A 60,948-nucleotide genomic window follows, 5' to 3' on the forward strand; every position below is an offset into this window, starting at 1 on the left:
GCAGTTTCTCCCTTTTCATCTTAGGTTCTAAATCTGCACCATCTGGGACTTAGTTACAAATACACATTTTTCAGACCCCACCCTAAACCGGCTAAATCAGAATCGCTGAGTGGGGAGCCCACCCCATTATATAATAAGGCTTCCAGGAGGTTTTCGTGCAAACTCAGTCAAATCTGAGTCTCAGGTGGTCCCCAAAGACAGCTCAGTGATCATTTCCCATTTCGAGAGGAGACCAACGCTTAAGGAGGTTTTATCTTAGTAGGGTCACAGTTAACTATCCCTCAGGCCTGCTCCTGCTGGGCACCGGGCCTTGCAACACCTACTTCAAATCTCTTCCCAGTCTTCATCTATCACCTATTATGCTCACCAAACTGGCAGTGTTCTAGGTGCTGGAGAAGGTGCAGGCATCCTCTAAAGTACATCCCCCCTCCCTCTCCTTGGTCGTGGGAAAAGACAGGCTGGAAATACCCCACCAAGTAAGAAACCTGTATGACGGTGAGCAGTGCTCTTCAGCCAGCAAAAGGAATGTGAATTTGAGGATGGGATGCTATTTTATACCAGAGTGGGTAGAGAAGGGAACACTGAGGTGTGACATTTGCACAGAGCAGTAAGCAAACCTAAGTCACACACTCACACGCAAACACACACACACACACACACATCTGGGGAAAGACCAGCCCCTGCAGAGGGACAGAGCAGCGTTCCCCACCTGCCCTTTGACATAATGATATTAACCTTCTGATCTAGGGTGGGGATGGGCTTCCACAGACCTCGCGGTAGGGTCCCCAAACCTAGCGAACCGCCAGACGTCCTTGTAGGTGTGTAATGATGACTGTTGGATAACTACGTCCCTCAGATATGTAGGGTTTTAATAGAAAGCTGACGTGATGAGTGCATGAGGGAGGAATGAGAGACTTGGCATTGGCAGATCCAAGAACGTGGCAGTGCCCTTGGATCTGGACCTGTTTGGATGGAGGAAAAGGAAAGATGCAGAAAAGTCTTGAAAACCGACAGACCTCAAAGAGCTGGGTGCCAGGATGAAGGCTGTGGGATTTGTTCTGTGAGTAACGGGGAGCCAGAGAAAGTGTCTGAGCAGTGACGAGTGCCTTTCATCAGACGGTGTGTTTCAGTGCTTAGAGTGTCTCCAGCCTCACCCACAGATTTCTTCACTAAAGCACTAGGAGTGAGACTTGTCTGCTGAGAGTGTTAGCTCAGGACATTGGGATATCCCAGCTAAAGGCTCCTACCCAAATGTGAAGTCCTCACAGTAGCCAACAGGGACAAGAGACAGAAAGAAGCTGAGTCAGGAATACCCCACACAACCCCATCATTTCTTCTGGCTTGGTTTGTTTTCAGTATGGCTGTCTCTTGCAACCCAAGCCTAAACAAATGCCTATTTTCTTTTTAAAAGGAAGGGTTCATGCTGTGCATGCTATTCTGAATCTTCTTCTCCTGTTCCCCCACCCCCACACTTGCCCAGTGGCTTGGGCATCTTTCCATGTGGGCAAATACAGCTCCATTGCTTCCATGCAGCACAGTTAATCAGATCGTTCAGGCATGTTTTCACGCTGCAATTAGCTTGTTTCAACGTCTTTGCTATTGTCAAAAGTCCTGCATTGATGGGGAAAATTAAAAACACGCCCATTACAGAAGTATGAATAGGGGTTACCGGGGGGCCACAATAGTAGGCATCCATGGCTACCTTGGTTGGGCCTGAAGGAGAGGGAAGTGACTGGCGTTCTTCTGCAAGAAAGGAAACCAGGAAGAGCTACCAGGTAAGAGTAGCACATAGCCAGGAGGGAGAGGTACATAGCCAACACTGTCCTCAACCCAGCAACCCTGCAGGGAGCAATTTCCAGAGGAAAACATGCCTCTGGCATCTAACCCCTGACCCACACCTGCCCTCATTGGCCAAACCTGCTGTGAACTGAAGTGATGTTGTCCCCACTGTCAGTCTCACCGTAGAGCAAGGTGGGAGAGACTTAGGTGCAAAGAAAGACTTGCTGCTCCAAGTGCAACTTGGAACCGTGTCATTGGTCCCTGGGAGACTGGTAGAAATAAAGCATCTTGGGCCTGTGACTCCGGTGCCTGCCATTTCTGAAGCCTGGATCCCACACATCAGTCCCCATAACACCTCATGTGCCCGTGTCCCCAGAGTCTTGCTATTTTGGGGTCCTCTTGTGATGTTTGTTCTTCTTTGGTCATCTGATGCCAAGATGATTTTTTTTTTCTGGGAGGAATGCTGTGTAGGCTTAAGGGAGCAAGGAGGAGGGAATGGGAAGAGAAGAGATCCTGATATAGGCCCTGGAAGGCAGGGTGGGAAGAGCTGCAGCTCACGGTGCTATTCCGGGGAAGGCTTGGCCAGCTCCAGTGGTAGTTCCTGAGCAGAGGTGGCTGGCTGCGGCATCCTGAACAAGACAGACAGGCTTCGGTACCCCCACATGGTTCATCGCCAACTGGGAGAAGTCAGGGGTAGTGGAGCCTCAGGAAACACCTACAAAAGTAGGAAACAGCAGCTGGAGGCTCTCCGCCCAGCTGTGCTCCCCAGACGGGTTCTTTTGAAGGGTGCTGAATCCTCATCACCAAAATAATCCCTGAAGAACCAGCACTGATTGCCGGCCTTCCATGTGCTACTCTGGCGTGTTATGTGACAGGAATGTGTGAGAAGGACCCAACCTCTGGCTCCCAGAAAAAATCCACATAGCTGCCAAACTCAGTGTTCAGTGAGTTTTCATTGTCATTTCAAAGGAAGGCATTGTCTTGGATCACTGACAACTTGTGGAAGAGTGTGGTCGAGCAGAGGGATTGGATGCAATCTGGGCAGCTGTAGGAAAAGGAATGGAAGTAATTGGAAAGAGGGAGACAAGAAGACCAGAAGAAGCTGGTGCAAGGGATTAGAAAAGGATAAGGGGGGCTGAAAATAAAGTAGAATCTAGAGGGTATTTATCTACTTTTATGGGCTGAACTCTTTTTCCTAACAAGATAATGATACGTGTCATAACAAGTTCCAGTGGGGGCTCTTGGAGATCAAGAACCCCACAATCTCAGACACTGCATGTCAAAATAGGGAATCAATTCATGGAAGAAATTAGTGGAATGAAAATGAAACAACTGCAGAATCTCACTCGTCAGAAAAAGACAGAGTAAGGTTTATGGTTTGTTGAATATTCCTTTAGAGTTTTTCCTTTGCATATATTAAATTAACATATCTTACCAAAATAGCATCATGTTCTCTGCACAGGTGTACAACTTGCCTTTCTTCACTTAATGCATCGCAGGCACATTTGTCTGTTAAGCACCAAAAAACGAGTGCTGTTCTGGAAAAGGACACTGTGGTATATTCATGTCGGGCTGTGTAATACTTTATTTTAAAATAGCCTATTAATGAACATCTGGGTCATTTCCAGCCTTTCACTTTTATATTCAGCAATATAATAAGCTTCCTGTACGCTTATCTCTCCAGCACTTGGTAATTTATTGGATAAATTCCTAGATGTGAATTTGCAGAATAAAAAGGCTCTGATTATGAACACTTCTAATAATGTTGCCTACGTGCTCTCCAAAAGGTTACACCAGCTTACATTCTTACCAACAGTGTGCGAGTGCCTTTTCTTTACATCGTTGCCAACCCTGGATTAATAATATTTATCATCTTTGCCAATATGATAGTGAAAATATACTTCTAAGTAAGTTTATTTTGCATGCCTTACAAATAGAGAAGCTGAGCCTATCTAGGGTGGGCGGGGTGCACACACCACTGTGTTCAGGGTTAACTCCTGGCTTAAGGGAGCAAGGAGGAGGGAATGGGATCACGCTCATGGGTTACTCCTGGTGGAACTCAGGGAGCCATAGGCAGTGTTGGGGATTAAATCCAGGTCAGTGCCGCCTAGATGTGATCCCGAGGGCTGCACGTGTGTGCGGCCTCTCCGCAGCTGCATGAGCGTGACTCCAGACGCCAGCTAAATTTTTCGGCATGGGCAGCTCCTTGCAGAATGTCTCCAGACTGAGAACTAAGCCGTGGCCCCATGCCCGTCCAGGAGGGGAAAGGTATTTCTCCTCTTCCTTGCCGGGGGTGAAGGGCGTGGTGACCGCCATATTAGGACGACCACAGATGGGGTTTACAAGCTTGCAATGATCTAATATCTGGAAGAAATCTCCCTGGACTTAGTTGCTAAAGTACAGAAATCCAAAACCTCACGGCTGCGCAACCTCATAATTTCTTCACAGCAGGTCTGACTCTAGTGGGGTACTCCTAACAATAATAGTGAGGTTTGTGTTGAAATATTGAATGTAACCAAAGTAAATAGAAAGTAAAGTGAAATTTATCAGTTACAAGGTGGGAGGGGCACGGGGGGGGCGGGATGGGAGGTGTACTGTGGTTTTTTTGTTTGTTTGTTTTGTTTGTTTTGGTGGGGGATATGGGCACTGGTGAAGGGATGGTTGTTTCAGCATTGTATAACTGAGACAAGCCTGAAAGCATTGTAATTTTCCACATGGTGATTCAATAAAATAAAATTCTTAAAAAAATAATAAAATTAAATTAAATTAAATTAAAAAAAAATCCAGGTCAGCTTTGTGCAAGTTGTATCCTAACAGCTGTACTATCTCTCTGGCCTTGAGTTGAGTCTATTTTGATACACTTAGAGACTATTTTACTTCCTTTAAGGGACGCAACCTATTCAAACCATTTGGTTATTTTAATTTCTGTTTGTTGTTTTTATTTCTTTTTTTAAAACTTTTTTATTCAGAATGTTAATTTTATTTTATTATTATTTCCCCCCTTTTTATTGATTCACCGTGAGATACAATTACAAAGCTTTCACGTTTGAGCTTTGGTCATAGAATCATCAAACATCCATCCCTTCACCAGTGCACATTTTCCACCACCAAAATCCTCAGTATTCCCCCCACCACCTTATTCCAACCCTTCCCCTGCATGTGTGGCAGACAATTTCCCCCATACTCTCTCTCTACATTGGTTCACTGTATTGCTGTGTCACTGTCATCCCATTGTTCATCGATTTACTCGAGCGGGCACCAGGAACATCTCCATTTGTCCCAGCCCTGAGATTTTAGCAGCCTCTCCTTACTCATCTTTCTCAACGATTAGAGGCTTCTTTCAGGATCAGGGGAATGAAACCTGTCACTGTTACTGTTCTTGGCATATCAAATATGCCATTGGGAGCTTATATTGATTACATTGTAAGCATACATTTGATATTTGACACCAGTCCCACCACCACTCAAACCTGCCAAAAGGCAATGCTAGACGATTTGTTTTGTATTGCTTATTATGGATAGAATATAATGCCCAAGGAAATTCTGTGTCATTCTCTTCCGGGAGCTTTAGTTTATAGTCCCTGGGTCTTACCTGTTGAAGGGATTACATGGCTCCAGGGGCAGTTTGTGGGTGTGACTGCCAAGCTACTGGAAAACTGGGGACCTGGAGGGAGGAGGCCCAGTCCTGATCCAAGCGGGCTTGGAGATCTCAGTCACGGGTTCCCACTTAGCTCTGCGCCACCGGCACTAACTGCATCTTTTGATCTTTTTCGAGATTTATGGGTCTCTGAAATAAGGTCAATAAATGAGTTTATATAGCTGAGCCAGAGGTGGTTTGTGGGTGTGTCTCCCACATACCTAACTGTTGGCCATTTGCTTTCTTGATAAACTTGGCCCCAAGTTGTTGGGGTCTGGCCAAAGGCACAGCAGCAATTGGGGGTATCTGGAAGTCTGAAGACACCATCAGGCTGCTGATGCACTCGCCCCACAGGTACAGGTTGACTGGCTGGCAGCACCATACCCCCTTGTTGTTTTCATTTTTGCATTGATTCATAAACTAGATAAATGTCATCTGCAAATACATCTTTTTAATCTCCTTTATGTCCTTTATTTATTTTTTAAAATTTATTTATTTTATTGAATCGCCATGTGGAAAGTTACAGAGCTTTCAGGCTTATGTTTCAGTTATACAATGCTTGAACACCCGTCCCTTCACCAGTGCACATATTCCACCACCTAAAACCCTAGTATACCTCCCACCCCCCGCCCCCCAACCTCCACCTGCGTGGCTGATAAATCTCACTTCACTTTCTCTTTACCTTGATTACATTCCATATTTCAACACAAAACTCACTATTGTTGGAGTTTCCCCCCAAAAAATAGCCCTGCTGACAAGGAAGCATTTGATAATTAGTTTTCCATTGCTGAGAATGAAGAGATATGAAAGAGGTATGACCTTGCAACAGTGGGACGTGTGGGCGATCTCGGGATGGGGACCGCTGAGATATGACCTGGGTGGCCACATGTTTGTACGGCTGCTCTGATGCTGATCGACCACGATTCAGAAGGCCAGCAGCAGCTGCTTTGCAGAAATGTCTCTAGACTGTGAACTTCTCCTTTATGTCCTTTATGTCTTTTGAGTTTGTATTATTTGTATGTTTACTGATTTGTAGATCTTTGTAGTCAAATTTATAAATCTTCTCCATAATGGTTTGGTTTGCTTTTCTATTTAATACTTTCATCACTTTTTCAAAAAGTATTTTGACATCTTTGAGATAATTTGAGATTTATTTTGGTGTTAGATGTGAGGTTGGAATTTAACTTAATGTTTCCCAAATGGTTTTACTTGTCTCAATCAATGATTCAATTGACCACCTTCTACTGACAGAGGTTTGAGTTACCATATCCACCATATTTCATGTTAAGTCTAAGTGGAATGCAGTGACCTCTTTGAATGGAGCTAATGCAACAACTAGAAAGCACTGTCAGGGAAATTTGTTGGTCAAATAACTTAGGCGATGAGATAAGTTGGTGTAGTCATCAAATGACTAAGCCCCCAAGCTAACAGCAAATCCAAGGCAAAAACAAGGCACTCAATTCCTGAAGAGGTCTAAACAGAATTAAAGTTCCAGCTGGATTTCCCCTCGATGGATGCTCATTAGTCATCACTAATATCATGTAAATACCTTACTCTGGGCATGGACCATCTTTTTAGAGCTTTATCTCTCTTCACAAGTTGCTTTCTTCCTAATCCCCAATGCTGCTGGCCTAAGGACCATGCTTCCAATAGTCACTGTCACTGTCATCCTGTTGCTCATCGATTTGCTCGAGCAGGCACCAATAATGTCTCCATTGTGAGACTTGTTGTTACTGTTTTTGGCATATCAAATACACCACGGGTTGCTTGCCAGGCTCTGCCATGTGGGCGGGATACTCTCGGTAGCTTGCCAGGCTCTCTGGGAGGGGCAGAGGAATCAAACCCGGGTTTTCCACGTGTAAGGCAAATGCCCTACCTGATGGGCTATTGCTCCAGCCACGCTTCCAAGAGTGAGATGTTGAAACCTTTCATTTGCCTTTGGGGGCAACACTTGCTCCCCTTTGTGCCCAGAGATGTTGTCTGCGTAGCTCTCTTTACTCAATCCTCCCCCAAACACTTCAATACTATCAGTTCCTTTAGCACAGGGAAGCAGATCGAGTCCAGAGAGCAAGTGACTTGCCTGAGGCCACATTGCTTGGGAAGTCTGGATGGGCTGAAATTTGGGCTCAAACAACTGGGCTTTGGGGTTCTGCCCTTCAGCCCATTTAAACTCAGCTGTCTTTTGAGCTCCCACTTGCAGCCTACCTACCTGTGGTGGGAAATCCTGAACTAGGCTCTCAAAAGATCTGAACTCACAGGGCCCCTCTGCCATTTGTAGTTTGTGTGACTTGATTTTATTTGTGTTTTTTTTTTTGGGGGGGGTGTTCACTCCTGACTCTGCTCTCAGGAATTACTCCTGGTGGTGCACCAGGGGGACCATATGAGATGCCAGGGAAAGAGAAAGTGTTTGCCCACATGCAAGGCAAACATCCTATCTGTGAGAGATGGAGAAGCAAAGGCAGTGCCATGACAGGCTCATAAAGAAGCTAGAAGAAGCTAGGCCTAGGTTTCAGTTCCAGAATTCCTGGAATTGAACACAGATACCTGGAATTGAGTCATGATTTTCCTAAAATGAGATGAGGTCAACTGAGGGTTGACCAATCAGATGCAGGTAGGGAAGCCCCCACTATACAACCCTATGTAACTCTTAAAGTAACCCTTATGGTTATCCAAATTATAACCAATCAGCTAAGTACAAATAGTGGAAAACTCCTCAGACCTAGGCCAAAAGGTTGGTCCGCAGAAATTCCCTGTTATAAGGTGGGGTGGGGGGCTGGGGAGGTGGGGGGTGTGGGGGAGGTATGCTGTAATTCTTGGTGGTGGAATATGTGCACTGGTGAAGGGATGGGTGTTCAAGCATTGTATAACTGAGACTTAAACCTGAAAGCTTTGTAACTTTCCACATGGTGATTCAATTAAAAAAAAAAAATCCCTGTTATATAATGTTATGCTATGTTATGCTATAAAAGCCCCTCACTTTTGAGACTCTGGGCTTCTCATTTCAAGAAGGCTGCCCCTGTATTGGTGAGCCAGATGAAGGCCCTAGCTCGAGCTAACCAACAAAGACCCCTTGCTTATTGCATCGCAACTTGTATTTGTGTGATTCCTCTGGGGAGTTCTCGGCCCAGTTTAATACCTACTGTGCTATCTCTCTGGCCCCAGTGTGTGTGACTTTAGCTTAAGTTCTTATACCACCTCCATGCCTGTGTTTCCTCATCTGTCTACCAGGCAACGTTGTCATGAGGATGAAATAGGCAGGTAGGTGAGCAATAAAACTGTGTGGGTTCTGATATATCTAATTGCCGTGCAATATATGACATCTTCGATCCATTTTGTTGGGCCTTCTCATGTCCTCTTATGCCCTGGCTCCTTGCCTTTCCTCTCAGGGGAGCCTCTGCTGGGACATATTCCAGTTTGGCAAACTCATCCAGGACATCATAAGCTGTGCACCTTGTCTCCTTCCTAATCTGACCGCAGATCTTAACTGTGTTGTGTGTTTGGAGGGCAGCCAGAAGACACAGCCCCAGGCCTTTCCCTTTATACCTGTCTTCTGGCACCTGCAGCGGGCTGAGCTGTTCATGGAATCCCTTCCACAATTTTGATTAGTCATCAGTAGTAAACTGAACTAGGTGGGAGCTGCTTTGCACAGACCCGGATCCCCTCCTGGATTCGAGGGAAGCTGTGCATGGATGGCCCCTGCGCCCCAGAGAGGCTGAAATAAGCACTGGCCAGATGATCACAGAGTGAGTTAAAGGGAGCATGTGTCTGATACCCTCTCCTGGTTCTGTGGCCCGACTTCCTTCTGTGTCATGAGAGAACTGAGCCAGTTTTGAACTGCTTAGCTTTTTTGCATATAGCTTCTTTGAGAATTGAGACTTTTTTCCCCCCTTTTTTGGGACATAACCAGAAATGCTCAGGGGTTACTCCTGGCTCTGCATTCAGGAATTAGTCCTGGCATGCTCGGGGGACCATATGTAGTCCCAGGGATCGAACCTGAGTTGACTGTGTGCAAGACAAAGGCCCTACCTGCTATCCTATCACTCCAGCCCCAAGAATTGAGACAATTTAATGAAAAACAAACAAACAGAACTGGGAAAAAAAAAGGGAAACTAACTCCACTCTTCCAAACCCCTCTTTCAGCTTAGCTTCCTACATAGCTTAAAAAGAAAAGAATACAGCGCCCATATTCTGTCCTTCGATTAGAGATTCACAACTGTTCATTTCTCAAAACTGATCTTCAGCAGAGGGAATTCCAGACTAACCTAAAATATGATATCAGATTTTAAATACCATTAACTTTCAGGAACCTGCACAAACATTTTTCTCACTGAAAGCTTTCTAAATCTCTAACCTAGATAAGGTTCTGCTATTACCAGCTCTATAGCATCCTGCAATTCTTCAAAACAACTTCTCACAACTTGGGTACTCTCTCTTTCTTTCTCTCTCCCTCTCTCCTTCTCTTTCTCTCCTTGTTTTGTTTATTTGTTTGTTTGTTTGCTGTTGTTTTGTGGTTTGGGAGCCACACCTGGTTGATGCTCATGGCTAATGGCTCAAGGATTTATTTTAGTGGTGCTCCAGGGACCATTTGTGGTTCTGGGGATTGAACCCAGGGTCAGCTATGTGCAAGGCAAGCGCCTTAACCCTTCTACTACCTCTCTGGCCCCAAGATCTCTTTATAATATCTGTCCTGTTATGCTTATAGCAGCATGGTGCCAAACATGAATGTCCAGTCCAGAGTTTCTCCTTGACCAAACTCCAGCCAGGCACCTCTGGCCCTTTTCTCAGCTGGGCCTCAAACTTGGCATTTTGCACCAGTAACTTTATCTAGTCACCTCCATCCTCACGTTAAAGCTTTAAACAAGTATTAATAGCTCAGGGCTGCATTGCTAAGATGGCCCTGCCACTTCAGGGCCAGCTGAAAGAGCTCAAGGTTATCCAAAGAATAGACTCCTGACTGCCCTTCACATCCCTTCCACTCGAAAAGACAATTACAGACCTTCTGTGGCATGTCCAAGTATTGCCTACAAACCAGGTGTGTCATTCTAAAATAACTGAAAGAGGCTGGAGCAATAGCACAGTGGGTAGGGCGTTTGCCTTGCACACGGTCGACCTGGGTTCAATTCCCAGCATCCCATATGGTCCCCTAAGCACAGCCAGGAGTAATTCCTGAGTGCAGAGCCAGGAGTAACCCTGTGCATCGCCAGGTATGACCCAAAAAACAAATAAAATAAAATAACTGAAATGACATTTTCTAAAATGTCATCGTCAGAGGAATAGAAATTCCTGTCTCTAGTATCTGGGAGGACGCAATACTCATTTTCAAGATTTCCAGTCACAGACACAGCTGGCCTGACCAGCTTGGTGCCAGCCAATCCTCTTCACCACTTCGTGTAGTTCTTACCCTGCACTCTCACCCAGGCCCTCCTTAGAGCAGTCACCTCTGTACAAATCAAAGTTGAATTTGCTCCCATTTGGACCTACTGTAATCCTATATTACTGATCAAAATCTTACCTTACCACTTCAACCGTGTCGAGTTGATCTCATTACACTTGCTCATGCTATAGTGTGCACCCCCAGCCCCTAGCCAGGTGGCTACCACGGAGTAGAGGCTCAGTCAAAGTTTCCTGAATGAGAAAATATTGATTAGAATCATTTATTTGGGCCTTGGACGATGACTCATGTGGTTGAACATATGTCTAGCTTGTGCAAGGCCCTGAGTTTCATCCCTGGCTCCATATCTCGCCCCCCCCAACCCACCTTCCCCCTCCAACAAGTGCTGAGTATCGCTAGGGGTGGTCATGCTGCAGCAAATCTGATTACCTTTGGGCTTGGTGGAGAGCAAGTAAGGGTGTCACACTGACCACCAAGTATCTTCGGTATTACAGCTCTTTATTTATAGCACACATAGGTACATCTTTTTTTTTTTTTTTTTGGCTTTTTGGGTCACACCTGGCGATGCACAGATGTTACACCTGGCTCATGCACTCAGGAATTACTCCTGGCGATGCTCAGGGGACCATCTGGATGCTGGGAATCGAACTGGGTTGGCCGCATGCAAGGCAAACGCCCTACCCACTCTACTATCGTTCCAGCCCCCCACACAGGTACATCTTTGCAGATGGATTCTCTGATGGAATCAGCAGTAGCAGGAGTGGGTCCAGCAGTAGATCCCCAACTATAGCAATCCCTTCAAATGCTGATAGCAACCCCAAACACTAACTTTACACAGTGAGATGAGCTTGTTCACATCCCTTCTTCTGGGCTGTTTCCTCTAGCTGATTAGTTATGTTCTATGCAAATGAGGGTCTGTGAGACCAATCAGTTGGATTGTGAATTCCTTATATAAACAAAGATTTGTGGGATAAATCAGGATAAATATATAAATGAAAAACCAATGAACGGTTTTGATTCATTTGTTTCCTTCCTCCTCATTTCCTGCCTGACAGTCCGTCCCCCTAGAAATTAGCAGAAATGAAATAAGATAAATAATTTGTTCCACTTCTCTATTGCTAACTAATAAGTCATCCCAAAGTTTCATGGTATAAAAATAACCATCATCTTTTTAGGGTAAGGAATTAAGAAAATATTTGGGGTCACAGCTAAGATTATTTGAACATCTGGGGTGACAGAATGGTGAGGGTAAAGACACTTTCCAGACAGCTTTCCACTTAACCTTCAGATTCCTAGACTGATGGGGTAGGTAGAAAGAAAGGTAGTTGGGCTCAGCTGTTGATTGGAGTCTGTGTTTGGCCTCTATCACAGAGGTACCATGATTTCAAGCCTGCAAGAACACTGATCCTATGAACAAATACCAATATGGTTTTTTCTTTTTAATAAGCAGCCTGTGAAGCCACAGAGCTCCACTTTTATTACATTCTATGTGTTGAAATAATGGAACCTTGCCTGATTCAAGGTAAGAAAGTATGTCAGACTTTCCAGGCTTTGTTTTAAAAGCATCCCGCAATCAGAAGCATAGGTGGGGATTCCCTTACAATGAATTCTTTGTGTCAATGAGGACTAGATTTGGGTGCATAGGGCAGAAACTCCACAGAAACAGTGATTTAAAGGGCTGGAGAGATAGCTCAGCACACAGCCTTGCAAGTTTGATCCCTGACACTCCACAGGAACCCATAAACACCATCAGGAGTGATTCCTGAGTGCAGTCACAAGTAACCCTTGTGTATCACAAGTGTGTCCCAAAACCAAACTAAACCAATTCAAAACAAACAAACAAACAAACATTAAAAAAACCCAGTGATTTAATTGAGAGATCAGTTTATGCCTCTCTTAAATGACAAAGCCTGGGAAGAGGTCATGTGGAAGGTTCAGCGCCCATACTTTTTTTTTTTTTTTGTAAGATCCATGCTTTTTTTTTTTATTTTTTTTTATTTTTTTTAAATTTATTTATATTTAATTAGAGAATCACCGTGAGGGTACAGTTACAGATTTATACACTTTTGTGCTTATACTTCCCTCATACAAAGTTCGGGAACCCATCCCTTCACCAGTGCCCATTCTCCACCTCCCGTAAACCCAGCGTCCCTCCCACCCTCCCCAATCCCATCTCCCCCCCACCCCACCCTGCCACTGTGGCAGGGCATTCCCTTCTGTTCTCTCTCTCTAATTAGCTGTTGTGATTTGCAATAAAGGTGTTGAGTGGCCGCTGTGCTCAGTCTCTAGCCCTCATCAGCGCCCATACTTAAGGGGATCTGGGCTCCTTTTGCCATGTTTCTCCATGTGCAGCACGTGTTTTTTTCCTTATGATCCAAGAATGTTGCTTTTGCTCCAACTTTCATAGACACACCCCAGCCCAGAAAGAAGGATGATTTCTTTAAGCCCTACAAGACAACGCAACTTGTCTGGTTCATTGGTTACAAATCTAGTCACATGACCATGCATTACAAGGGAGGCTGAGAAATCTCGTCTTTATTCTGGAAGACCAAGTATCTGAGAAACAAATCTATAAGTAAACAGAAAATTAAGGATTCTATTGTTCAGTTCACGGAAGAGCCTGGCAAGCTCCCCCGTGGTGTATTTGATATGCCAAATAAAGTAACAATAACAGATCTCATTCCCCTGACCCTGAAAAGATCCTCGCTTGAGAAAAACCAGTAAGGAGAGGCTGCTGAAATCTCAGGGCTGGGATGATAGAGACATTACTGGCACTCACTCAAGTAAATTGATGAACAACGGGATGACAGTGATACAGTGATTGTTCAATGAGAGGAGAATGGATGGATACTGGCAAACATATCACAGTTTCTGTCTTGTCTTCTATTTTAATTTTTCTTTGTTTGGTTCTTACACATGGTGGTGAGATTTTTCCTGGTTCTATATTCAGGGAGGTGATGGGGGATTGAACCTGGGATGGCTGCATACAGACCTTACCTATGTACTAGTTCTCTGGCCCCAATCCTTCTTTCTTTGTTGTATTTTTTTGGGGGGAGGGGTCACACCCAGCAATGCATAGGGGTTACTCCTGGCTCACACACTCGGGAATTACTCCTGGCAGTGCTCAGGGGACCATATAGAATGCTGGAAATTGAACCTGGGTCGGTCACATGCAAGGCAAATGCCCTACCCGTTGTGCTATTGTTCCAGCCCCTCTGTTGTATTTCTTGTTCTGCTGCTAACTATGGACCCAGATAATACTCTGCCTTGTTCCAGTTCCCCTGCAAGGAGGAAGGAGGGGCTACAATCAAATGAGGAAGTTTAAAGTGTCAAACAGATAAGCTTGCCAACTCGCTATGATTTCAGAGTGGAAAATGGTGGCACCACCCATCTTCCTTTGGACTTTCCTGGGGGTTCCCTAGGGTTTCTGGATGTATATTTTGAACACTCCAAATTCAATGATTACCGAAGCCCTCCCAGTAAGGAGACTGGACAAAGAGTTTGTGCTGCTGGATTTGGAAGGAAATTCTCCCTGTACTACTCATTTTGGGCCCTTCAGTAGTTACCTCAGAATTTTAAATAGATATGAGTGTGTGTGCATGGGACACAGAATCCAAAAGCCACTGAGTGTTATCCCTGTGTCTGAGTACCAGTGTCATGAAATGTCCACCGCTCATGCTCTATATCCCTTTAATTCTTTTTGTTACAAGGCCATAGGGTGAAATGAATGCAATCCAGTGTGCCAAATGAGAGTAGTATTCCCCCAACCACATGGTGAAGTCATACATGGTGAAGTTTTAATCGTGGGTATCTATGGGTGTGGTCTTTTCCCGTTGTCCTAGAATTAAGGCAAGATCATTAGAGAAGGCCCCAATCCTATAGAATGAACCAGTGTGTCCATAGAGGCAGAGTAGAAGGGCAACAGAGACACACCAGGTGGCAACCGAAGATTGCAATGATGCATCACTAAATCAATGACACGAAGGGCTGCCAAGAACAGCAGAAAGCATGAGAAAGGTAGAGAGCTGATTCAGATTTTCCCCTAGTGCAGAGAGAGAGAGAGAGAGAGAGAGACAGACAGACAGACAGACAGACAGACAGACAGACACACAGACACAAAGAGCTTGGGCCCCTAGTTGAATTATTTGACTTTGGACTTCTAATCTCTGGCAGTAGGAGGGAACCCTTTTCTGTTGTCTTCAAATGCTCGGTATATGGTCCTGTGTCATTTACAGTCCTCAGGAACTAAAACAGAAGTGTTTTAATGTGTCACCTTGGCTAGGCTAGACTGCGTCAGACATAAATCTGTAGACTCTAAGGAAAGGGGATAATCTGGGTGGGGCTGATCCAGCCATTTAAGGTTCTGGAGAACAAAAGAGACATTGCCCTACAAAACCTGTCTCTCTGTGGGATGGCTGTCCCTTGCTGCAGTGTTATCCTGCTCTTTCTCATGGCCTGCTCTACACAACGTGAGGGACAGGTTTAACCAGACCCTATCATTTTGAAAATCACTTTCTTATAATAAATCTCTTAATCCATCCCTGACTGGTTCATTGTTTCAGTGGGACCCTGAGTAATACAGAAGAGTAATACGAAAATAAAATAGGTTTGTCAAGGCTATGAAATCACAAAAGCCTTCATAGAGGAAGTAATATTGTGTGGGGCCTTAAAAGATGGGTAGGGGTTTGCCAGGTGGGGAAGGGTATTGTAAGGCCCAGTATTGCAAAGCTTGGCCACCCTTCTCCTTCAGCCATAAAGAGTGACCTCACAGAGTTTGCAGGTAGTTATCAGGGTCTTTCCTGTTCCGCTGAGTGCTTCAGCACTTGTCTGAGAACTATAAAGTCTCCTTTCACTTACTTATTTTGGTTTTGTTGCCACACCCAGCTATGATCAGGGCTCACTCCTAGTTTTGTGCTCAGGGGTTACTATTGGTAGTGTTCAGGAGACTAATTGCGGTGCTGGGATCAAACCAGGGTTGGCTGCATGCAAGGCAGGGACCTTATGTTCCGGACTATCTATGCAGCCCAGATGAGATCATCTTAAAAAAAAAATACACAGAATAACAAAAATCTGGGACCTGAGAGTGATCCCTGGGCATGGAGCCCGGAGTAAGCCCTGAGTAGTGCTGGATATGACCCTCATCCCACTCCAAAATTCTTTGTCCTGTCTTTATCTTTCTTTTTAAATGGGGATTCACATGACATTCCTTAAATCGGCTTGAATGCTTAAATCAGCCTGAACGCTTGCGTATTATATAAAGCCTTGTAATCCCCACCATAATCAAGATACAGAATCGGAATAGGATTAATAAACCCTGCAAGTACAGGGATACTTAACATTTTGATATTTTGTTCATCATCCAATTTTTTTTTTAGCTCAGTGCTCAGGAATCACTCCTGGCAGGCTCAGGGGACCATACGGGGTCCAGAGATGGAACCCAGGTTGGTTGCAAGCACCCTACAACTGTACTATTGCTCTGGCCCCCTTTCGGCATTCATTTTTGATGGAAAAAAAATACTGCGTATTATGGTCACTGAGTTTCTTTGGTTCTCTTGGAGAAAGCCTAGTGCTTACTCTAATCTTGACTCTTAAATATTTCTAGCACCCCCACGCTCCCTTCTTCCTTCCATCTCTCCCAAGGAAGCCCCTCACCAAGACCAGGGTTTTTGCTTAACAGCCATGGGTGGTCAGTGCTGTGGGGCGATGGCCTCGGGTTATTACAGGGAGGGGGGGATGTACATCCATCTGCGCTCTCATCCCCAAATGCCTACAAAGTGAGGAATTGGATGCTCCCAAGGGGAGGAGCCGGGGGTGGGCTTGTGACCCCGATCCCAAACCCTTGTCCTAGTGCCCCATTGCGCCTCAGCTCCCGCATCCGTAAGATGCAGCGGACAATTCTGCAACTTTCTTGAGGGACGGCGTGAGGGTCCAAGGCGTCGAGGACCGGAGAATTCCTAACCCCCCTTCGCGGGGCGGGTGAGTTCAGCCCGTACATCCCGGGCACTTGCCCCGCGCGCCTGGCAGCGGGGCGCAGGGCTTTCCGGCCTAGACGTTGCCCTGAAGACGCCCAGCGCGGCGCCGAGGGCGTGCGAGTCCCTGCAAGCCCACGTGCCCACGTGGGGTGGGGGGTGGGGGGGACCCGGCGTCCGTTGGCCCGGGTCCGGGCGGGCGGGGCGCTCAAGGGAGGGGGCGGCGCGCAGGTGGGGCGGGCCGGGGGCGGGGCTCGGCCGCGCGCGCGGTTCCGGGATCCGGGTCCCCCCGCGCCTCCCGGGGCGCGCCGAGCGCGGGCCGCAGCTGCCGGGCGCATGTGGGGCTGCGCGCGGTGGCGGGGCTGCCCGCGGGGGCTGCGGCGCGGCCGCGGGGGGCTGCTGATGCTGATGATCACGCTGCTGCTGCTGCTGCTGCTGGCGCTGGCGCTGCTGCTGGCGCTGGCCGGGCTGGGCTCGCTGCGGCGCCCGCAGCTCGGCTCCGGGTGGGCCAGGGTACCGCCGAGCGCCTTCCGCCCCGCGGCGCGGCGCGCCCCGGTCCTGCCCCGGCCGCCCGTGGCCCCGAACGCGCTGGGCGCGCAGGGCGAGGCGGTGCGGCTGCAGCTGCAGGGCGAGGAGCTGCGGCTGCAGGAGGAGAGCGTGCAGCAGCACCAGATCAACATCTACCTTAGCGACCGCATCTCGCTGCACCGCCGCCTGCCCGAGCGCTGGAACCCGCTGTGAGTCGGGGAGAGCCCCCCGCACCCCCCCCACCCCACGCCGGGCCGTCATCCCACCCATCTTCCGAGTGGGGCCGTGGAAGGGCTCCGCTGGGGAGAGGAAGTTGGGAAGAAACGGAGATAGGACACTCTCAGAAATCGGCGCCTCTGTTACTAGGTGGTCTCTTGGACACACCGCCACACCCCCACCTGCAGCTCCCTCCAAAAGAAAAAAGAAAGAAAGAAAGAAAGGTTGTCGTTAACGGTCTTGGAAAGTGGGGCCCGGCTTAAGCAGACCCGTTGAAGGCCAGACTCCCCCTTCCGGTGCCCTTCTGAGCCCCCAAGCTCGCTATCCTGCTCCGACTGCTGCGACTATCGGGACGCCTGGCGGATTAGACATGCCCCCATTCATTTCTGTATGTACCAGCCGGTGCCCAGAACTTGCTAGGAGAGACGGGTATGCCCAGCAGGTGAGGAGAAAAGTCCCAGGCGGCAGCTACTGGCTTCCCTCTGTTGGGGAATGAAGTCACAGGAGGGAGATGCCGGTGGAGACCCCGGACAGGGACCCAGCCCTTTCCCCGGGGGTACACAAGATCCAGTCCGTGTGCGGGGAAGCCTAGTTCCTGGGGAGGAAGGGACATCCTCCTGCCCTGCCTTCTCCTCCCGTCCACTGGCTGGGATCTTCCAGGTCCCTGTTGGAGGCACCCCCTCTCCTCAATTGTTTGTTTGGTGGTTGGTCCGATACCCCCGACCCCTACCCCAGGGTGTGCTCCTGGCCGTGCTCATGGAATTGTATGTGGTGGTGCCTGGGATAAAGGCTGGGGTTGTAGGAGTGGATCCTGGCTCATTTGTCCACCAGCTCTGTGTTCTTGAGTCGGCTGTGTGGCCTCTCTGAGCCTCAGTTTCCCCCGTTTGCAAAATAAGGAAAAAGTAGACATAACCGTTTTTAGGAATTAATAAAAGACCCAGTGTATGGGCATGCCTTGGGTTTTCCCAGTTCTCACTAGCTTTTCTGTCTTTCTTCGTTGACAGTTTTCTTTCTTCCCTCATTTTCCTTCTGAGGCTGCTTTTGATTGTGAGCCAAAGATCAGTCATAAAGTCTCTTTTCCTGGTTCCGGCTTCCTGTATGGCTTCAGTTGTGACTCTTTGAAAAGCACTGGATGACCCATGGGCCTTATGATATCCCGTCTCCATGGTGATGTGCCGCCATGGGTCCTATCAGGATTTGGGTGTAGATCCTGCTGTTGTATTTACCCAGGGAGGTTAATCCGAACCCAGCGGGATAAGGAATGTGTCTGCAGCCTGCCTTTGATTCCACAGCGGGCCTCTGGGCTTGCTCTCGTCCAGCTGCAGCGAGGTGAGCCCCGTCCGAGTCGGGCTCCATCGGCCCAGATCTCCAGGCCCAGCTTCTGTGTGGGTTGGGACCAATAGTTTCTACAGGTCCCGAGACATAGCCCAGGAAACTAGAATGGCACATCAGGAGTTCATCTGCGGGGCGCGGGGTGGGACGGGTGTGAGCTTTGGGAGTGGATCGGGCAGAGGGTGGGTCAAGGACGGAGAATGTGGCGGAAGGGAGGGCACCAGGGTAGGATCCAGAGCAGAAAGGCCGGTCTAGAACCCTAAACTGTTTTGTTTCTTGTTGAGGTCAGGGGAGTGAGCACAGCTGACTGCACTCAGGGCTTGCTCCTGCCTCTGTGCTCAGGGGTCCCTCCTGGTGGGGGCTTGGGAACATATGCAGTGCGGAGGATCAAACCAGGATGAATTTATTTAAGTCATGGGCCTTACTTCCTGTTGTATGATTTTTGGCACTCTCTCCATCTCTTCCTCCCTTCTTCCATCCCTTCCTCCCTTCCTCCCTTTCTCCCTCCCTTCCTCCCTTTCTCCCTCCCTTCCTCCCTTCCTCCCTCCCTCCCTTCCTCCCTTTCTCCCTCCCTTCCTCCCTTCCTCCCTCCCTCTCTCCCTCCCTACCTCCCTCCCTCCTTCCCTCCCTTCCTCCCTTTTTCCATCTCTCCATCCCTCCATCCCATTCTCCCTTCTTCCCTTCCTCTCTCTCTGGCCACACCTGATAGTGCTTAAGGCTTACTCATAACTCTGTACTCAGACATCGCTCCTGGCAGTGCTCAGATACTCAGCTTTGTTCCCTCCCTGCTCTCAGGGTGGAGAATATTTTTTTTTTGAATATTTTATTTGAGTGATAAAAGCAGCGCATGTTCCCACTAGATGTTTGGAGAAGCAGCCACAAAAAAGCACCTCTCCACCTGTCTCTCCACCCCCTCAGGCAGAACTCCCGGTAACGTTTTGCTGTGGATATTTTTTTGTTGTTGTTTGGGAAACACAGCTGCCGTGCTCAGGGGATCATTGTGGTGCTGGGGATTGAAGCTCCGGATCTGGCATGCAAACAGTGTACTCCAGCCTGCTGAGCTATTTTCCGTGGCTCTTGTTAGATATTTCCAGGTAGAGAAATAGATATTTGAGGGGGGGGGGAAAGTACCGAATAGGCCAGTGGGTGAGAATATACTCAAACATACCTCTACATACAAGAGAGCTCACAAGCTCTGTGAGTGTGTGTGTGTGTGTGTGTGTGTGTGTGTGTGTGTGTGTAGGTGTTTGAGATCCATTTGCAGATGCTTGGGGAACTGAACAGGAATGGAACTTGGGTCTTCTGCTTGCAGACCAGGCCCTCTAGCCTTGTGAGCGAGCTCTCCATGCACATCTTCCCCCCTATACCTGGTCTCGGTACCGAGGTGCATGAACATGATGTTCTGCCACAGACATGGAGTTGTGAACAGTCCAGGCACAGCTTGGCTCTGACTCTTTCCCATGTAAGTGAAACTTTATTAGGTTTCTTTTGACTGGAAGTGACCGAAAGCCCAATATAAACGGTCTTAGGTGAAACAGAACAACCTGAGTCAGGAGAGAGTGTACCTGTATGGGCGCGTACCTGACACTTGTCCAGCCTGGGTCCCATTCCCAGCACTGCCCTGAGCTTCACAGCCTTCGGGACCCCCAACATCACCGAGTGTGACTTGCAGGCCCCAAGCAGCATCATACCCCTTGGCCCTTGCACTAAGACACAGGCCCTGTTGGCCCAGAATTGCCTGTGGGACTCCCGGACCTCCTGAGCACAGCTTGGGAAGCCCCTATTCCCCCCCAAACACAAATAGGAAAAAAAAATATTCCTGCATCCATACAGAAAAGTTGGGCTTCGGATGATTCCTTTGAATGGAGCAGCTCATCTGTCAGGAAGGTGTTGGTGAGCGGGGCCAGGTTTGTGGTCCTGGGTGACATGGGGTGTTTGTGTCTCTGTATGTTTTCACACGTGTGTATCTCTGTGTGTATAACACGTTGTGTATGTGTTCAACTCTCCACAGACACCCCGCCCCCGTTGACTGAGAACTGGGGAGCGGGTTCTGGAAAGAGAAATGCAAGAGTATGAGGGAAGGAGAAGAACTTTTGGGCACGTGCCTGTGTTCAGTCTTGTATCCTGACCCACCGGGAAGGGGCCACACGTTTTTCGTTTTAAAAGCGTTTAATGACTGGCAGAGAAAAAGAAGACCAGGCCAGCCAGTGCCTGCACCCATCCTCCTATGTCCAGGTAGTCCTCGGTGGTGCACCTGGAGATGTGGGTTTCCTGTCCAGTGGGGCTGTTAGGAAGGCGAGCGGGCCACCGCACACGGCGGTCAGTGGCGTCACGCCGTGTACGCACTGGACAGGAAGTGTTACTGTTGCTGCGAGGTGCCCAGAACACAGATCGGGACTCAGGCCAGCACTTGCCCTCACACGGCACCAGCGAGTTAAAGACAGCACAGCCTGGCGCCGGGAGGTAGGATAGGAGGGAAGGCCCGGCCGGGCCTTGCCTAGGCCACAATGGCTGGGATCTGGTTCAAAACCCAGGGTACACTTATGGGACCTCTGAGCACTGCCAGGGGTCACTTCTGAGCACAGATCGAGGAGCATCCCCCGAGCACTGCTGGGTATGGCTCAAAACGCCAAACAGGGCCAGAGAGATTGTTGAGGGGATAAGATTCTTGTCCGGCGTGTGGTCAACCCTGGCTTGATTCTGGCACCACCAATGGCCCCCCGAGTCCTACCAGGAGTGATCCCTGAGCACAGAGCCAGGAGTAAGCCCCGAGCACCCCTGGGTGTGGCCCCCAAACAAACCAAGAAGAGAAAAGGAGAAGAGAACGCATGGCTTGCTGTGACTTAGCTGTGAACTCGGCTCTGAACCTCCTTTTGTCCCCCAGGCAGATGTGGAACCGTGACTCGAAATCTTATTGTCCTTCTCGGATGGATGGATGCACACAGCTTATTATCAATCAGTACAAGGGGAAACCGTTTTCCACTCCCACACAGGAAGCAAATTAGAGACATTCCGAAAAGGGTATATTGCACTTCAGGCAGGAGAAGGCCGCAGGCTTAAAGAGCCGTCTTTTAAAGAATTAGGCAAAAACTCCCAATCCAAGAGAGAAAAAGGAGAGGGCAGAAAAGAAAATTACTGCTCAGTGAAGTCACCGGCAATGGACTGCTGAAGAAATAGGATCCAGCTTTTAAAAAGTGATCTCTCTTTGTGATTATGAAAACGGCACATGTTCGCTGTAGAACCATTTGAGAATGCCGGAAAAAAAAATACAAAGAAGGCAGAGGCCGGCGTCACCCACTGCTGACCATTGTTCACATTGGTGGCATGTTTCTTGCCCTTGTTTATTGTGGCCGGGTAAGCCGTCCCCACGCCCTCTGTGTTGATTGTAGAACAGGCCTCACGCTGTTCCCCGGTCGGGCCCTGCTTCCTGGGACGAGGCATCAGGGCATCATCATCCTCTTCCATTATTACTGTTTTCTCACTGGGGGCCAGGGGCTGCCTTCGAATAGTGCTTAATCCCCAGCATCCCATATGGTCCCCCGGGCAGCGCCAGGAGTCATTCCTGAGTGCAGAGCCAGGAGTAACCCCTGAGCATCACCAGGTGTGATCCCAAAAGCCAAAAAGCCAAAAAAAAAAAAAAATCAAATAGTGCTCAGAAGGCCTAAATAAAGGTCCTGCTGCTGATTCTCCACCAGCCGGGCTGGGGGGTTCAGTGCAAGGGCCCCGGGATGCTGTGATGCTGTTTAGATACTGGTACTGGGGCTGCCTGGGATACCCCAATGATGTGGGGGCCCTCCAGGGCCACCCTGGTGGTGTTCTAGGAATCAAACCTGGATTAGCACGTGCTCGGCCTGGGCCCTAATACTCTACTGACTCCTGGTCCCTCTGTGACAATACTGCTATGATTATTATTATTATTACTGATTTTGGGCCATGACCTGCTCAGGGCTCGTTCCTGGCTCTGTGCTGAGGGGAGCATGTACAGTGCTGGGGAATCAGACCTGGGTCAGCTGCGTGCCCTACCTGCTGTACCACCAGGAGTGACCTCCAACCCCACTGTTATTATAAAATGCTCTGAATACATGGATCTGGAATGGTGCTTGCTGTCCTTCCTGCGGCCTTGCTGCCCCTGGTGAGTGGTTCCTTTTTTTTTTTTTTTTTTGCTTTTTGGGTCACACCTGGCGATGCACAAAGGTCACTCCTGGCTCTGCGCTCAGGAATTAGCCCTGGCAGTGTTCAGGGGACCATGTGGGACGCTGGAAATCGAACCCGGGTCGGCGGCGTGCAAGGCAAACGCCCTACCCACTATGCTATCACTTCAGCCCCTCTGATTAGTTTCTTAAGAAAAAAAAAATCCTTTGCTGTAAAGAGAGGAATGTCTTAGAGCTCTGGATTGGAGTTGCCGAATCGGTACACGGTGTTGTGACTTGGGGGAGCCAAAGCCAGGCCTCCCTGGACATTTGTAAAAAGGGCCCTGAGGGTGTCGGCGTTCACTGACAGCAGGAAAACACCATGGAAAGGACTGACCCTGCGTTCCCAACTCTGTTTGGTTAATCAGAGCTTTTCCCCCCCGCCCCCTGCTCTTCTGTTTATTTTCATCGTTAAAAAACAAAAACAAGAACATTCATATTTTTTTTTTTTTTTTTTTGCTTTTTGGGTCACACCTGGCGATGCACAGGGGTTACTCCTGGCTCTGCACTCAGGAATTACCCCTGGCTGTGCTCAGGGGACCATATGGGATGCTGGGATTTGAACCCGGGTCGGCCGCGTGCAAGGCAAACGCCCTACCCGCTGTGCTATCTCTCCAGCCCCGAACATTCATATTTTTAAATCCAATATTGTAAGGATATGATTTCAGGCTGAAGGACTGTTTTTGTTGTCGTTGTTACTGTTTTTAATTTTTTATTAGTGAATCACCGTGGGGTACAGTTACAAACTTATGAACTTTCGTGTTTGCATTTCAGTCATACAGTGATTGTTTACATCCCTCCCCCAGTGCCCATTCTCCTCCACCAATGATTCCAGTATCCCTCCCACCCACCCCCCACCCCCACCACCCCACCCTGCCTCTGCGGCAGGGCATTCCCGTTTGTTCTCCTTTTGGGTGTTGCAGTTTGCAATAGAGGTATTGAGTGGCCATCATGTTCGGTCTATGCTCTACTTTCGGCTCGCATCTTCCAACCCGAATGGGCCCTCCCGACATCCTCTCCTTGGTGTTCCCTTCTCTATCTTCTCTATCCTTGGTGTTCCCTTCTCTATCTCGGCTGCCTTTCCCCCCAGCATGTGAGGCCAGTCTGAAGGACAGTTTTTATAAGATGAATAAACTTTATTGAACATGCTTTGTATGTGACCAACCCGGGTGTGAGCTTCAGTGACCTCATAGGGTTTCCTGAGCACCACCAGGAGTGATCTCAGAGCTCAGTGCCAGGAGTGAGCCCTGAGCACTGCTGAATGCCCCCCCACCCCACCACCAAATGAACGAACATGAAGGTGAACACACTTTATTGTCACCTCATGTCCCTCTCCTTTCACTCATTTCTCCTAGAATCTCTTTGAAACTAAATTTTAGCTAGACTCAGTGTTTCATTTAAAATTTTTTGGGTAAAAAGTCCTTGTTTTTAGGCTCCCTGCAAACAGTCTTTCCTATGTAGTTAAAACATTCATCCTTCCCGCGGCCCCGAGTCAGCACCACACAGCTTTCCTGGGCTGTCTCGCTAGGACCAGGGGGCTCATTTAGCCCAGACGCAGGCGTTAGTATTTTGTGCGTAATGTATAGATGTTTCCCATTTGCCGTGACATGTTTTTGGAGGAGGGCAGCTGTGGGGGTGAAAGTGGGAACCTGAGCTTTGGCGGAGCCGTCGTCATTCCCTAGGCTGAGAAGACGAGAGCTCGGCCCGGCTCAGCGTCTGGCCACTCTCTCTGCACAGAACATCACATGTCCCTCCCTCTCCTTTCGTGTTAAAACTGTTCATTTTGGAAAACGCAAAGCTGGTGGACATTTGCCAGAACAGTTCACCTCTATTTTCTTCCCCTGGATTCATCCATTATTCATTTCCCCTGCGACACGCTCCCCCCCACCCCCAGCCTCCTGTACTTATTTTTTTTTCTTTTTCTATGGCTTCGGTAATATCACTTACCTTCAGGAAGGAGTTACAGGAGGAATTATTAAAGATAATAATTACTTGTTACTTCAGACATGCTCTCTCCGAACAAAAACGTCCTCCTTTGATACCGTGACATCGTCATCAAAATTAGGAAATGCGTATGAACATGACATTTCCCCTCCCCCCAACTTTTTTGAATGGGACTTTTCCTCTTTGTTATACAGAGGTCCCCTCCCAAATGCCCCCTCCTCCAAGCAGCCTTCCTGACATCCTGGTCCTGCCCTGTACTTAACCCTCCCCCCCCACCCCGTCCCACCCCCTCAGTAGCTGCTGTATCTGTTTCATCTGCCTCATTTGCCTCCTGGCTTGACCATTCTCTGAAATGACTGATATGCATCTTTCTAGATCACTGACCCCCAGATGTAAGGCCCACAGGAGAGGGTACTTTGGCTCTCTGGAGCACTGTATGCCATTGGGAAGTACTGGGTTTGGGGCAGATGCCACCCGCTGGAGGGGGGTGCCTGGCACGCTGTGGGTCATGGGGCCACCCCACCCCCAGCTTGGTCCTCCATCTCCATCGCCTGCCCCCCTTCTGCTGCCTTCTCTCCGGCCTCTCCCGCCTCCCTCCCATTTCCAGTCCCTCCTCTGGTTGGGCCCCGGGGGCCAATCCTGCAGGCACTCAAACCCTGGTCCTTCAGGTACCCCTCGGGGCTCCCCTGCTCCTCTCTCTGTCGTGCGGGAGATTTCCAGGCGAGGCGAGGCTCCCCAGCCTTGAGCCTGGACGATGGCAATCCGTCGTGGAATGGGGGGGACGCTGCGGGTCAGGACTTAGTCCTGCAGATTCACGGACAGCCGGGCCAGACAGAGGTGTCCCCACCCCTCCTCTCCCCCCAAAGGCTGCCCCGTGTCCACCCGTGTCCCGAGCTTTCCCGTGCCCCAGCCCCGAGCCTGGCGTGAGTCAAGCATGTCTGTGAGGAGACTCGGGGCGTGGGAGGAGGGGATGTGTGGAGGGGACGTGAGTTGTGCTGTGCAGCAGGGGGGACAGTAGGAGGGAGTGGCCGCCCCAGACAGGTGTCCCCCAGACGGGGCTTTTTCCGGGTGGTTCCAGAAGGAGGACGGGGAGGGCGCAGGCAGAGGAGGAGAGAGCTGAGTGGAAGCTGGAGGGAGTGGACAGATGCGCTGGGCAGGAGATGGCACTGTCCTCCCGTCCTTGGCGTCTGCCCAGGCTTCGGGTGGCCCAACTGTGGAAGTTGCTGTCCAGCTTCAAGACATGACCCCAGGCCAGGGACCAGGGCTCGGGACCAGGGCTGCCTGTGCAAAGGCCCCAGTGCCTCCCTGGACACTGCCTGCCCCCCGGGCACCATCAGGGGGGACTCTGGAGGACCCCATCCCAGCCCAGGGATGGCCCTGTAGCACTGGGTCTGAGCCAGGTTCATCGCCGGACCATCTGGCCCCGGAGGCCACGTCACCAGTACGACTTCGTGGGTCACCCAGCCTGCCCGCACCAGAGTGGGTTCAGGCTTGTCGGGTGTCGTGGTACAACCTTTCTCGGGAGCCCCCGGGGCTTCCCGGAGACTCCAGGGCAGGGGATCTCTGGAAGATGCCGCCAGATTCAATGGCAGGTCTCGACCATGGCCAGTATCCCCTTCAGAGGTCCTTCAAAGCACCGTGCCGGGCCAGGGGTGCCCCAGAGCAGGGCGTCCCCCGCTCCTGAGGCTGTGTTGCTTCTGCAGGTGCAGAGAGCAGAAGTTCAATTACGAAGACCTGCCGACGACGTCCGTGATCATCGCCTTCTATAACGAAGCCTGGTCGACCCTCCTTCGGACCGTTTACAGTGTCCTCGAGACGTCCCCAGACATCCTGCTGGAGGAGGTCATCCTGGTGGATGACTACAGCGATAGAGGTACCCCGGCCTCCCCTCTACCCAACCCTGCCCTCCCCTCGACCCCACCCCACCCTCCCCTCTGCCCCTCCTCACCCTTGCTCACCCTTCCTCACCCCTATCTACTTCATCCTTTCCTGTACCCCCACCCCACCCTCTCTTCTATCCCAACCGCTCTCCCCTGCACCCCTGCCCACCCTCTCCTCAACTCCCTCCCCACCCTCCCCTCTGTCCCTTCCCCCCTCCCCTCTACCCCATCCTGCCTCCCCCCCCCCCCGTGCCCCCACCATGCCCTCCCCTCTCTCCCAACCCCGCCTTCCCCTGTGTCCCCACCCTGCTCTCCCCTGTAGACCCCTCCTCCCCTCCCCTGCGCTCTCACATGAGCTTGCCTCTGAGCTCTGTCTGGTTCTCGCTGAGAGCCGGTTCTAATTGAAGGCTGTGCTGGGTTGTTCTCTGTGAGGCTCTAGATAACAGTGATTTACAGGAGATAACAGGGGACGTCTCCTTGCAATTGGGGTATGGCTGTAGAGGGCAGGTGTGGGGTACCAGCGTGGGGGGCAGGTGTCGGGGGCCGGTGTGGGAGACAGGTATTGGGGTAAGTGTTGGGGACAGGTTTGGGGGCAGGTGTTGGGGCAGGTGTTGGGGGATGGGCCCAGCCCGGCCCCTCCCCCCTCTCTCTCAGTCCTACCTGCCCCGAAGGGTGCCCAGGTGACTCGGACAGCACCTAGGCAGGGTCTCACCTCCCACCCTGCAGAGGAACAGTCACCTGGCCACACCTGGCTGCCGGGGCCACTCAGGACTGTAGTCTCGCTTGTTTGTTCTTGGGCTCTGCTGGCGGTGCTCGGGGCTTGGTCCTGGCCCTGTGCTCAGGGATCACTCCTGGTGTGCTCAGAGGACCAGGTGGGGTGTTGGGGACCAGGTGGGGCATTGGGGATCACGCACCTTAACCCGGGGGACTGTCGTCTTTCGGGTGGTGGCCACGTGCTCAGCAGGAAATCTGTGGGGAGAGTATTTGGGGTCCCGGCATTGCCCATGACAGCGTGCAGGGCAGGTGGGTGCAGGCCGGTGCCGGTAGAGCCAGCTGGGCACTGAGTCCTGAGACCGGGGCGTCTGGGTCCAGGGGAGCGCGTGGGAACGTCGCTGGTGGTTCTGGAGTTCTCCACCCCAGCCTCCCCTTACCTTGGCAGGGCGGGAGTGAGCCAGCTGCCCTGTCCTCCTCCCCAGAGCACCTGAAGGAGCGCCTGGAAGCCGAGCTGGCCGGCCTGCCCAAGGTGCGCCTGATCCGCGCCACCAAGAGGGAGGGCCTGGTGCGCGCCCGGCTGCTCGGGGCGTCGGGGGCCAAGGGCGACGTCCTGACCTTCCTGGACTGCCACTGCGAGTGCCACGAGGGCTGGCTGGAGCCGCTGCTGCAGAGGTGCGTGGACGGTGCCCACCGGGAGCAGAGGAGACCCAGCGCCGTGGGCCTCGGGCGCTGCCCGGGCGCCCCCTCCCCCAGTCTCAGGCTGCGGCTCCGTCCCTGGTCACGTGACCAGGGCCCCTGGGCCGGGAGCCTACCAGGGCTTCAGGCGCTGCTGTGCCCCCAGCTTTGCTGGCGCGGGGGAGTTGCTTTTACTGCCGCTGATCAGGGGCCTGGGTCGGAAAGCGCTGCCACGGGCAGGTCCGCCAAGAACAAGATGGTGTGGAGCTTGTCAGATCACACCCCTGGGCAGCATGTTCGGGTGTGTTTCCTTCATGCTGGGCTGACTTTCCCAGGTCACGCCAGTACCTGCGTTGCCTGGGGCCCCTCAAACCTGAAGGGACCCACAAAAATAGTGAATCACAGTAATTTCTCTTATGTATTTATTTTTAATTAATTAATTTATTTATTTTTCCTTTTGGGTCACACCTGGCAATGCACAGGGGTTACTTCTGGCTCATGCACTCAGGAATCACTCCTGGCGGTGCTCAGGGGACCATATGGGATGCTGGGAATTGAACCCGGGTCGGCCGTATGGAAGGCAAATGCCTACCCACTGTGCTATTGCTCCAGCCACTGTATTTTGCTTGTTTGTTTTGGGAGGTGTGTGTGTGAATGGGGCTTACCCGGTAGTAAGCTTAGGGCTTACTCTTGGCTCTGTGCTCAGGGATCACCCCTGGTGGTGTTCAGGGGACCACAGGGGGTGCTGGGGATTGAACCCGGGCAGCCACCTGTCGGGCAGGCACCTTCCCTGGGGTCCTGTGTCTCCTGCCCCCACCTTCCTTAACATCACTAGGAAACCATGAACAGAATCTTGGACAGGAAATGGATGGCTCTCGCCTGGGTTATTTTTATCTTCTTACCCACGTAGTCTTAAAATATGCGTTTAAATATCATTCTTTGAAAGTGTTTTACATACTGGGGGGAACCAGTCTCCCCAAAGTGGTGCATGGAAGACCCCGGGGAACCAGCCACCGGGCTGAGGAGCTGAGGCCCTCCTGCAGAGCAGGCTCTGCCTTAGCCATGGCGCCAGGCTCTCTCTGTGGAGCTGTCCATGGCGATGGCCACCTGAAAATGTCCCGGGCTGCCCCTCCCCCAGACCCAACTTTACCCCCTCCGATTCCTCCCTCCTGATACTGTGTCACTGAAGTCGGCCACTGGGCTGGCCACCTCCAGACTCCTCCAGGTGGGATGGGCAGGGCCGTTCCCCCGTGTGGAGTGGACAAGGATGCGGGGGAGGGGGTTGGGGGGGCTCAGGGTCTCTGGAAGCACAGGCACCCACTGTCTCCTCTCCTAGCTGGGGGCGGCCCTCATCCGGCCCCCTGCCTCACCCTGCTGCTTTCTGCCCTCCCTGTCCCTGTCCTCACCCCCTCTGGCTCCCGTCAGGCTTCTTTCTCTTCCCCAGCTGCAAAGAGGGTCCCGGCAGCCGGACCCCCAGGGGCCTGGGCCAGTGCCAAGAGCTGAGAGCAGAGAGCCATCGTTCTCTCTCGCTCTCCCTCTGCGTCCCGGGCTGGAGGGTGGCGTTGGTGACCGATGCCACTCAGGGTCCAGGAGCAGGGGCCCTGAGGGCACACACTGGCCTTCGGTAGAGCAGGAGCGTGGCTTGGGGGGGGGGGTTCCTGGTCGCCCCAGCCAGCCGTGGCCATATCTCTGTGTGTGTGTGTGTGTGTGTGTGTGTGTGTGTGTGTGTGTGTGTGTGTCGCAGGATCGGGGAGGAGGAGACGGCGGTGGTGTGCCCCGTGATTGACGTGATCGACTGGAACACGTTTGAGTACCTGGGCAATTCTGGAGAGCCCCAGATCGGCGGCTTTGACTGGCGGCTGGTGTTCACGTGGCACGTGGTCCCCGAGCGGGAGCGGAAGCGGATGCGGTCCCCCATCGATGTCATCAGGTCGGGAGCGGCTGACCTGCAGCAGAGACCCCGGGGGGAGGGCAAGGATGCTTCGCTGGGGCCCCACCCCACTCTAAATGTGGGGTTCATATTAATTGGCCTATTTTATTTATTTAAAAACATGGTGAGGGGGCTGGCGAGATAGTTCAGTGGGTAGGGCGCTGGCCTTGCACGCGAGGCTGACCTGGGTTCAATCCCCGGGCACCCCGTATGGTTTCCCAAGTACCACCAGGAGTGATTCCTGAGTGCAAAGCCAGTAAACCTTGAGCATCACCAGGTGTGGCCCCACAGCCAAAGCCAAACCAAGATAAATAAAAATAGGGTGAAATATGCATCCTACGATGTACTCCCTCCTATTCTTCCTTCCTTCCTCCCTCCACCGAGGAGCCCCGCTGGCCTTCTCCCCTTGTGCTCTGAGCCTGCCGTGCTGGGAGGGCCCCGCAGTGCCACTGCAAGTCTCAGGGCCCGGCTGCCACCAGTTTCCCACGCCCACATCTGTACTCGGGGGTGCTCCCCTCCCAGCTTTCGACCTGAGCCACCTCTGGGCGCCAGGGAGGACACCAGGCCGGCTCAGTGGGGTGTGGGGAGAGCGAGACCCTCAGGGCAATGTGCTAGAATCATCTTTCATGGCCTCCAGCAGCCTCCAGCTGCATCTGTGAGTGCCTGGGCTCTGCTGTGGGACCACCACCGCCACCCACCCTGCCACCCTCCCCACCACAGGTCTCTCCTCCCTCCCTCAGTGTCTGTCTGCAGTGCTGGGTCCTCTCATGCTTAGGCCTTCCCAGCACCGTTCATTCCTCTGTACTGGACACGCCCTGGTCCCGTACCCTCTCCTCCCTGAAACAGCCCCCCCTGCCCCCTGCCCCTTGTGAGCACATGGCGTCACGCACGTGGTTCTCTGATTATCTGTGGAAGAGTCTGGGAGCTTCCCAGCCGGGACCCCCGGCAGAGCCCGCCCCGGCAGTGCTCCCGGGCTGCTGAAGGCAGATCAGGCCTGGGCGAGGGTTCCCGCGGCTGGCACTGAGACGTGGGTGTTGCAACTCTTCCAGGTCCCCGACAATGGCTGGTGGGCTGTTTGCTGTGAGTAAGAAATATTTTCAGTATCTGGGGTCTTATGATACAGGAATGGAAGTTTGGGGCGGAGAAAACCTCGAATTCTCCTTCCGGGTAAGTGTTCTAGTCTCCCCTGGTGCGTGTTTAGCCTCTCCTGTCGCTCTCCTGTGGCTCTTTGTCTGTCTGTCTCTGTCTCTTTCTGTAGCCGTGCTTGTCTGTCTGTCTGTCTGTCTGTCTGTCTGTCTGTCTGTCTGTCTCTGTCTCTGTCTCTCCATGCCTCTGTCTCTCTGGATTTCATGAAACCTGTTGGGCTTTCTCCCACCTCGGCCTTTCGTCCAGTGTCCTGAGGGTGGACACGTGGACGGCCTATATGCGTGCTTCTCTCATCTGGCCTTCTCACAGAATATGCTTTTAACTAGAAGAGCAGGGGGCAGGGGAGGAACCTCATACCTTGGCTCTTTTCTCTCCCTCTGCTCCACCTGGGCTGAGGCTGGCCCCAGCCACAGCGTCCTGCCTCCCAGCCCATCTTAGGCTGCCGGCCTTGCCGAGCTCTTTAGGAAGTTGCCTCTGTAGGTAGCCGAGCGACTTCCAGGCCCTGACACCGAGAATTGTCGGGAGAGATAAAGGGGTCAGGTTCAGTGGCCGGACATGCAGGCAGGAGCAAGACTCACATTCTAAACAAGCACGCCCCTCCTCCCCCGAGGCCACCCTCTGCCCTTTGAATCCCCGAGTGATGGTCCTGTGAGAACCCCTACCCTTTCCGTGAGGTTCCCAGTGAACTTGTGTCTGGCATTTTACATTTCAAAACCATATGCCCCTGATCATGCTTTTTTGATGATGTTAAAATTTCAGTGTTATTTTTAGGAGGAATTTTTTTCATCTCTTTTGTTTGTTTGTTTTGTCTTGGGGCCACACCCAGCGGTGCTCAGGGGTTACACCTGGGGCTCTGCCCTCAGGAATCATTCCTGTCTGTGCTCTGGGGACCTTATGGGGTGCCGGGGATCGAACCTGGGTCGGCCCCATGCCGGGCAGTATGCCCTCCCTACCTGCTATACTATTGTTCTGGCCCCTGGATTTTTCTTTTCTTTTCTTTTTAAATTTTTTTAGTAATAGAGCATCCCAGCTTTGCATAAAGAGTGAACCACAGAAATTTTGTCTTCCACCTGGGGCTTTCCTTCTCCCATCGTAAACCTCAGGTACTATCCTTTTGTTTTTTTTTTTCTTTTTTAAAATTTTCTTTTTTAATTTGGCCGAAACCTAGCAGCGCTCAGGGCTCACTCCTGGCGGTGCTCAGGGTATTGTAGGAGCTGCCAAAAACTGAACCTGGGTCAGGTACCTGCAAGGCGGGTGCCCGACCCCATTGTACTAGGTGGCCAGCGCTTACAGCTGCTTTTCTGGATGGCTCGTCCTGGGGGCCAGTGGCGGGGTGTGGCGGTTCACACCCTTCTGCCCCTGTGTGAGTCCACCTCGTTGGGCCTTGAGGTGCACTTTTTTTTTTTTTTGCTTTTTGTGTCACACCCGGCGATGCACAGGGGTTACTCCTGGCTCTTCACTCAGGAATTGCTCCTGGAGGTGCTCGGGGAACCATATGGGATGCTGGGAATTGAACCTGGGTCGGCCGCCTGCAAGGCAAACGCCCTACCCGCTGTGCTATCGCTCCAGCCCCGAGGTGGCACTTTTAATGGTCTTTCTGCCTCTCCTCCAGGTGCCAGGCTGCTCTTCCTGTGTCTGGCAGTTCTTCTTTCTTCCTTCCCAACTTCTCCCCTTCCTAGCTGCTTTCCTCTCTTCTCTGGCTAGGAGATCAGGTAATCAACCCGTGTGGACTGTCGCCAACCCACGGGCTCCTGGCCAGGCCACTCTGGGCCCCGTGAGCCCTGCGCATGAGCAAGCAGTGCATGGGCTTGTGGTCTTGGTTCTGGTGGCTCGACCCTGGGGCCGCTCCCTTGTTCTTTGGCTGCATTCTGGAGCCTGCGTGTGCATGGGGGTGGGTGAGGTGGGGACAGGCGGTGGGGTGGAGGGGGGTGAGGTGGGGGGGTCGCCTGTTCCGTGCCCTGGAGGGTGAGGCCTCGGCAGTGTCTCCTTGGGTGATGCTCTGTGTCCAGCCTCTCTACGCAAGGGACAGCCGTGCTAACAGACCCGCTCCCCTCACCCAGCCTCTCCCCTGCTCTGCAGATCTGGCAGTGCGGCGGGACCCTGGAGACGCACCCCTGCTCGCACGTCGGCCACGTCTTCCCCAAACAGGCTCCCTACTCTCGCAAAAAGGCTCTGGCCAACAGCGTCCGCGCTGCCGAAGTGTGGCTGGACGAGTTCAAGGAGCTCTTCTACCACCGCAACCCCCACGCGCGCCTGGTGAGATCCTCCCGCCTGCCCCGTCTGCCCGCACCCCTGCTGGCCTCCTCGGAACCAACCCCCCCCCCCCACACCCTCCCTCCACCCTTCACGCTGGCACATCCGGGTCTGGAGGGAGAAGCTGCAGTGGGCCTTGGTGAGGCCAGTGGGGGACGGCTTGATTCCTCCATGGTTGTGATAACCCTCTGCTAGTGTCCCTTGATGCCCGCTGGGCCTCAAGGCTCACACCCTGCAGCTCATGCTGCCCACCCCGGGTGGGGGGCACCCCAAGTTCGTTGCTTCTGGGTTTCTGTTACCTACGGCTGCCATGTGTTCTTCAGATCGTGGGCACTTCTGTCTGTGGAGGGGAGGTCGGGCCCCACGCCATGGTCACCTGGGCCTCTTCCTGGCTCTCAGGGATCATTCCTGGTGGTTGCTCTGAGGAGCAAATGAGGTGCCGGGGACCAGGGCGGGGTCTGCCCTCTGCACGAGCTCTCGGGTTCCTGTCTTGTTTTTGCCCCCCACCCGGAGGTGCTTGGGGTCTACCTACCCGTGATTCAGTGCTGGGGGCTCCCTGCAGTGCCGGGGCTCGGACCTGGCCTCCTGCATGTGCTCTTGACCACTGGGCTATCTCTTCAGCCCAGAGTACGTCAGTGAGTGTGTGTGTGTGTGTGTGTGTGTGTGTGTGATGCCAGGGATGGGTCATATATAATGCATGTGTGCTCTGTCTCATCCCAGCCCCATCTCTTGGCTTTGCGTGCGTGTCTACCTCAGCCAGCCCTTCTCAGTATGTCCCACTGAAGAAGTGCTGTGTGTCCAGGGATGCCCACAGGGCCGGGGGTGTGGGCTCCCATCCTGTCCCGTGTCCCAGGCACTTCATGACCATCAAAGTGCACTGGGTCTCCCCTGGCTGGAGCTGGGCAACGGGAAACCATGTGTGTGTGCGTGTGCGTATGTACGTGTGCGTGTGTGTGTGTGTGTGTGTGTGTGTGTGTGTGTGTGTGTGTGTGGTACCCAGGCTGTCACATCTCTCTCCCTGGGCACCCCCACACACCTGCACAGCTGGGGCTTGGGGGCATCATCACGCCCCGGGACTGGGGTAGGGTGTGGTGGGGGGCGTGGAGGACCTGCAGGCTGACCGCGTGGACCCTCCTCAGGAGTCCTTTGGCGACGTGACCGAGAGGCGGCAGCTCCGTGAGAAGCTCAAGTGTAAGGACTTCAAGTGGTTCCTGGAGAACGTGTATCCCGAGCTGCACGTGCCCGAGGACAGGCCCGGCTGCTTCGGGATGGTGAGCGGGCTGGGCCCGGGGGCTGCCGGCAGGGTCCCCCCGCCCTGGGCCTCCCCTGTTGCGCCCCCTGACTCTTCCCCTCCCCCGGGTGGGCTTGGCTCTCCGCTCTCTCATGTGGGAGCGTGTGAACGAGCCAGGTTCAGCTGCTGATTTTGTGCACGAGGAGACTGAGGCTCGCCTGGGCTCTCCATGGCCTTTACCCATCTCCAAACCCCAGTCTCAGTGTCTGGCCCAGTCAGTCACTCTCACCTCAGAGGTCCTTGGGGACCGGAACGGGGGTTAAGGAGGTAGGGTGGAGGGGGGTGGGGTGGGAAAAGAAGTCACTCCTGTTGTTTACCAAGAAAAAGAAATTTTGGGGGGGACCAAAGAGATAGTACTTTTTTTTTTCTTTTTGGGTCACACCTGGCGATGCACAGGGGTTACTCCTGGCTTTGCACTCAGAAATTACTCCTGGCGGTGCCCAGGGGACCATATGGGATGCTGGGAATCGAACCCGGGTCGGCCATGTGCAAGGCAAACGCCCTACCCACTGTGCTATCGCTCCAGCCCCAGTACCAGGGTTAACGTTAAACTTTGCCCTATGTGTGACTGACCCCAGTTTGACTCTGGTGCCAGATTTGGCCCCCTGAACACTATTAGGAGCGGCCCAAGTACTTCCAAGTGTGGCCTAAACACCCTTCCCCCCCCACCACAAACACAAACAAATGAGAAGTATTTGGGCTGTGGGGCAGGGGGTTGGGCTACACCTAGCAGTGCACAGGGGTCACTGTGCATGGTGGTGCTGGTGTCAGGCTGGGGTTGGCTGCCCGTCAGGCAGGTGCCTCACCCCCAGACTGTCTCGCTGGCACCCACGCCGTTTACTCTGGAGAGGAATCACGCCAACAGAGAGGCTCTCCTCTGCCAGGCTGGGCTGCAGGGCTGGGCCACGCCACTTCCCCACTCTGGAAGCCTTTGGTCAACGCCCGGCGGGCCCTAAATGCGTTCATGTCCTTGGCCACTGCGAAGGGTCCTGAGGTGCCGAGAGGATCAGGAGGACATCGTGAGCGGCCTGCCCCGGGCGTGTACGGCTCCTGCTAGCCCTGCCCTGTCTCCTGCATCCCCGCCCCACCCCCTTTCACTGCATTTCTCTTTTGTCCAAGTGCAGCCCTGGGGCGGGGGGTGGGGGCGGTGGTGATGGTGGGGCACAATGCCCTTCAAGGCCTTTGCACGTGACCACCAAACTGGGCACTATCCCCAGCACCCCATAGGATCCCCCCTTAAGTACCACCAGGAGTGATCTCTGAGCACGGAGCCAGGAGTAAACCCTGAGCATTGCTGGATGTGATGCCTCCCTCCTATCCCCCCCAAAAAAAATCCAAAATGAATAAATTATTAAAAGGTAAAAATATCAGAAGGTCTTATTTATTTGTTTATTTTTGGCTTGGGGGCCATGCCTGGCAGTGCTCAGGGATTTACTCCTGGCTCTGCACTCAGGGATCACTCCTGGCAGTGCTCAGGGGAGCCTGTGGGGTGCCGGGGTCCGCCCAGGTATGAGGCCAGCCACCTCGCTGACCTGCTGTACTCTCGCTCGGGTCCCAGAAGCTCTTACTTTCAGGCCCGGTTCTTGCGCTGGGCCCTCCTCACGTGCTGTTTCCCCTCCCTCAGCAGCCCGGGTGGGCTCAGTCGTGAGTAAACCTGAACTGGAAACTCCCCTTATGTTTCCCGGCAGCTCCAGAATAAAGGACTGCAAGGGCTCTGCTTTGACTATAATCCTCCCGATGAGAACGAGGTTGTGGGGCACCAGGTCATTCTGTACTCCTGTCACGGCCTGGGCCAGAACCAGGTAGGTGATGCTTCCCCTGGGGGGAAGGCAGCAGGGGGCCCTGGGCTCCAGGGCTTCGGAGCCTCTTAAAGGGGGGAATCGGGGGAAATCTATGTGTGTTGTTGCTGTTTAATTTTTATTATTATTTTTATGTTTTAATTGAATCACTGTGGGATACAGTTATGGAGCTTTCATGGTTGGGTTTCAGTCATACAATGATCCAACACCCATCCCTCCGCCAGTGCGCATTTTCCACCACTAGTGTCCCCAGTATCCCTCCCTCCACCCCTACCCCACCCCACCCCCTACCCCATTGGCAGACAATTTCCTTCTTACTCTCTCTCTACTTTGGGGCATTAGGGTTTGCAATACAGATATTGAGAGGCCGTCACGTTTGGTCCTTTATCTACTTTCAGCACATCTATGTGTGGTTTTAAAAAAAGTGAATATTTGACCTCTTCAATTTACAAAGGTAATAGAGACTCACTGTAGAACATTTTGGAAATAGAAAGTGAAGCAAGTATGCCGGAGAGGACCGCCTTAGAATGAAGATGAGTTTCTTGTCCCTCTTTCTTTTATGCACAGACTCTGGCTTCTATGTTTTAAATAGTTGTCATCGTTGTATGTTTATGGTTTATGTTTGATTATTTCCTCTTGCATCATCCGTGCATGCTCAGATGTCTTTTTTGGAATATTGGCCTCTCAGTGGTTCACATCAATCTTTTTTTGTTTGATTTTTGAGTCACACCCAGCAATACTCAGCAGTTCCTCCTGGCTCTGCACTCAGGAATCATTCCTGGTGATGCTCTGGGGACCATATGCGATGCTGGGGATTGAACTCAGGTCAGCTGCATGCAAGGCAAATGCCCTACCCGCTGTGCTATCGCTCCAGCCCCGCCATCATGTAGTTCTGGGGCAGCGAGGTGGACTGATTCTCTGCCAGCAGAGGTAATACAGACTCATTGTAGAACATCTGGGAAATAGAAAACGGAGCGAGTAGTGCCCGATAGGACCCAGAGAAACCCGTTTGTGCAGTTACGACTAACCGTGCACTAATACCTACAGTCAGAGGAAGAAAAAGGAAAACCCTGCAGATCTGGGCGGGCAGAGGGTCAGTGCTCAGGAGGGCACTGGCTTGCCCGGAGAGGCCGGAGTCCAGCACCCCGTCTCCCTGTGTGGCCCAGGCCTGCCAGCTCCCTGGTAGTGCAGTTCCTGCCTGCACGTGGCACTTTCGTGATTCCTCGGTGCCATTGCCTGGGGTCAAACTTCCTTGAGTTTGCCGGGGAGAGCAGGGAAAGCCCATAGAAGGGAGAGAAAGGGCAGCTCAGGCCTCAGAGTTGCCCAGGCGGCTACTGAGACCGTCCATTTTCTGGCCAGCCCAAGGGCAGGGACAGTGTGGGGCCTCAGACACTCAGGGAAGGAGCAAGGCACCAGAAGGGGGACTCGAGGACCTCTGGCCAGGCACTCACAGACCCTCAGGACTGGACACTTGGGGGCTCTGTCTGGCCCCTGTGTTCTGACCCCGGCCTGGTGTCCATCCTTTCCTCCATGGCCGACGGTAACCACTGCCCACGGACGGCTTCTTTGCAGTTCTTCGAGTACACGTCCCAGAGGGAGATCCGCTATAACACCCACCAACCCGAGGCGTGCGTGGCGGTGGAGGTGGGTGGGACGCACCTGGTCATGGAGCTCTGCCAGGACCCGGCCTCCGAGAACCACCGCTTCCACCTGCGCCCGGTGAGTGGGCAGTGCCGTCCGTGCTGCCAGTCTTGGGGCTGTGGTGGGAAGTAGACTCTCCCCGGGGGGTCACAGGGAGCATGCTGGGAACGGGGGTGTCGGAGTGGGGGTGGGGTGGGGGTGGGGACTGTTCACACCTGCATCTTGCGGGATCCCTAACGCTTGGCCTGTCTTCTCTCGTTCACTTGGAATTTTTTTTTGGGGGGGGGCTGGGCGGGGGATGGGGACCAGCCTAGGTGCTGCTGCTGATGGAATGGGGTCTCCTTAAAGCAGATGTGAGGTCAGATCCTGCGGGAGGGGGTCTAGGGTGGCGGGGAAGATGTTCTACTTCTGTAAACCTCACCTCACTCTCCCCAGCTCTGGAATCAGGGGGAGCGGCAGGGGAGATGGTTGCAGAGGTCACCAAAGCACACACGCAACCCTGGATTTATCCCACGTGGCCCCCTTCTGAGTTTCACTGGCTGCAGCCCTGGAGGCCTTGAGCATCATTGGGGTGACCCTGGTGGCCCCCAATACTGCAGGACCTAAGTGTCACCTCTTCAGGTCTTAGCATTCAGGCAGACGGCCTGCTTGGCCCAAACCCTCAGGGCCCCCTATCCCAGGAGTGCTCAGGAGGGCCCCCTCCCGCAAGTGAATAACACAAGAGATGAACCAAATAAAGTGAGGGCAGTACCCGTAGCTTTGGCCAACTCCAGGAAGGTCTGGGTGGACAGCCGGAAGCTTCCTTGGAAGCGGTCAAGCCCAGGGGCGCTGAGGGTCACTTGTAGCACAGGGCCAGACAGGGATTTGCTAAGGTGCTTGTCCTGCGGGCAGCCATCCCTGGTTCAATCCCTGGCACCATCTCTGGTACCCAAGCCCCTCCAAAAGTGGCCCCTGAGGACCCCAGCATCCCACCCCCCACAGAAGTGTTCCTTGCAGTGTACAACACTATCCCCGCCGTGGATTTGGAGCGGACAGAGCAGACGGGCTCGAGAGGCGCTAGGTCCCTCATCCTGTGACCCCCTTGGCTGTGGACTCTTGAGGGGACTTGTAAATTGGCCATAGCTTTGGCTCACTCAAACATGGTTTGAGCACTGAAGAGGAGACAAATAACAAGAATGTAAAAAGAAAAAAAAAGAATCTGTCCTCTTTCCTCAGATCTCATTCTCAGCCTGGCCCCAGGGATGGGAAGATTCTCCTGTCATACTGACAGAGGGTTCATTCTCTGTATGAGGAGAAAGTAGAGGATGTTTTCTGGTAGAAAAATGTTACAATTTAGAAAGAGATGTGGAGTCTGGAAGGGTGATGATTCTCGGTTCAAGGGAAGCTGTGTGACAGGCGCAACACCTCTGTGCCCCAGACCTTTTGGGTTCCCTCACCCAGTGCAGACTCATATATATATATATATATATATATTCTTATATATTTATATTTATATATACTTCTATATATATATATATTTCTGAAAGGACCAAAAAAAAAAAAAGACTCCGCAGGCCCAAGAATACATTTTAAAAAAATTTATTTTCCATTTTTATTTATTTATTTATTTTATTTGGGGGCCACACCTGGCAATGCTCAGGGGTTACTCCTGGCTCTGCAATCAGGAATCGCTCCTGGCGGTGCTTGGGGGACCATATATGGGATGCTGGGAATCAAACCCCAGTCAGCTGAGGATAAGGCAAATGCCCTACCTGCTGTGCTATCGCTCCGGCCCCCCCAAGAACACATTTTCAGGAAAAATCCTCTGAGCAATCACTTGTCATTCTCTGAAATTGCCTGTGATCTTTCCTAGGATGGGTCTTTGTTTCACGAACAGTCGAAGAAATGTGTTCAGGCTGAGAAGGAGTCCAACGACAGGTTCGTCCCACTCTTACGAGACTGCACCGTCTCGAGCCGTCAGCAGTGGTTCTTCAAGGAACGCATGTTTTGAACAGGCGGGAGAACACCGGAAGTGAGGGCCCTGGCCCCTGGGCCCAGCAGGAAGGGGTCGGGCACCCCCACAGAGCGCCCACTCAGCTGCTCGCCTCCTGTGCCGTTGGTTAAGGTGGGGTTGGATTCGGTACAGAATGTGAATGCACTTGGTACTCTTTGGGAAACATTTGCCATTGTTCCCAAATACCCCCATTTTTCGAAGGGTAACCATAAAATGTTCACTTGTGATTTTCAGGGAATTAAAATCTTTAAATATTTTTCTATTAAATTTTTCCGATTGTGTTGTTTTATTTCCTCTAGAGAAGAGGTATATAATTCAAGTTGGTATTTGCGGTAGTTCCCAGAGCATGTCTGCACATCTGGAAGTCAGACCCACAGCGTGCACTCTGCATCCCTTGGTACCACCTCTCCACACGCTGGGTTGGGTCTTTCCTCCATGTAGATAGATAAACTCTAGGAATCTGGCATTGCTTCCTTCTGTCATTGAGATATTACTGACGCATTTACTGATTTAATAAAAATGCTATTTGGTTATTCATTTTGGTGGGGGCCACACCCATTTCCTTGTCGTTATCGTGGAGAAGAGAATGTTTTCTGTGGATTTCATAGCCGTGTTTTTCAGAGGTTGCCATAATAGGCTTTATGAACTTATCACACTCTTTTCAACCTCCTACTGTTATTTCCAGCAAAAGATAGCAAATTTGCATCAGTAGAATTCTAACCCCACCCCCTCTGTGCTATCATGGAATTATATATCTTTTTTATTTTGGTTTTTTTTTGGGGGGCGGGGGGGGGGGGGAAGGTCCACTCCCAGCGGTGTTTCGGACTCACTCCTGGCTCTGCACTCAGGAATCACTCCTGGCAGTGCTTAGGGGACCATATGGGAGGCCGGGGATTGAACCCAGGTTGGCTACGTGCAAGGCAAACGCCCTACCCACTGTGCTATCACTCCGGCCTCACATTCTCTTATATTTACCCACATATGTAACATTTCCCTATATGTAGTGAGTCATTTTTCTCTTGCTGCTTTGAGATTTTTCTTTTTTCTTTTTTTAAAGCAGTTTAGGATTTAGGTGTAGACATAGAGTGATCGATGGCACAGTGGGAAGGGCATTGCCTTGCACTCGGCCGACCTGGATTCAGCGCCTGGCATCCTAGATGGTCCCCCAAGCCCCACTGGGAGCGATTGATTCCTGAGTACAGAACCAGGAATAACCTCTGAGCATCGCTTGATGTGGCCCCAAAGCAACAAAACAAAAAAAGAGTAGATGTCTAGGTGTAGTGGATTTGTGTTTATCATCCTTGGGATTCACTGAGATTTTGAGAAAAGAGCTTTAGAATGTCAATATGGGACGGTTTTGTCTTTACTTTTGCTGCCCCTTTCTCTGTTATTTCTTTAAGTTAGATAATGTCTAATGAGTAATCTTTTTATTTCACGTCTTCTGCCATCTCAAACCTGTTGACCTAAGGAAGTTATGTGAGGTGGGTTTGTTTGTTTGGTTTTTTTTTTGGCTTTTCTTAAATTTCAGTTATAATACTTTCAACTCCAAATATCTCTCTGGTTCTTCAAATACCTCGTGGTGTTATTTCTCTGCTGAGATTCCTAATATACTGACTTAATGTTAACACATGTTCCATTAATCCTTTGAACATATTTCCTTAGTTCTCAGAATATATTAATAGCAACTTTGAAACATTTTATGATTCAGCAACTTAAAACAACTGTAAAGGTCACTGGTCATTTTTAGCCCCTCTTCATAGCATGACTTTGCTTCTGATTCAGCTGGTAGAAAAGGGTTTGTTGCTAAATGATATATATATATTTTAGGGTTCACTGAATTAAATCAGGTCCACCCAGTATAATGTCCTTTGTTGAAAAACATTTAAGTTTTTTAAAAAATTTTTATTAGTGAATCACCATGGGGTACAAAAGATTTAAGTTTTAAGTTAAAAGTTAAATTGAGATTTAACTTAAAAGTCATCTGATGGGGCTGGAGTGATAGTACAGTGGGTAGGACGTTTGCCTTGCATGTGGCCAACCCGGGTTTGATTCCCAGCATCCCAAATGGTCCCCTGAGCATTGCCAGGAGTAATTCCTGAGTGCAAAGCCAGGAGTAACCCCTGTGCATCTCCGGATGTGACTCAAAGAGAGAAAAAAAGACTGAGGGGGAAAGATAAAAAAAATAATTAATAAAAGTCAGCTGAAGAGGTTAAAAAGTCAACTTCATTTGACATTTTAAAAAAAAAGTTAGTTAAAAGTTAACTGATTAGAGACCTTACTGCCATCCACAAAATTCCTGTTTTTGAATGTTATCCCATTATCTTCCAGGTTCTGCTCACTCTCCCGGGGCGGGGGACTATGGGGGCCAGGAAACAAGAGTCCTACAGCCGGGCCTGGAATTTTGCTTTCCCTGGACCAGTGGGTTATTTGACTAATACTGTAAATGATGCAGGTGCATTTGGAACTGGATTCAGAGGTGCCCCTCTCTCTGGCAGATCCCTGCTTACCAGGTGGGAAGATTCCCTTCTGAAAGCCTGTAACAATTCCCAAGAACTGTTTTTGAGGACTGAGGGTAGGGAACTATTCCCAGTAGTGCTTGGGGGTTACTCCCAACTCTGTACTCAAAGGTTGCTCCCAAGGGCAACCTTCATGGAAAGCAGGTGCTTGGCCTCCCAGGAAACTGAACCTTTATCACTGGACAAGCCCCTTTGTGTCAGCTGGGCAGGAATTATTTTATTTCAATGGGCCACTTGCATGTTTTTTTTGTTTTTGGGGTTTTTTTTTTTTTTGTTTTTTCTTTTGCTTTTCGGGTCACACCCAGCGATGCACAGGGGTTACTCCTGCTCTACACTCAGGAACTACTCCTGGCGGTGCTGGGGGACCATATGGGATGCTGGGAATCGAGCCTGGGTCAGCTGCAAGGCAAACACCCTACTCATTGTGCTATCGCTCCAGCCCCACTTTATGTTCCTTGATAGTCGAATATGGGTGAAACATAACTTTCCCAACTCACTAGCTTCCTTTTTCTCCTTCGGCAAAGGAATTTTTTCCAGGCTTATTACGATGTGCATGGGCTCACCTGTACCTTGTGAAGAGGCGGGATCCGGCCCAGGAGGGGGGATGCTGCCATCTCGCAGGCTCCCAGGTGGTGCCAATGCCGCAGGCCAGGGATGGTGTTAGAGGAGCAGCGTAGTCCCGTGGGAATTAGGGAGCGGCATCAACCCTGGGTCTGGCCAGTCCCTATTGTATTACTCTCATGTGCCCACGAGATGGCGCTGTCCGCCTGGGAAACAATAATCCCCTCAGTCAAACCTCTTGGCAGAAAATCACTCTAAATCCTAGGTCCAGGGATTCAGATCTGGAAGGCACCTGAGACTGGTGCTGGTGTAGCTGGGAGCTGAGGGAGGCCAGTGAAGGAAGGGAGTTGGCCCGAAAGGCCACAGCAAGGCCGGGACAGCCTCCTTCTAGTCAGCATCCTCTTCACGGGTTAGGGACCTGGGTTCTAATCTTAGCCATCATGCGCTTACTTAGGGTGCCATAAGTAAGTCAGCTGTCTCCGTGGGAAACCCCCCTTTCTCTGCGGCACTGGACTAGACTCTAAAGTCAAACCCCCACCTCAGGGCCAGAGAGATAGTCCAGTGGGTGGGGTTTTGCCTTGCATGCAGATGACAAGTGTTTGATCTCCACACCCCACTTGGTCCCCGGAGCCAGCAGGAGAGATCCCCGAGTGCAGAGTCAGCCGTAAGCCCTAAGCACCACCTGGTGAAGCAAAAGGAGAAACAAACAGAGAAAATGACCCCTCTTGAGAGAAAGCCTCTACAGGCTTTGCCACTTGCCTTGTTGTGTCTGAGTCACACCGTGGACTGGGCACAGGGCTGGACACTGCCCTGCTCTGGTCCCCTGAGGTTTGTGAGATCTCATGCAGCACCCTATCAAACTCAAGATTGTCCCTTCAGTACGGGGGATGAAATCTAGGGTCTCACACACACGGAGGGTAACGGCTCCGTCGCTGAGCTCCATTTCCTGACTGAAGTCTCTCTTTTATGTTCATGTGTAGATGTGAGGATCAAAGCACTGTCGTCCATTGTTCATCAATTTGCTCGAGCGGGCACCAGTAACGTCTCCATTGTGAGACTTGTTGTTACTGTTTTTGACATATTGAATACGCCATGGGTTGCAAGCCAGGCTCTGCCATGCGGGCGGGATATTCTTGGTAGCTTGTTGGGCTCTCTGAGAGGGACGGAGGAATTGAACCCGGGTCTGCTGTGTGCAAGGCAAACGCCCTACCCACTGTGCTATTGCTCCAGCCCTAGATGTGAGGATGGCACTATATGTGCATGTGTCTATGTGAGTGTGTGTGCATGTATGTAGGTGTGTGAATTGTACTGAGTGTGCATGGATATGCATGTACATGTTTGTGTGTGTAAAAGTGTGGTGGACTGTGTGTGTGCACACATGTGTTCACATGTAAGTGTGTAGAAGTGAGGATGGCATATTGTGTGTACTTGTATGTGTGTGCACCAGGGCCTGGCTTCTCGGACTGCAGATCAAGATGCCACATGGGGTTTGTGTAACTTGAAAGATACTTGTTTTACTTTAAATTTCTATATGATTTATCAAGTAAATATTTGTATCCTTATTTTACATACCTAAAACAAGGGGGCATGGAAAAAGTTTCCTAACAGAAAGGGGTTGCTATGCGAGGCTGCTATTGTGGCCGCACAACCTCACATCTCTTCATTCTCAGCAATGGAAAACAAATTATCAAATGCTTCCTTTTCAGCAGGTCCGACTTTGGGGGGGAGAAACTCTAAACAATAATAGTGAGTTTTTTGTTGAAATATTGAATGTAATCAAAGTAAAGAGAAAGTAAAGTGAAATTTATCAGCTACACAGGCGGGGTGGGGGCTGGGGGGTGGGGGGGAGGTATACTGTGAGTCTTGGTGGTGGAATATGTGCACTGGTGAAGGGATGGGTGTTCGAGCATTGTATAACTGAGACGTAAATCTGAAAGCTTTGTAACTTTCCAAATGGTGATACAATTAAAAAAAAAACATTTTAAAAAGCCAGTAAAAAAAAAAAATAAGAAAGGGGTTGCTAATGAAAAACTTCAAAAAGCTGAGAAAGAGAGTGAGAGTGAAAGAGAGAACAGGAAAAGACAGAAAGGGAAAGGAAGAAGGAGAAAGAGAGCCTTTATTATACATAATAGACAGTGAATAATAACAGTAAAAACTGAAAATGGCCAGGAATAAGGGCTAAAAAGTTGCTGTAGCAGCAGACAGTTGAAGTCAGAGCAAATGAGCTCTAGACACTACTTGGTGGGGTTTAGGAAATCATGAACTGGTGGCAGAAAAGAGGGACGGGAGGAGGGCTGGGTGACTCTCCCTGACAACCACTGTCCTGTTTCCATGACTGATTCAACAGAAGGATCCATCCCACGCGGTGCGGGTGTGTGGCACTGGGCGGGGCGGGTCCTGCCAGGGAACGTCTCCTGCTTCTGGATGATGCGGAGCCCGTCGGGTGGGGTCTCACCATGTCCAGAGCCTGTCACTGCCCACCCACGGTGCCTGTTCATCTGTACTCCCTCTGCAGTGCCCACCAGGGAGAGCCCCCACCCTTCCCCGAGTGCTCCGTGGGTGCCTGACTCCTAGCGGCCAGATCCTGTCTCAGGATGAGGACCTGCAAACCTCCAGGTATTTTCCAAACCTCTCAAGGACTGGGCGGACCTTCTCTGCACAAGACCCCACCCCAGGGTGGAACCTTCACTGCCCACGAGCTCCCCAGACAGCACAAGCCCAAAGGCACCCTGTGCCCCACATTCAGAGATGGATTGATTCTCAGCCCAGCGATAGCAAGAGGGAAGAGCTGTCAGAGCCTCAGGGAGGTGGCTGCAGAGCACTGGGGGCCTGGCTGTGTGCAAGGCAGGGAGGACAGGGGCACTCGGGGGTACCATAGTGGGCAGGAGTGATGTGGGGTGGTTGGGGTCCCTTGTGGTCAGACTGCAGGACTCATGGGAGCAGCGTGGCCTGGCTGAGCGGCCACAGGTAGGACTGTGTGCTTTGAGAGGGATTTCCAGAACAGGCCGGGAGCAACACCAGAGAAGGGTCCAGCTTTCCCAAGGCCAAGTCTGGATGTCCAGCGCCCACTAGGGTGGACTGAATCTCAGAGGAAGGGGGTGGAGCTGGGGCTGGGGAGGTGCTGTGGGGTCATTAAGAGCCCTCCAGGAGGGCCCAGAAAGGGAAGTCTCTGTGCAACAGGGGGGACTGGTCTGAGGCTGACCGGGCCCTAGGGCTCTTTGGCACCATGGATTTGCATGTGACAGTCTGGGAGGGACCGAGAGAGAAGGACAGAGAGAGGAGGTGGATACCTGGTAAGACGGGAGCAAAACTGTGGGCCTGAGGAGAGGGGAAAGGTGGGGAGGGCAGGGATCCAAGGAGAGAAAGGAGAGGGGCCCGGGGAGCGAAGGACAGTGTGGACGGCAATCAGGAGAGACCCTCTTCGGGGCACGCAGTGCTCTCAGTGAAGCAGCCAGGCCAGACCTGGGGGTGCAAAGGGGCTAATCCCAGCGGTTGCAGCCGAGCCTGGGCATGGGGTATGTGTGATCTCTGGGAATGAGACAGTCTCCCACAGAACTATGGAGAGACCCAAAGGATCTGTTTCCTCGCCCACTCTAGGGCCCACAGAGTTCCAAGCCACCATCTTGGGTAGGGGGGCAGTGCCCGAGGGTCAGGGTGGGGGTGGGGAGGCTCCTAAGGACAACCATTGCAGAGGTGGGTGCAGTCTTCATTATGAGGTCACCCTGGGAGCACTGGATTTCTGCCTGGCCAATGGGGTTGCAGCCCGAGGCCACGCCCCCAGCCCAGCCTATAAAGTGTGTGGCCACGACCCTCGGGGGCACTCTCACAGTGACTCTTAAGGGAGGAGCGACCCCAACGCTCCTCCACCGTGTTGACCCTTTCTCTAGGGGATACTTGGAAATCAGCATAGCTCGAAGGACGGTAAGAAAAAGGCCCTGCGCTGGCCCTGCAGTGGTCAGTGTGTGGACGGGAGACCACAGGGTAAAGCCTCCGACCCATTTCCAGCCAAGTCTTCAGGCAGCTTTGTTCCCAGCAGCCTCTGTCCTCTCCAGGGTCTCCAGGGGACTCCCCGTTGGAGAGTCCCCCTTCATCCTTGGCCTTTCTGGCGGGGAGACGCTTCAGCCTTTGGGTCTTTACTTAACTGTTTCAGAAATGAACTGGTGAGACTTGCTGTGAAGCCAAGAGCCCACCTTGGGAGATGGGAGGAAGGACAGGCCAGGATGCCACCCACTGAGGCTGTGGTGGGGCTGACTGGCCCACACTGCACACACAGAGGGTCCTTAGGTGGGAGTTTCCGGGTGGATTAAGTGCCTGAGTCAGAGGGAGGCCCCATCTCCTCTCTTAGGCCCGGGGAGAGAGACCTCGTGGGGGTCTGTGGGTGGGTGAGTGAGCCCCGCATCTGGCCGGCCTCCTACCTCCTCACAGCCACTGTCCTACCCACAGATGGACGAGAAGGTGCAGTGCCTGTGGCAACACTGAGGCCGATTCTGCTGGTAGCTTGAAAGGCATATGGCTGCCACCCAGAGCACGGGGATGCCCGCCGTCACTGGGCTCCAAGGTGGAGCAGCTGCCCAGCAGGTGCCGCGGCAGAAGCAGTTCATGGACCAGCTGCTGCAGGTGCTACAAGGCAGCGGGTCCTGCTGAGGCCCCCTCAGGGAGCTGAGGGAGGCCGGGTGAGAGAGGGGCCCCGAGCTCTGGGACAGGAAGGCGCATCTGGCCCTGGACCTGCCTCCTCACCTGGTGCCTTCACCTCAGGGGCTCTTCTGTGGGATCAGCAGGAGAAACAGCAGCGGCAGGCCCTGGTGCCATGGAAAGGAGACCCTGAAAGGGTGAGTGACAGTGTTCTGGGAGGTAGAAGCCCCTGTGGTGTCAGGAGGCGGGACTGCTGGGGAGGGGGAGCCAAGCGGGCCCCACCCTCAGCCCCCCAATTCACTTGCTTGGCTGAGACCCTCATGCTGCCCCACAGCCCTTCAGTCCAAAAGGATTGACAGAGGAGACAAACAACACAGAGGGGCTTCTGAGCACGAAACGTGAGGAGCTGGAGGCCACAGAGAAGGAGGCGCAGGAGGCCGGGCACGAGGAGTGTCAGAGACTCGGGAGCTGGAGGAGACGGTCAAGTCCCAGGGGATAGAGACCATGGACTGTGTGAGATCCGGAGACTCTCCTGTTCCCGTCCCTGAGGAAGAGGAGGTCATAACACCAGCCCCAGTTCCTATAATGACCTGCCTAAAATCCAGACACATGCAGCTGGTCAGCAAGAGCTCCACTTGCTCCTGACACCCCGATTCTCCTGCACCCACGGACCAACATCTGGAATCCAAATGATCTAGCCCAGCCCTGCCCTTCCTGCCCTCCTTTTACCACCTGCCTTCTTCCCTCCTCCTCCACCCTTTGTCCTCCCACCGCTAGAAACAGGATGTCCCTCACAGAAAGACAACTGGTCAGGGCACGGGCACAGATTTCCTCCAAGACAGGAGATCAGGGGGACAGGAAAGTCTCCCACCTATAGACCCAGAGATGTGGGAAAGAAATGTCCCCAAGCGTAGACCACAGAGATGAAGGGCACAATTTTCCCCCTCCCCTAGACCAGGGATTGGTGGGAGAAATGTCCCCCTCCACTAGACCCCAGGGATTATGGGACTGAAATGTCCCCTCCACTAGACCCCAGGGATCGGGGGGCAGAAATGTCCCCCTCCACTAGACCCCAGGGATTGGGGGTCAGAAATGTTCCCCTCCACTAGGCACCAGGGATTGGGGGGGCAGAAATGTCTCCCTCCACTAGGCACCAGGGATCCGGGGCAGAAATGTCCCCCTCCACTAGGCACCAGGGATCGGGGGGCAGAAATGTCCCCCTCCACTAGGCACCAGGGATCCTGGGCAGAAATGTCCCCCCCACTAGGCACCAGGGATCTGGGGGCAGAAATGTCCCCCCCCACTAGGCACCAGGGATCTGGGGCAGAAATGTCCCCCTCCACTAGGCACCAGGGATCGGGGGGCAGAAATGTCCCCCTCCACTAGGCACCAGGGATCGGGGGGCAGAAATGTTCCCCCCCACTAGGCACCAGGGATGGGGGACAGAAATTTCCCCCCCCCACTAGGCACCAGGGATCTTGGGGCAGAAATGTCCCCCCACTAGGCACCAGGGATTGGGGGGCAGAAATGTCCCCCCCCACTAGGCACCAGGGATTGGGGGGCAGAAATGTCCCCCCCCACTAGCCACCAGGGATTGGGGGGCAAAAATGTCCCCCCCCACTAGGCACCAGGGATCGGGGGGCAGAAATGTCCCCCCCCCACTAGGCACCAGGGATCTTGGGGCAGAAATGTCCCCCCCGCACTAGGCACCAGGGATTGGGGGGGAGAAATGTCCCCCCCCCACTAGGCACCAGGGATGGGGGACAGAAATGTACCCCCCACTAGGCACCAGGGATCTTGGGGCAGAAATGTCCCCCCCACTAGGCACCAGGGATGGGGTGCAGAAATGTCCCCCCTACTAGGACCAGGGATGGGGGGCAGAAATGTCCCCCCCCACTATGCACCAGGGATGGGGGGGCAGAAATGTCCCTCCCCCCCACTAGGCACCAGGGATTGAGGGCAGAAATGTCCCCTCCACTAGGCACCAGGGATGGGGGGCAGAAATGTCCCCCCCCACTCGGCACCAGGGATCGGGGGGGCTGAAATGTCCCCCCCACTAGGCACCAGGGATTGGGGGGCAGAAATGTCCCCCTCCACTACGCACCAGGGATTCGGGGGGCAGAAATGTCCCCCTCCACTAGGCCCCTGGGATCAGAGGGCAGAAATGTCCCCCTTTACTAGACCCTAGGGTAGTGTGGGGTTGAATTGTCCCCCTCCACTAGCCATAGGGATCAGTGAAATAAGTCAGTTTTTCTTTGGACCCTTAGTGTCCATGGCATTCTGGACCTGTTAGGTGTTCTTGTACCTGGGTGGCCAATTGGGTCAGAGCCCCTCTGCCCGTTCCCATCCTGCAGCCCCCCTCTGGCCCTTGGGGCACGCAGAGCGGTGAGGAGGTCAGAGGCAGCCCCGGGGGTGGGCTGATATGTTTTAACATCTGGGCTGCTCAGGCCAAAGAGCAGAGCACTGATGGTAGGCATGTTCCCCCCCACCCCACCCCCACTCCCCGCCTACTCAGGGTAGGGTCCCACTGTCCAGGATATAATCTCAATGACGCCATGTTCATCAAAGGTCGACTGTCAAGATGAAACTAGTGACCAGGTCTGGACTTGCTGATAAGGGTTGGCAGGTTTCCCGGCATGCGCCCCGCCTCCCCATCCACACTCTGTCTCCTTCCCCTGCCTGGTCTGCACAGGCGCCTGCGGAATCTGAATCTGCTTTGGCAGCTTCAGGCAGACCATGGTGTTAACTCAGTGCGGCAGAGAGCTGACCTTGGGGTTTCAGCACAACTCCCCATTTCTATTCCTGCGAGTATCTGTGACCAAGGAGATCAGGGTTAGCCTAGGTAATGGCAGCGGTGTTTTTGGAGCTGACATTCAGTGCCCGAGCATTTCCTGCCTTGAGCTCGGGCCCCACTCGAACCCTGCGTGCCTCCAGCTCTCCCTGCCAGAAGACATTGGTTCTACAGTTCGACACAGTGACAAGTTGCTAATGCAGACATTTCTGTTTTCTCACCTCCTTTATGTTAAAAAATTATAGCAATGGGTACATTTACTTCTCGTCAATGTTCTCAGTCATTTTGCATAAGCTCAGTAAGAGAATTACAGATTTCTTTAATCTACCGCTCCAAATTGAATTCAAATGACACCGTAAAGTCATTTGAATTCATTTGAAGTCATTTCTCAGGTTGGGAAACCGCAGAGACCCGGTCAGGCCCATGTGGGATCCTTACATTCCTGCCCTTTGCTGACCAGCAGGTCCTGGGACACAGCCAGAGCAAGGCTGACGGCTCAGTGGGGTACCAAGCAGGTCCCCTGTTTTGCCAACACTCCCCGGGGCCCCTGTGCCTTCTTAACACAAGTGTGGTGAGTCTAGTGCATGACACCTGCCACTGTGAGAGCCGTGGGGGTACAGGGAGCTCGGAAAAGGGTCTGTTCCTGGGGCAGGGGAGGGGGCACATGGAGGGTTTCTTTCTTCCAGTCCTGACCCAACACTAGCCCTCTGTTGGAAATTTTGTGCCACAGGGAACTGTGCCCCAGTGTCACAGGGAACTGCCTCATGGACTGGGAAATAGATGTCATCCAGCCCTTCCTGAAAGTCACGGGGTGGGTGGAAGACTCCTCTTAGGGCAGAAAGGTGGCAGCGTGAGGGTAGTGCTGGGCAGGTGCCAGCCGTGACCGCCGGCAGCTCGGGAGAAGCACCATCCCCTGAGCACAGTCCCCCACCCCCACCAAATAACACCAGACCCCCACCCCGTTCTTCAAAGGTTCTGGTGAGCCACCCAGGACACACACTTATAACATTATGAATATCTTACCTGTCATGTCACGGTTACCCAGGCCTGGCCATTGTGAAGATGCGAAACCAGGCCAGCTTAGTGAGCCCAGGTGGCCTCGGGCCTTCGTCTTCTGTCGGAGTGTCCTGGCAGGCAGGAGTCCATCCCATCCCATTCCCTAGACCCCAGGGATCTGCATGGCAGATATGTCTCCAGCACCAGCAAACAATGATTTGGGGGCCTGAAATTGAAGCTCAGCTCTCTCCCCATCACATGGTCCTGTTCCTGCGAAGGCAGCCCTGAAGCTAACGGAGGCTGGTACCATAGAGTGACCGGGTTCTATGCACTCATGGAGCTTCTTGGGGACTAATGAATCCGTGCAGAGGAGAGAGGAAGGAGGAAGGTGGGCGTTCTCCCTGACAGCCACTGGACAGCCACTATGCCCAGGACTGTTTCAATAAATGGATCCATCGAGGCCTGTGTGGGTGTGTGTCACTGGGTTGTGCCTGTCTGGCCATAGGTTGGAATTGCTTCTAGATTTTGGTGGCCTTTGCCATGGGGTCTCCATGCCAAGACCCTTCACGTGCACGCCCCTGAGTGAAGTGTAGGATGACATTACTTTGTCCTTTCCCCTCCCTTGCCTCAAGGAGCTCATCCTGGTTTTTCTTGGAGTTTAGGCTTACCCCAGTCACACCCATCAAGGTGTTCCTGAGTCACTCCCATCCCTTTGTTTAGCTGTAATCACTTCTCTATGCTCTCTTCCCCAAAACAGTTAATCAGCTTTTCCTCCTAATCTGACTCTGTTAATTTGTAAGATCTGACCTTCCTAGACACTGAACTTTATATTATAAGTTAATATTGAATATTATAACACTGAATATTATAATATTGCCTTTCTCCTCTCCTTATGCCCTTTCTTCTTCTTTTTTTTTTTTTTTGCTTTGCTTTTTGGGTCACACTTGGCGATGATGCTCAAGGTTATTCCTGGCTCTGCACGAAGGAATTATCCCTGGCAGTGCTTAGGGGACCATATGGGATGCTGGGCATCGAACCCAGGTTGGCCGCATGCAAGGCAAACACCCTACCCACTGTGCTATTGCTCCAGCCCCTCCTTATGCCCTTTGAATGCTTATATGTTTGCTGGATATGGAGAAGAGAAACACACCCATGGGACTCTGCCCTTGGGTGGATCCTCCTGCTGAAAGAGAATCAGTCCTAGGAGAAGCATCCCCTGAGGGAAAGGAACCCTACCCCTATTGACTGTGACCACACCTATGTGTATGCTCCAACCCCCTCATCCTGGTGGATTTAAATAGGCTGTCAAGTGGGTTGGGGGGCAAGATCCAGAGATCTAGAGAGAGATCCAGAACCAAGAGAGAAGCAGAGGGAGAGAATTAAATAAACTGAGCAACAAGTTTGGCCTTCTTCCTTCCGTCGCCTGCCCTTGACCAACAGCCACACACAATAGTTCCAGAGCACCAAACATGGGCGGGGAGACAGCCGCCCAGAGAGCCCGAGAGTACACACGCCCCGTCTCGTGCTTTAGTTTTTTACAGTGAAGCCTGTCCATGACCCCAGGAGAGTCCACTCTGGTGGTTAAAGGTCTCAAACTCGGACGCATGCTCAGGAGAGAGGGCAGGACAGAGCACTCAGAGCCCTGCCTTCCACTGCAGCTCCTCCATGGCCTCACCTCGACCCTGGTGCCTGTTCCCCCTGTCCCCCTCTGCAGTGGCCCCAGCCACAGACCCCACCTTGCCCCTAGAGAATGGTTGTCACCCCCTAGTGGCCAGATCAGCTTTCTGAGGATGAGGACATGAAAGTGCTCCTGCAGCAGGTGGGTCTAAGGTGCTGTCCCCTCAACCAGGGTCCCCCTCGATGCCACCCGCCCTGGCAGAAAGACTCTGTGTTATAAGTGGAGCAGGATGGGGCCTTGGAACATGTTTCTGGTGTCCCCTGACCAGTCCGGAGCTGAGTCCTGATATGGGGCCCCCTCTTTTAATGGATCATCAGATTCTCATTAGAGAATTATTAATAAGACACTGCCAGTTTGAGGCACCCCGGCAAGACCCCATGTAAGAGAGCACCAGGCCTCAAGTCCTCTATGCTCCTGCGCACATTCGGACCTATGGAGACAATCCTGGGTCAGTCACCTTTGCTGACAGGGCAAAAAGTGTGTCCAGAGCCCTGTGTCAGGGACCGGATGGCAAAGCCTCAGGAGGACAAATCATCCTGTCCAGCAATTTCCAGGAGTGTGGTCAGCATTGCCCCTTCCTGCCAGTCACACTTGTACCAGTCGTGTCCTGGTAGGGCTGCCCAGGGCAGGCACTGGCGGGTCCTTGGTTTACCCCTCGGTGCCCCGTTCATAGCCCTGTCCCTCTACCTGCACCCTGGACCTGGGGCACCTGTTCCTCTCACACCTCACACATGTCCTGAATGGGAGAGGGTCCAGCCTCTTACAGCCTCTGGCCGTAGCTCCTCAGTTCCTGTGTCTTGGCCCCTGGGCTGGGGAAACACCAAGTCCAGGTTTTCTTTGAGGTTTGGGTTCTGTGAGACTGTGGGGATCAGCAGCTCAACCCCGTAACCCATGCCAGTGGGACAGTTGTTCTCCTAGGACCTTGAATGGGAGTTTTCCTTCTTAGGATGGTACAGCCATCTGACCAAGACAGAGGTGGCACCCGAGAGTTTGTGGGAAGCACCCCACTGTATTCCATGCATGCAGACTCGACCCAGCTATCCCCCAAACGGGCATTAGCAGGTCACAGTCTATGTACATTGCTTACAGGCTACCCGATTCTACAGCAACAACTTTCATCTAACACACGGTGGTGCCTAACGTTCTCAGCTGCTCCCACCAGTGCTGACTCCAGTTTCTGAGTTCCAGTGTTCCAGTGTTCCCGTGAGCCTCTTCCTTTCCTGCCCTGGCACCCTGTTCTCACTCTCCTGCTTGGTGAGAGGTTTGGGAACCCTGTCCGGGACAGACAGGGCCAGAGACATAGAAAGTAAGGAAATAGGAGTAGTTTATTGGGGTGCTCCCGGGCAGACTCTCCAAGCCTCCAGTGAGGTTCTGGTAGAACCACACCCTGGGGTAGACTCAGGGGGCTTTTAAGTTGTCTTGGTCTGGTCTGAGACATCTGTTCATGGGTCAATGGTGAGGAGATGGAATGCAAGGCCGATGTGGGATGGTTGGGGTCCCTTGTGGTCAGGCCGCAGGTCTTCTGTGGGAAGCGTGGCCAGGCTGAGCGACCATTGGTAGGACTGTGTGGATTGAGAGGGATTTCCAGAACAGGCCGGGAGCAACACCAGAAGCACCCAGATTCCCCAAGGTTAGGTCTGGGTGTCCAGCTCCCACTAGGATGGACTGTGTCTCAGAGGAAGGGGGTGGAGCTGGGGCTGGGGAGGTGCGGTGAGTTCATTAAGAGCCCTCCAGGGCCCAGAAAGGGAAGTCTCTGTGCAACAGGGGGAACTGGTCAGAGGCTGACTGGGCCCTAGAGCTATCAGGCGCCATGGACCTGCCTGCTGACAGTCTAGGAGGGAGCAGAGACAGAAGGACAGAGACAGGAGGTGGACATCTGGTAAGACGAGAGTAAAACTGTGGGCCTGAGGAGAGGGGAAAGGCGGGGAGGGCAGGGATCCAAGGAGAGAAAGGAGAGAGGCGGGGAGCGAAGGACAGTCTGGACCGCAACTAGGCGAGCCCCTGTGCGGGGCACGCTGGTCTCTCACTGAAGCAGCTTGGCCAGACCTGGGGGTGCTAAGGGGCTAATACCACAGTTGCAATCGAGCCTGGGCATGGGGTATTGTCCTGTCCTGTGGGACTTGGTCAACGTGGGTAGCCAAGAGAGGGTGCGAGAATGAAAAGGAGACAGACACAAGAAGAAAGAGACAGACACAGACAGACACAAGAATGGGAGCAAGCTCCAACTTTATTTCTCATAAGCTAGTCTTTTATAATTGATTATATGAGGAAGGGGCAGAATGAGAGAATAGCAAAGATTGTAAATGTTAAACGAAACTGCATGTGGGCCCCAATGGCAGTTTCCCTCGGCATTGTTCTGCAACCTTTCCCAAGAAGTGGTTGTTCCTAATTTCAGGTCAGTTTGTACTCACATATTGGTTCCCAGGCACAGGTTTCTGGCCATTCCCAATCATGGGTTTCTGGCTGTTCCTAGGCATTGGTTCCCGGCATCTCCTCCCTTTTTATTTTCTAAAATAGGTAATTAGATATTGGTAGTATAGCAAGCCTGCCCTCGCAGCTACAGAGATGGCTCAACCCATTTCACTGAAGGCAAGCTCACCTCCATAGAAAGAAGGGGCATTAACCAGCGGGGGAAGTAGGGGTCTATCCCTCAGTCAGTATTAAGGATCCTTTCAGTGGGGAGAGGAGTATTGTTCAGATCCAACCTCTATGCAGATAGGCGTGCTTCTAGGAGCTCTGGATGCCTTTGAAGGCTTCTCGTAGGCGGATACCACCTGGTTCCACCCCCCGAAGGTGCCCATGGCTTCATTACAACTGCCCCGAGATGCAGTCACCCTTGCTCAGGTGCGAGGAGCCAGTAGCTGCACAAGGAGCAGGTGTTAATCCTGAGGGTAGCGTAGAAAGGCGGATGTAGGTGTCCATTCAGGTATCTCCGGCCCTCGATCAGCTAGATCCAATCGATGATAATGAATTTGGATGGATTTTGATGCCAGGGAGTCAATCTGCCTTTTTATGAAGGCCATAATTCTATTTAACAAAAATGGAACCAGGGATAATACAACCAGAAAACCAAAAGGGGAACAAGCAAGGGAAGTACATAGGATAGTACTCCTCCCATCCCCCACCACCCTGGGAGGTGCAGGTGAGTTGTCTCCGCCTCTCGAGGTCTTCTTGGAGCTCTCTTATTCTATCTTGGACCACTCTGCTCTGGTTGACGAAAAAGCAGCATTCTTGCAGAAAAACACAGAGGCCATCCTGTTCAGCAGTAAGGAGGTCCAGTCCTCGCGAATTCTGCAATACAACTTGGGCAAGAGAATTTAATTGCTCCTGAACAGTCAAAATAATTTAAGATACCTCTTGGATGTCTCCTATCAGCTGATTCTGCAAGGAATTATGTAAGGAGACAGCAGTGGTGATTCCTGCTGCACCAGTGGCTACTCCAGCTGCTACCCCCAGACCAACAATGAATGGGATAAAGGCAAAGGACCGGGGGATACGAGTATGTTCTTTCAGAAGAATGGGGATGGATTCGGATGCTGGGAGTATACTAAGGTGTGGGAAAACAAAAACAATAGCACAAATTCCAGTCCAATTTCCATACAAAAATGGTTGGATACCTGAATTGCAAAGAAAGGAAGCATTAAATGGGGGGCAATACTTGAGGGAAGCATCCATCACAGGGGATTCCAGGAATCTTTGACAATCAAGGGAAAGTTTCCGTGTAGGAACAGTGACTGAATTAGAATTATTAAAGCAAGTAAGAGTCTCTGGAACTGTAGACAGCACATAATGGGGAAAATAATAGAAAGGTCTATTATCATGACAAGGCATCATTAGCTCAGAGGAATAAAAGGTATCATTAATCAGCAAAATGGAGGCATCTAGGGGGACCTCATAAAAGGGGCACATACACAACCAGCACCCTTGAGCAAACCCATTCTGAGTAGTATTAAGCAACTTATAAGGAGAATTACGAAAGTTTAAGCAAAAGGGTAAAGGTCCAAGAATGTATTGGATCCGGCTGCTGAATAAGCAACTGGAAGATTTGAGAGACATTGGCTATCTTTTCAAGGATAATCTCGGTAGGGGAGGTGGTAAGCCTTGGGACCCATCTTTTCTGTATCTTAATTAGCCCATAGGGGTCCGTCCCCCATCCGTCCACTCGAATTCCTGCTAAGGCACCGGTTATCCAAAGCTGATTATTGGGGTCAGGGATTTTATATTTAACTGGCTTGCAATTCCCTGGAGTGCAAGTTTCCCTGGCAGGTAGTAGCATCTCTTAGCCTTCAAGGAACTGGAATGCACGTGTGGGTAAGACCAATGAGGGCAGTAGCCTTCTTGAGCATCATCACAGTCTCCCGATTGCTCGTGCTTCCAACAAATATATTTATGGGATGTGGCATAAGACTGTTCCCTGCTGCCACAGGAACCTCACCCAAAGGTGGGCTTGCAGGCATCAAAGGACAGATCTACGTGGCTATCTGTTAGGGGATTATATCGGGACCTATTAAGAAGCAAAGGTGGATCAAACCCAACAGCAAGAATCTGAAATTCCCAGTGTGTGTCTTCTTTTTTACTGTAGATTGTCTGTGTCAGTGCCATCAGGAGGGGAAGTATGATTTTCATCTCCACCTGTGGGAAGAGAAAAAGGGCCATCCTCAGGGATTTGAGGCTCCCTGGACTTTTGGTGTTAGCAGGCGTATTTACAGGCTTAATTTACTGTTCAGGCAGCCAGCGAGCTGCGCCCTCTTGGCTATCAAAAATACAAGCGGACCCTCTTCCCCAGGTAAGCACAGGGTCTGGGTCATTCCATTGAAAGGTAAGAGGGTCTTTCCACATGGCAAGGGCATGGTTATTTTGAGTAGATGGATGCCAGAGGCGGTTTGCTGCCGAATGTCCTTCTAAACCTAAGGTTAGAAAAGTAAGAGCAAAAAGGGCATGATTCAATAGGTTTCTAGGAGTGCCCAAGGTTGTTTCAGTTTTTGAAGGTAGGCCTTCAAGGTTTGGTGAGCATGCTCCACTATGCCTTGGCCTTGTGGGTTGTAGGGAATGCCTGTTGAAACTGGTAACAAAATGTCTGAAAATTCTTACCCACATAACCTGGGCCATTGTCAGTTTTAATCATCCTGGACTTCCCCATAAGGGCAAGGCAGGCTAAAACACTGGCAATAAGATTCTTGGAAGCCTCTCCAGATTGTAATGAGGCATGGATAAAGCCGCTATAAGTATCAGTAGTAACATGAATATATTTAAGTTTCCCAAACTGATTGTAATGAGTGACATCCATTTGCCAAATATCATTAGGTACCAATCCTCGGGGATTAACCCCCAGATGTGGTGAGAGCAACATAGTAACGCATCCAGGGCACTTTTTAACTATCTGCCGGGCTTGCTCTAGGGGAAGTTTATAAAGAAGCCCAAGAGTATTAGCACTCAAATGATGGAGGCTATGAGCTTGCTTGGCTTGAGTAACTGAACCAATGGGAACCAGGAAGGCCAACTGAGTGGTGGAATCAGCTAGAGCATTCCCAGCAGGTAAAGGTCCGGGGAGATCAGAATGAGCATGAAGATGACCCACATAAAATGGCTGGCATCATAAGTGGATCAATTCTTGCAACTGAGCAAAAAGAGGGGAGGCATTTGTGGACGGTTTAATAAAGGGAACTGTTTCCAAGAGAGGAAGGGCTAAAGCTATATAGGAGCTATCTGTATATAGATGAAAGGAAACAGTAGATAGTTGTTGAAAACCTTGGACAATGGCAAACAATTCAACCAATTGGGCGGAGGTATGGGGAGATTTCTTATGCTAGGGGGTGCCATCAATCACATAGGCAGCTTGGCCATTAGATGATCTGTCTGTAAAAACGGTGAGAATGCCTTGTATGGGAGCAAAGGAGGTGACCTTAGGGAATATAAATGAATGTACTCTAGCAAACTGTAGAAGTCTGTTAGCTGGATAGTGATTATCTATTTTACCAGGCAGGCAATTGGCCAATCATCAGATTTGCACATGAGCCAATTCAATTGTTCCTGAGAATAGGGAACACTCAGAGTATCTGGTTCCTTACCAAATAGTTGGAGACTACGCTCCCTTCCAAGCATAAGAAGCTTAGCCACCAGCTATGGGTAGGAGGCTAAAATTTTTGAGAGAGAGGATGCAAGGCGTAACCAGAGGATGGGGCCTTCCTGCCAGAATACTCGGTGGGTGTATGGGAGGTGTCACATATGACAAAAAGAAGGGGTTTCTCATAGGAAACAAAAGAAATAGTTTGACTTTGAACAGCCGAATTAACCAACTGTAAGGCAGCGAGACCAGAAGGTGTAAGCTGCCTGAGGGAAGAAGGGTCAGGGTCACCTTTGAGGATATCCAAGAGCGGTTTAAGTTCTCCCTTGGTCAACCGTAAATAAGGGCAGACCCAATTAATATCCCCTATCAATTTTTGGAAATCATTAAGAGTTTTCAAATGAGGGTTTGCAATTGCATGTTTTGGGTAAAGATCCTAGAACTTCCCAATTCAAAACCTAAGTAAAAATATGGATCTTTCAATTGGATTTTATCAGGGGCCACCTGAAGGCCAAATGTGGCTAATTTCATGACCAATTCCTTGCAGCACGCAAGGAGTTGAGAGCCATCAGAAGCTGCCAAAAGTATATCATCCATGTAGTGGATGATATAACTTGAGGGCTAACGGCATCTTATTGGATTGACACCCTAGGCTACAAATTTCTGACACAGGGTGGGACTATTAGCCATTCCTTGCAGCAGCACCTTCCACTGAAATCTAGGCATTAGTCCAGCTAAATTCGCAGCTGGCAAACTAAATGCAAAGTGCTCCTAGCAAGGTGTTTTACAAAAGCACTTTCGTTTTCTCCGCTGCCAACCAAGCACTCAGCCACGTCAGTCAGGCGGCTGATGAAACTGCTATAGGGTTCATCTGTACCCTGTCGAAGCTTTGCGAGAGAGGTGGTCTCAGACCCCTTAGGGGGAAGGTGCTTCCATGCCTTGAGACCAGCACGCTGAATTTGGGCAAGGAGACCAGGGGGAAAACGGGCCTGGCCAGCATTGGAGTCATATGGACAGCGGCCCAAAAGTTTATCTTTAGTCTAGTTTTTAGAGGCTGCATTTTCCAGATTTCGTTGAGCAGTTTCTTCACAATTCTCAACGAATTCAGTCCTCCACAACACATAGTCACCTCCAGACAAGGTGGCTCGTGCCAAAAGATACTAATCATTAGGCGCCAGCCAGCGGTCACTAAGATTATCAAAGAGTGCCAGAGTAAAGGGAGCTATGGGTCCATACCTGGTCACCGCCGCTTTCAGGTCTTTAAGATGTTTAATGCTAAGGCGGCGATACTTCTGGTCATGGACCTCGTCCGAGTCAGACTGGTCTGGGTGATCAGAAGTTTCCTCATCATCAGAACCCGAGTTTCCTGAACCACCATCCTCATGAGAGTCTGCCTCCTGA

At 51.8% G+C, this 60,948-nt stretch overlaps 1 protein-coding gene across 1 annotated transcript; it reads left to right on the forward strand.

Moving 5' to 3' along the window:
• Window positions 1-17,089: 17,089 nt before the first annotated feature.
• On the forward strand, window positions 17,090-40,576 carry GALNT12 (polypeptide N-acetylgalactosaminyltransferase 12). The gene is made up of 10 exons (XM_004600419.2): window positions 17,090-17,514; window positions 26,691-26,860; window positions 28,064-28,253; window positions 30,001-30,186; window positions 31,236-31,353; window positions 33,412-33,588; window positions 34,725-34,856; window positions 36,565-36,678; window positions 38,248-38,394; window positions 40,169-40,576. The coding sequence occupies exons 1-10, from the start codon at window positions 17,114-17,116 to the stop codon at window positions 40,304-40,306; spliced, it is 1,773 nt and encodes a 590-aa protein (XP_004600476.2). The 5' UTR covers window positions 17,090-17,113; the 3' UTR covers window positions 40,307-40,576.
• Window positions 40,577-60,948: the final 20,372 nt, after the last annotated feature.

Source organism: Sorex araneus, chromosome 1 (assembly GCF_027595985.1).
Source record: "Sorex araneus isolate mSorAra2 chromosome 1, mSorAra2.pri, whole genome shotgun sequence".
Lineage (NCBI taxonomy): Eukaryota > Metazoa > Chordata > Mammalia > Eulipotyphla > Soricidae > Sorex > Sorex araneus.

Excerpts from the sequence above, each read along its gene's own strand:
- GALNT12 (XM_004600419.2), top strand. The coding sequence starts at position 17,114 with ATGTGGGGCTGCGCGCGGTGGCGGGGCTGCCCGCGGGGGCTGCGGCGC. Across the intron at positions 33,589-34,724 it reads GCAACCCCCACGCGCGCCTG|GAGTCCTTTGGCGACGTGAC; the intron begins GTGAGATCCTCC and ends GACCCTCCTCAG. Across the intron at positions 36,679-38,247 it reads ACGGCCTGGGCCAGAACCAG|TTCTTCGAGTACACGTCCCA; the intron begins GTAGGTGATGCT and ends GCTTCTTTGCAG.